This window comes from Lactuca sativa, chromosome 8 (genome assembly GCF_002870075.4).
Source record: "Lactuca sativa cultivar Salinas chromosome 8, Lsat_Salinas_v11, whole genome shotgun sequence".
Classification (NCBI taxonomy): Eukaryota; Viridiplantae; Streptophyta; class Magnoliopsida; order Asterales; family Asteraceae; genus Lactuca; species Lactuca sativa.
In genome coordinates this window covers 214,767,866-214,839,954 of record NC_056630.2, presented here as the reverse complement: position 1 = coordinate 214,839,954, position 72,089 = coordinate 214,767,866, and the positions used below count along the sequence as shown (strand labels likewise).

Genomic DNA, 72,089 nt, shown 5'->3' with positions numbered 1-72,089 from the left:
AACTAAAAGTACTTACAGTACAAGGTAGTCACATAGAAAGTACTACACAGAACATAGACAGGAACACGGTTCTTTAAAACAAAGAAGGAAGTAAGGTATCTCCTACTGGCGACGGTCACCCTTATGGTGAACCCTTAGTTTGGCTAGTTGACGTTCCATATCAAGCAGGTATCTTTCGTACACCCTTTGACGTACTTGGAGCTCTATGACTTTGGCTCGGGTTTCAGCTAGTACTTGCAGCAGGGTCTCATGGTTTCTCTTAGATCTCTTACTTGTTTGATCAAGGCGATTGGTGCGAATGGTATGCATTCTTGCATTGGCATTAACCTCTTCGATACGTTGGAGAGCCGTCCTGCCCTGAATTTCGTTTCGGGCAGCTCTACGGATCAGGATTGGTAGAACTTTGTATGCTGAGCTCCCTTCGTTTACGTTGTAGAAGATTCGGTCTCCATTAAACGGCATAGGTTGATCTTGCTCTTCGCTCCATGTTTCCAAGCATTCTACCCAAGGAGGCGTCGGGCCATGAAAAGCGGGACGAGGGTTAGGATTTAGAAATGGAGCTACTGGGGGTAGGTTCTCAACCTCGGGTTCAGAGTCATCACCATCTGAAAGGTCTTCAGCATGGTGATCATGCAAAGGGATTGGATGGTCATTCTCGGGTTCTTCTCCAAACCATCCAGCATTGCCTTCGTTCAGAAGGTACGGGTTGCCGTGGGGATGGAGTCCAGCCATGTTATCTACGCGAGAATTGGGGTAAGGAAATAATTATTAGACGAACTAACTAGATAATTATTAAACAATCTTCATTAGTTACATCACTATTTGTAAAGTGCATACCAGTTATATGTAATCAAAACAGGATAGGCCTTCGAATAAGTGACCTTAGCTCCAAATTCACAAGGAACAGAGGTAAGGCAAAAAATTCACAGATTCTAAGTTTATGACATCCTAGTTACATATAACCTTAGTGCATCCACTTAGCAACTATTGACCTAGTAACGAAGATCTTTTTAGTTCTCAAGTAAGTAATTATAGTAACAAAAAATACTCCTATAGTACTTTAGACTTACGTTATGTTCTAGTGTTCTCATTGTGGTAGTGTTGGTAAGTTTTTAGACTTGTTGCCACATCACAACCATTCTTGGGCACATGCTAATCACTCCTCGGACCAGCATAGGTGATCAGGCTATGCCACTCCCAAGACTGAACATACATCCCCGAGCTTACCTGTGATATTCAACAATCGTAATACTTTTGTTCTTGTCATTGTGACACATATTTTAGTATGAATGCAGGCACGTATACTTAGTTAAATATTTTATTATTTAAAAGTATAAACTCTTGGTCAGAGTATTTTAATCCCATTGTGTTTATAGTTCGTATATCTTTTATGGGTTGATACACTCAATTCACTATAAACAATGCTCTGATACCAATCTATCAGACCCCAAAACCGAGAACGGCGGAAACGTTCTGGGGCGGAGGACGTCATGTAATGTATCACAACAATGTAAAGTAGTAAACAAGCAACAACATCATCCATTGCATTAATAGTATAAATTTAATTACAAGTGTGTTCGTTCATAGTATAAGACAACATAATAACTAATCAAAATAAAAGAGGAGTCTTGATTTCTCCGTCTTCACAAAGCCTGGTCGTCGTACCTGTCTATTTGTGACCTGAGAATACAAGTTATTTTGAAAGCGAGTATCAGAAATAAAGCTGGTGAATTCATAAGTATTAATGTGTCTTTGATTTGTAAATACTGTAAAGTAAAGACTTGTAAACATTTGGAGAAAAGTATGAAAATATTTGTAAGTAATTGTAAACGTTTGAAAACCCTAGGAAATCCTATATTTCCTGCTAGTATAAAAGTAGTCTTCTACCAAGACTCGATTGTTTTGAAAGTAGTCTTCTACCAAGACCCGACTGTTTTGTAAGTAATTGTAAACGTTTGAAAACCATAGAAAATCCCATATTTCCTACTAGTATAAAAAGTAGTCTTCTACCAAGACCCGACTGTTTTGTAAGTGAGCATCATTGTAAATATGACGATTTTTCCATGTTTAACCATTATTATAAAATTACAGTCTACCTCGTCGTTCATGTGAATGTATCACAAAATAAAGGAAGGAGAATAATATAATAACTAAAGATGTATCCTTTTGCATTAGGATATTCACGGTATGGAAACTCGCCGAACAGTACAACTGTGGACACCCGTCGACGCTCCTTTTCCCTACTGTAGCTAAAAGCTTTGGGTGTGGAATGGTAAGCCCCGAAACATTTATAACAAATCCTATGAAATAGTATCTATTAAACGTATTAATGTAGACGTATTCATGTAAGCGTATCTCTGTAAACGTATTCATGTAAGCGTATCTATGTACATGTACTCATGTAAGCGTATCTATGTAAACGTATTCATGTAACATGTAATGTATTAGTATAGACTCATGAATGAACTGACTCTTGTGTGATTCCTTGTACTTGGAATTGTTAAGTAGTATCTCCTAACTATACATATTATAGTTACTAGTAATGTATGAGTATAACCAGAAGTATACCTTTGCTACCCAAAGGTACTGAACTGACTAATGGAACCTTTATACCTATATATGTATAAATGATATATAAATAATATTTATACGACATTCGGACAAGCAACCGATGCCCTAAGGTCACATCCCAACGAGGAAAAGGAAATAAAACGAGCTAACCGTCCTAAGTCCTTTAAACATTATCTATATAACTATACATATGTAGGCATGCATTTGACAATATAAAAGCGTAAAAGAAGTTCTGTAAAACCTTTGAAAAGTTTAATACTAAGAAACGATGACCTAATGTCAGTTTATAAAACGGTTGAAAGTATTTTGTTTGATAAGACAGTTTAAGTATAAGGAAAACCTTTGTTTGAAAACACCTTTGTAACAGAGTTTGAAAGGAAACTTACAGTGTGTAAGACAGTTTGATAAAGAGTTTTAAACATGTAAAAACATTTAAGAAGGTCATTTGAAGAAATCTGTTTGGTAAAACAGTTAACGTATAGTAAATCCATTTACATGCTAGTTATTAATCACATGTGATTGATATAATAACTAAACCTGATTCAACTTGTATCCCCCCCCCCATAAAGCATTTATAAACATTTAAAAACATTTAAAAGGTTAATTAAGGGGTATGAACTCACTTGATTGATTGGGAGAAAGCGAGATGATAGTCGAGCAAAACTTCGACATGGAAAAGTTGATTTTCTCGGGAATCTCGTGGATCTCGGGAACACAAAACCTTCCTTCAGCACTTGAAGGTGAAAACTGGGGCTTTGGGAGGGCTTCGGGGGTTTAAACGCAGAGTTTCGGCGCGAGAAAGAAGAGAACTGAGCAATGAAACTCGGAGCCCTTGAAATCTATTTATAGGGGCATATTTTGGGTGCCACGTCGTGGAAAAGGGTGTGCCACGTCGTGGTGAGTCAACCTTATCCTCTTCCATTGATTTTACGCTCTTAGTCACTTGTCGGGTCGCGGCCAACTGTGCCACGTCGCGGCCAACCTGACAGCCTCAGATTTCGGGTCTCGAACTTGTAAAATCCGTAACTTTCGCGTACGAGCTCCGTTTTTGACGTTCTTTATATGAACGCGTAGGTGAGAATATACTCTACAACTATCATTTAGACTTCGTCGGCTAATTTTGATTTTATTTTTAATTATTTATTTTTAACAGGCCGGGACATGAAAATCCGTTAAAAATTCATAACTTCTTTATCCGATGTCCATTTTCGTCAGACTTTTTACCGTTGTGCTAGTATTGTTGAGACCTTCAATTCTCATTTAGGTTGTTTCGGCCAAAAGTCTCTCGATCTCTATTTCGAGTTTTTAGTTGTCTACTGCTATATCCGGATCTTGGAAAAATCATAACTTCCTCATAAGAAGTCAGATTTGGACGTTTTTTTACGTATGTTTAAGGTTTGATGATATCTACAACTTTAATTTAGATACCTAAGGCTAAAAATTATTGTATTGAAACTTCACGTTTTACGTCTATCAGTGTTGCCAGTTTTGCCGAGAATCTTCGGTTGGTCATAACTTCTTCGTTATAACTCAGATTTTAGGGTTCTTTATATGTACGAAAACCTTGATACGATTCCTACTACTTTATTTAACCCAAATAAGATTTTAGGAAAGTTCAATTTTGACCTAAATTTGACTGGTGTTACATTTTATTGTCTCAAAATATCGGGTTGTCACAGTTACAGTGGCTCATTAGGGCTTAGGGTCTTCCCTAGAGTGTTCCACCAACGAACAGCTCCATCCTGAATTGACGCACTGCGAACGTGGTTTGCAACTTGCCTCTGCAACCACACGTCATGAAGGCTAGCTCCATTTCCGATATCCAATCCATGACTCCGATCGGATCCTCATTTCCAGTGAAGGTAGATGGTTTCCAAGTTAGAAAATCCTTATACTTGCATCCCATTCCATCGTTCCTTCCATCCTGATTGTTTTGCCTAACTATCGGTGGGTTGGCTTGACCAACAGTTCCATTGAAGTTTTCTCCCTCCGAGTGCCCTCCATTCTCCTCGGGCTCTTCCACTTGAATTGACGGTTCTTCACGATTCTGCCTAAGCAGACGTCTTGTTTCTTCCATCTAACGATCCAACATCATTTGTACACCAGCCATTGTTATCGGCTCAGGTGCTGCTGCTACGATAGGTATTTGCTCAATCACTGGTGGTTGATTCCTATTTTCATCAGCATTTCCAACTCCACTTCTCGTTCTCACCATTTTTTATCTACACAGCAAATAAGGTGAACTTAGATCCTCATTCACAATAGATATTCAAATCATCCTTATCACTCCGAAACGTTTACATGCTAGTTCTAATATCATAGACATACACTTAGAATCATGCACACATAAGGTTTCCAGATCCAGCCAGCAACAGACCATAGATCCGAACAAATAATATCATATATGGCAAACATATAACATTTAGCACATAAAAGCATTTTAGGCAATTTTCCTAAAATAAACTAGTGCTCGTGTCTAAAATATAACAGACACACATTTCACAATTTCACTTAACATTCTAAGTTTAAGTCTAAAAATCCTACAAATTCCTAGTTCACTTAAACTAATGCTCTGATACCAACTGTGACATCCACAAAATCACGACCATAAAAGACCGGTTTAATTTATGCTTTTAAAATGATTTCAGAGTAATCCTTTGATTCAAAGAGTTGTGGAATTTGTTCCCAAAACAAAATATAATAAAAATAAGATTTACCAAAGCATTTCTTAAAGAAATGTATTTTTCATTATATTACAATACTCGGGATGTCATGTTCCGATAAACAGACCAAAAGCATAAACATTTCAATACAGACCTTACAACAATTATATAAAACAACAGGTCTATAATCCAAAAATAACTTGACAAGTCATCCAACTTATGCTCTGGAGCCACTACCTGTAATACAAAGAAAATTGAGTGGGTCAGGCTTGGGAGCCTGATGACCATATAGGGTTTTTAACCCACAATAAATAATTATATTTAATTCCACCAACCAACAATAACCCTATTACCCATTCCCGTTATTCTCACTTTACGTCCCTAAGACAACTAACATAAGGGACCTAGTCTCAGAATATTTCATCGGGGCGACAACACATGCTTCGAGGGTTCCTCAGCAAGATAAGTCAAATAAGGCAACCATGAGGGGGATGGAATACAACGAATGAACACCCAAGTTCATTAACACCTACAGGTAGCGAGCCTGCTAGCGTTCCACAACACTGTCTAGAAAAGTCTGTGGACGTCATCTAAACTCCGCTAGATGACTAAATCAAAAACATCAAGGCCTCTCATTCTTTTATCACAAGTCAACTATCTACCCATGTTCTACCCAACATTTTAGTAGATAAAATATCCATTTTTATACATAATTTAAAACCTGTATAGTACATTCATTCAAAACACATTCCAGATAAAAGATGAGACACATAAACATAACACGTATTTCATAGAGAATAAATCATATCTATGAGATTAAAAGATAACATCGATACACTCACATAACACATATACTTAGTACGTTAAATCGATACTTGTATAAAATCGTGCATTTGAAAGAGATTATGTACCCCCTTCAAATCAACACCAATATATAAACACATAAAACGTATTTCATAGTAAATACTTCGTATTTATGTATTAGAAGAAAGTAACTACACACTCACGTGATCAGAAGATGACCGGACAACACTACGGCTTGTAGAAGTAGTATTCTTCGGTAGATCTGGAAGATCTTCATAAAAATCGGGCTCCTCGCGAGCAGAGATTTGGCTCGCAAACTATTTTTCTCGGGATCTTCGGGGCTTCGGGACTTGCTTCAGGTCTCGGGAATGATACCGGGGCTTCGGGATATTTCTTGCATGAAAAACGAGGTAAAACGGGAGAGAGAGAGAGAGAGAGAAGAGAAAAGGAGCAAAAAGGTCGGTTGCCCTCGCATCCTTTATATAAGGGCAGAAGCCTCGCATTACGCTGGGCGTAATGCTCAGTACGTGAGGCGTACGCTTTGGAAATCGTCATTGCTTACGTATTCGGAGCACTCGAGTCTGAGGCGGGTCATGCTTCACCGTACGCTGGGCGTACAGCTCTACGCTGGGCGTAGTTCGGATAGGATTAGTGACTCCTTCGGATATTATCCGAAATTCTTAATTAAATATATATTTTAATTATTTATAAAATTTCCGAAATTCATATCTTCCTCATACGAACTCCGTTTTCGACGTTCTTTATATCCACGCGTAGGTGAAACTACGCTCTACAACTTTCGTTTAAACTCCGTCGGCTAATTTTGAGTTTATTTTTATTATTTATTTTTAGTAGGCCGGGACAAGAAAACTCCATTATAAATTCATAACTTCTTCATCTAACGTCCGTTTTTGCCTGTCTTTTTATCGTTTCACTACTATTAACAAGATCTTCGATTCTTGTTTAGATTGTTTCAGCTAAAAACCACTCGGTCTCAAATCAAGTATTCGGGTTGCATACTGCTAAGTCGAAACTTCGGAAAATCATAACTTCCTCATACGAAGTCAGATTTGGGCGTTCTTTTTATGCACGCTCTCAGTTTAACGAACTCTACGACTTTTGTTTAGATCACCAAGGCTAAATATCGCTCTAGCATAAATTTCACTTTTTACGTCATTCAACATTGTCGGTTCTGTCGCGAAACTTTGATAGGTCATAACTTCTTCGTTATAACTCGGATTTCGGCATTCTTTATATCTCCAGAATCCTTGTTTCAACCAGTACATCTTCAAGCAAAGATATCGGGCTTATCTCACACTTTAATTTTGACGCTTATTTTATTCTTAATTCATTAAATTATAATAATTAAGAAAATAAACACATAATTCATATAATACTCAAATATTTCATCATTAATACTTCAAAAAGAGTTACAAGGGTTAACCTAGACTATTACATCAACGATAATGCCTAGCCTGGAAACACGGGCGTTACACTCCCTAATTATTTTCAACTTTTCAGCAGTTTGATGGACTATCTCCGGTCCCATAAACTGATTTTCCCTAGCCTCAAGCCAACAAGACGGCGTACGGAATTTTTTTCCGTACATAGCTTGATAAGGTGCCATCTTTATGCTCGAGTGGAAACTATTATTGTAGGAAAACTCTACCAAAGGTAAATGTTCATCCCAGTTACCTTGGAATTCTATGGTACATGCTCTCAGCGTATCTTCAAGCGTTTGTATCGTCTGTTCGCTCTGACCATCAGTCTGTGGATGGTAAGTTGTACTCAAACACAACTTGGTACCCGATTCCTCTTGTAGACTTCTCCAAAATCACGAGATGAAACGGCTGTCACGATCTGACACAATCGTTAATGGAACACCGTGAAGCCTCACAATTTCCTTCACGTAAGAATTTGCAAGCTTATCCATAGACCATTTCTCAATGGCTGCTATGTCTTCCCATTTACCCATGGGCATAGGTAAAGGTTCTAAACTCCCATATGGTTTCTGATGTTGTGCCTTGACCCACGCACATGTCACACACTCCGCCACGTACTTTACAATATCAAGCTTCGTCGTCGGCCACCAATAATAGGGTTTCAGGTCCCTATACATTTTAGTGTTGCCATGATGAATTGAGTACATGGTTTTGTGAGCTTCTTCCATCAGAAGATCTCTTATTCCTCCTAACTTAGGTACCCAAATACGATCTTGGAATACCTTCAGTCCATGACCGTTTGTACCAAACTCCAATGTTTTGCCCAAAAGTTCCTCCTTCCGGTCATTCTTTTCGGAAGCTTCTTCTTGAGCTTTCTTTATACTCTCCACAATTGTCGAGACAACTTCTATTCTCAACGATCTTGGCCTTTTTCTTTCAAGATTGACTTTCCGAATGAGAGCATCAGCGACAACATTTGCTTTACCAGGGTGGTAAAGTATCTCACAGTCGTAGCCCTTAAGTAACTCTAGCCAACGTCGTTGCCCCATATTCAATTCTTTCTGATTAAAGAGATATTGGAGACTCTTATGATAAGTGAAAAGTTTGCACTTCGAGCCATAGAGGTAGTGTCTCTATATCTTTAGAGCATATACTACCCCTGCCAGCTCCAAATCATGAGTGGGGTAGTTATTTGCATGTTCTTTCAGATGGCGAGACGCATATGTTATCACCTTTTCTCTTTGGGTCAAAGAACAACCCAACCCAACACCAGACGCATCGCTATAGACGGCGAAGTCTTCAACTCCATCGGGTAGAGAAAGAATCGGTGCTTCACATAGCTTCTTCTTTAGCAACCCGAATGCTTCTTTGTGGTTATCGTTCCAAGCATAAGTAGCTCCTTTGTGAGTTAAAGTTGTTAATGGAGTAGCGATCAAAGAAAAGCCTTGGATAAACCTTCGGTAATATCTGGCTAATCCCAAAAAGCTTCAGATCTCCGTGGGACTTTTCGGTTGTTCCCACTTCATCACAGCTTCAATCTTCATTGGATCAACCATTATCCCGTCTTGGTTGACCACATGACCCAAGAATTGGACTTCTCAAATCCAAAAATCACATTTGGAGAACTTGGCATACAACTTCTCCTTCTTCAAGACTTATAACACTTCTCGCAAGTGTCTATCGTGCTCCTCTTGTCTTTTAGAGTAAATCAGAATGTCATCTACGAACACTATCACAGATTTATCAAGGAATGGATTACAAACTCTGATTATGTGTAGGAGTCTGAGAGGGGTTGATGTAACGCCCGTAGATCCGGGCTAGTCAATTTAGAAGCAATAGGGGTCGAAAACGACTTTTCAACAAAAGATTATTAAGAATAAATAATCTCAACCAAGTTTTAGTATATATTACAAGGTTTCTGTACATATAAATAGCGTCGAAATCCGAGTTATAACGAAGAAGTTATGACCCGCCGAAGTTTTACGGCAAAACCGGCACGGCACCGGGAGACGTAAATAGTGAATTTACGATGGAGGACTTTTTAGCCTTAGTGATCTAAACTAAAATTTTAGTATATGTTAAATCGAGAACATCCATAAAAAGAACGCCCAAATCTGACTTCGTATGAGGAAGTTATGATTTTTCTAAGATTCGGCTTAGTAGTGCACGACCCGAAACTCGAATTTTAGTTCGAGCGGTTTTTGACTTACGCGACCTAAATGAGAGTTGAAGATCTCATTAATAGGAACTCAACGGTAAAAAGACAGAAGAAAACAGAGTCCGTATGTAGAAGTTATGAATTTTACGCGGACGTTTAACAATATAATCTCCTTGTACTGTTAAATTTAAGATCGGTCGAGAATTAGCCGACGGAGTAAAAATGAAAGTTTTAGATATTATTTTTACCTACGTGTGGATATAAATAACGTCAAAAACGGAGGTTGTATGTGAAAGTTACGGATTTTAGAAGTCAGACGTGTGCTGTGCGAAAATGGGTGATGTGGCACAATCTTGGCCATTGCTTTCTCCCTAAGTCTTGCCACTAGATGGTGACATGTGGCACCAAGTTCATACAATTTACACCCTATAAATAGAACCTCTCCCACCCTCATTTTCTTCACACCTTTCCCATTCTTTCTTCTTTTTACTCTCTCTCTAGAACCTCTCTCTAGCCCCGAAACCCCCGAAAAGCCTAGGGAACCTCCCTAGCACGAGGTGGAAGCTCCAGAGTGCTCGACGGCTCTGAGAAGAAGAGCTTATCAGCTCGGGAACGCTGCTCCAAGCAAAGCCCGGTTTTCTATAAAACCCGCTGTAAGTGAGCTACACCTACGCTATTTTTAATATAGCTTTTATTTAATTATAGTAACGTTATTAGGAACTTATAATAAGTACTTGGGCTATTAATATGGGTTATATAAGTATTGTTTAACGCTTATATAATAGTAATAATAGCTAGACTATTAATTAGTCTCGACGAATAATAGACTAAACTCTAGTGGTAATAATACTAGGTTTCGTCGAAGGAAATTATTTTTAAGAAGCGAAGCGCTGTCCGAGTTCGGATTCACCACCTTTTTAAGTGAGTGCATAGTTACTTTCAGCTTACACATAGATATGAAGTATTTTATATAAATTACGTGCTATGTGTGCATATTACCTGAATACTTGCTATCTATGCTGGATGAACATTTTTATACATGTTTTCAATGATTTAAACTGTATATTTATTTTATATCTACGAAAATGTTGGGGTAAAACATTGGTAGATGTATTAGTTGTTGTGTGATAAAATGAAATAATGAGAGGCCTCGTTATAGATGTTATTGATGATCCAGTCATCTAGCGGAGTATAGATGACGACCACGGACTATTCTAGACAGTCCAGTGGAACACTAGCAGGCTCGCAACCTGTAGGTGTTTATTTGAACTGTGTGCTCACCAGATGTACTCCATCCCCCACATGGTTGCCTTAAGGACATTTATTGCTGAGGAATCCCCTTAGCAGTAGTGTCCTTCCCGATGATAATCCTTAGGATAGGTCCCTTATGATAGATGCTTAGGGACGTAATGTGAGGATAACGGGAACGAGTAATCGGGTTATTGTTGGTTGAGGAAATTAATAAACTTATTTATTGTGGGTTGAAAACCCTATGTGCTTACCAGGCTCCCAAGCCTGACCCACTCAGTTTCTTGTATTACAGGTAATGGCGCATGAGTATAGATGTGATATCTTGGGATGAGAGATTAATGGATTTTAGGCCTGTAAATACGGAATAATGTAGTAAGGCCTATGTTGTATTGTTTATGCTTATGATCTGTATCGAATATGACATCCGGAGTCTTTTTAATGAAATACATTTCTACGGAAATGCTTTTGATAAATCTCTATCATATTTTGTTTTGGGACAAATTCCGCAACACTTTTATTTAAAATGTTACTCTGATTTTTAAACAAAGCATAAACAAAATCGGTCTTTTCTGGCCGTGATTTTTGGGGATGTCACAATTGATTTCAGAGCAAGAGTTTTTGTAGCTATCCCCAGTTATCGAGGTGAGTTACCTTCCGATAGGAGTGGGTCGAAGCACCAACGTCGGCCTACTAGTATTTGATTATAGTTTAGATGATTGTCTTTGTGATAATTGGTTGGTATGCCACTATCTGTTATGATTTATGTGCTAGTATGTTATGTTATTATGCGATAGTGGTGGGAAGGGTAGGATAGACCATGTACCGGTTGAAAGAGACTGAATGGGAGGTCAGCACCCAGATATGCTAGGCAGTATGTGATTTATATGTATATGTTAGGGTATTATGAGTTAGTGGTAGGGGTGAAATAGCCCTCGGTTACCGGTTGAAAGAAACCGAAAGGGTAGGACGGCACCCAGATATGCTAGGCAGTTACCGGTTGAAAGAGACCGAAGGGGTAGGCCAGCACTCAGGTATGTTAGGAAGTTATCAGTTGAAAGAGACCGAAGGGGAGGCCAACACCCAGATATGCTAGGCATTATGTTATTGTATAGTATGTGGTATGATGGGGGAACTCACTAAGCTTTGTGCTTATAGTTTTCAGTTTTGGTTTCAGGTACTTCCTCTTCGAAGGGAAAGAAGTTGGCATGATCACAGCGCATCACACCACATTTTCTGCACCAGAGATCTTTGGGAATTATACTCTGATGATGTTTTATCATGACATGTTTTGACTATCGATACATTGGTTTTTTAGATGAGTGATACGGTGATTTCTTTTAGACAAATGGATTTTATAATTGTTTAATTTAAAAATGAAATTTTTGGTCTTAATTTTTGGGATGTTACACTTTCCTGGGACTTGGCATTGACCTCTACCACTGTCTCAATAGTCTGGCGGAGACCCAGAAACTCTGGCACCAACTATTGCACCTTAATTTCCGGAGCAAACTCCGCTATAAACCCGGTCGAGAAATCATACTCCGACACAACATCAACCGCATCATCACCCAACTCACTACCAATCTCTTCCCACCAATCACGTGCCCATTCCTTCAACAGGCATGAAGCATATCTGAACTTCGCCTCCTCGAGGCAAAACTTGTCCTAAACGCGTTAGCCATATCCGCTAACCACCTCCTACTGAGAATGGGGTCCCCAACCCCATGATAGTATGGAGCTTCGCAAGCTTGGAACTCCTGAATCATCATCGCACACGTCCTTATCATAGTCATCACCTCAAAACGAAATGCTCTCATCCTCTCATCAGGGACCTCTAAAATGCCCTCCTAGACCGTACCGAAGATCACGGGAGTGTGATCAATGATATTGCGTGTAATCTCAGCTGGAATAAACTCCCTCATCTGATCATAGATCTGACCGGCTCCAGAGTCTGAGCCTGATCCCTTGTCGACACCAGAACTGCCATTTGGTCTACCATGTAGCTTCACATGCTGGAAACATATCATAACAACCATCCAATATCGAGGGATCACATACGCACTACAAGTTTTCTAGTCTCATCGCATCCCTCCTTGAATCGAGTATGAATCCTCTGCTTTCAGTAGTACGGGCCCATACTACCTTCTATATCTATTCGTACTTTCCTCAAGGATTGCCTCAACTCCACCAAGTCCCTTTCACTACTACTGCCCGCTGCACTAATCTCATCCTAGGCTTACCCTAGGGTAATCTCCGACTCACTCTCCGCCATCAGCTGCATAAGAAGTCCCTGTTATTTCCCCTAACTAGCTCGCGAATACCATTACATATTACTAAGACCACATAATTTTTCGAATGAGAGGTCCTACCCTACAGCGGTTGGACTCGGACAAGAGCTGCGAAATAGGGCTAGACCTAACCTTCTGAAATTGTTTAGTCCTCGTAATATGTAACTTAACGTATTCGTTTACTAGTTAATGAAAGATAACTATAACTCCTAAAAGCACAAAGCAAGCAACATTCGAGCATTGAGTAACCAAACCAAGCATATCCTAATCAGGTCATCATATCACTGACTAATTAGTACTAGCATGCAGTTCAATAAGCACATACAGTAGGCATACAAGGCATCCTTCCTAGATCCTTAGCCTAATCTAGCATACAATTCACATATTCATACTTCATATCATAATATAACATATATGGGTATCTTGGGGAAAACTTACTTGAGCTCGGCTGATTGCATGCATCACACTCCTTTTTCTTTATTAAAAACCCTTAATTTTAATTTTAGAAAAAAAAAATATATTGGTTTTTGTAAGAACCTCTCAAACCCTCGATTTGAGTTCAGACGCCCCCGAAAGTGTGTCCGAATCCCTCAAACCAAGGCTCTGATACCAATTTCTAACATCCCAAAATTCATAGCCAAAAATTTCATTTTAAAATAAGTAATTATAAAAACCAGTAGTCTGAAATATCAAAGTGTCAATCCATATCAATACCAGTATGTCAATTAACCAAAACATGTCACAAAAAATATTATCAGAGTACAACTCCCAAAGATCTCATATGCGGAAAAACATAGTGTGATGTGTTGTGATCATGCCGGCTCCTTTCCTTGCGAAGAAGAGGTACCTGAAACCAAAACTAAAAACCGTAATCATGAAGCTTAGTGATTTCCCCAATCATACCACATACCATACAACAAATACATTGCCAAACATATCTAGGTGTCGGCCTCCCCTTCGGTCTATTTCAACCGGATACTGTCGAGCATATCTGGGTGTTAGCCTCCCTTCGGTTTATTTCAATTGGATACTACCGAGTATATCTGGGTGTTGGCCTCCCCTTCGGTTTATTTCAACCGGATACTGTCAAGCATATCTGGGTGCTGGCCTCCCCTTCGGTCTATTTCAACCGGATACTAGGTCTATTTCACCCCTACCACTACCACATAATATCGTAGCAAATAAGCACATAAAACATAACAGATAGTGGCATACCAGACAATTATCACAAATACAATCAACTCTACTACAAACAACTACTAGTGTGCCGGCATTGGTGCCTTCGACTCCCCGAGCTATCAGTACAAAATAACACTTAATCAAAACCCAATAATTCTTCTTAGGGTAAAATGACCATTTTACCCCTGATCTAATTTGGTCCTTGCCTGAAACCCAAAACCATAACATGAAAGGACCAATACTAGTAGACTTCCCAAGTCCACTAATGGCCCAATTTTCTAAATTGGGCCCAACCCCTCTAATGGGCCTTACCCTAGACCCAAAATAAGATATAGTTCGATAAAGCCCAAAATGATGATCCACTAAGACCCATAGTAACAAAGTCCAAGAAAATGGCCCAAAACAGAAAGCCCAAACTCTATTAACCAAGCCCAAGGCAAAAAGTTCTGAAGTCCCCCTGATGCCCTGAACGCACGGCGTTCCCTGGTGGAGCGTTGGGCGTTCGCCACCGACTCATATCACGGACCCAAATTGAAATGCAGGGCGTTCATCGACCCTACGCGGCATGTTCGCATGCTGATTCCAAAAAGGCTTATTAAGCACTTAATGCTTAAAGCCACTCGACCAAAACATGGATTCGAGTCCTAAAGAACCTATACAACCATAAAGTCACTAACTTGGTGACTTTGCATGCCCCAAAAGGTTCCAAATTCACAATATAGAATTCAACTCTCATAAGAGGGCTTAATCTCATGCATGGGGCTTACACAATTCTAAATATGCAAACTTTATGAATCTACATCCTCAAAAACGCCAAGAGGAGAAACTCAAAGCCTCAACAATGATCACAACTACAAGATCTCAACTATGGGACCAAAAAGGGACAATATCCATGAGAACCTAGATCTATGATGTAGAAGCACCAAGATGAGAACTGTATACCTTCAATAGGCTGGAAATGATGTAAAACCTTTGGATCTACAAGCTCTCTTCAATCCCTTGCTACTTCTCTAAACACCTTCTTCTTCAAAATCACCCAAATAACACCAAAATGATCAAGGTAAGCTCAAAATTCATGAAATAGGCTTAGGGTTTCGTTCTTAAGGTTAGATAGGATGGAGGTTGAAGGAAATGAGGGTTGGAGATGAGTTAAGGTGTTTAAATAGGGTTCAAGACCCGAAAATTAGGGTTTAGTCTACCCGGAAGAACGCAGCGCGTTCCCTTGGGGAATGCAGGGTGTTCCCATATGCACCCGCTTCCATAACACCCAAGTACGCCATGCATACATATCACGTACGCCTCGCGTACTCGGTTCGACCCAAACCTTTATATCTTCAAATGGCCATAACTTCTTCGTTATAACTCTGATTTTGATGTTCTTTATATCCACAGAAAGGTAAAGAGAAACTATACACTTATATCAACTTTATATAGCCTGAAAACCAACCGAAATTAAATCCAAAACCCATAAAAGACCAAGATATCAATTTACAATCATACCATTGGCTTCCGAAAACACAATTGAATACATGGATCACTTAAATCATGGAAACTACATCCAAAATGGGCTAAATCCTTCCTTTCCCAAAGCCCTAAACCCCATGACAACTGATGATTGGGTTGTAGCCCCAAGCAACAAGGCAAATTTGAAAGTGGGTGTTATAGATCATCTACCAACAAGTTGTTTCAATGGTGCTATTCCTCGAGCTTCTCCAGACTTCCGGGTTTGTTTTTGTCTACACCGATCATCTACCAACAAGTTGTTTACATAATTTGATTCTTGATTCTTTATTCTCGATTTCAGATAGTCGGAAGCGTGTATCGATTGCTCTATTGCAGGTTCTTAGCATTAGTCATCTACCAACAAGTTGTTTCGGTGCCATATGCTCGATTGCAGATAGTCGGGAGCGTCGATTGTTTACAGAATTCGATTTTGGATTGGATAGGTCTGCATCGATTGGTCCTTTTGCCACTCCTTCATCGGATTCGCATAGGATTGAGCTTATCCACGCTCATCGTTCTTCTCTATCCTCTCTCTAGTTTCTCTTGTCAATTCTGGTACCAATTTCTTTTTTAACTTATTGCATAAATATATTTGTTGTCCCATGTGTGTTTTGATTATAGCCTTGCGATACACAACTCCAATTGAGTAATCTGATTCGTTTTCTTTTCAGTGATGTGGTTGATATGGTTGTTTGATAACTAGCATGCCACGTGTTTATGTAAATGCTTAAGAGAAATTTCAGTGATTTTGGTTGTTTATGGTGCGACAATGGTGGAGTAGATGAGGGCGTGATGGTGCTAAAAAGATGCAAACAAGAAAGTTATCAATGGTGTGTTGGATTAATGTCTAAGTCCATAACTATATTTGGTATGTACTTGACCCGACCCGGCATGGTCCATTTGGGTTGCACTTCACCGACACAATTTATATGGATAATCTTTTAAGAATAGTATGTTTATGATTAATATTAATATATTATAAGTTCTAATATATTAATATGGAATCATATTATTTAATTAGTATTGATCAAGAATTAATTTATAATTAATTAAGTGATCAAAAGGAACTAATTAAATATGGACTCTTATATATATGGAATGGGCCAAGTTCATTTAGGTTGGGCTAAGCTTTCATGGATAGTCCATGGAGTGTTTAACCCATGGATCCTAAGAAATGAAAGGTCATGGGTATTAGGGTTTAACCCTAATCCTCCATACTATATAAAGATGTCTTTGGTTGGTGAAATAGGCACTAGTGTGGATACACTAAAGAAGGGCTAGCCAATTTCACTAGAGAGAACCAAGTAATCATATTCTCTAAAGTATTCCAAGGTGTCTTGGTGATTTGTGATTCCACTTGAGGCTTCCACACTATTGGGGCTAAGCTCTTAAAGCTTGAAGACATCAAGCTACATCAAGAGGTATGTATTCTATCTTGTTACATTCATAGTTTTTGTATGCTAGAGTAGGATAATACCTTGGATGTTCTTATTTGCATGTATAATAGAGAAAACATAGATCCAAGGTATTTAGGGTTGCATGTACACTTAGGAAGTGTTAGAATGCTCAAAACCCAACAGTGGTATCAGAGCCACGGGTTGTTTTCTGTTATATTGATGCAAATATTTTATTTTCAAAGTTGAAAAAAAAAAGAAAAAAAAATTTGATTCAAAGTTTTTATGGAGTTTCAAATTTTGGTGTTAATGTTTTAAAGGATTCCATAACTTAAGAATAAGTTATGGATCACCAAAAGTTTTTTGTGTTACCTTGTTTTATGAGTGAATTTAGATTAATGAATAAAATTATGTGATAGTTGGTTTTAATCCAAATTAATCTAAGAATTGATTCTAAAATGTGTTTTTGTAACTTGTCCTCAAGTTATATGAAAAGTCACATTTAAGAATCATAAAACTCATAAAAAATTGGCAAAGGTTACAAAAATGAAGAGTCTAGTTCTAATTAAATGGTTTTATGACTCCATAACTTGTCCTCAAGTTATGGAGGACCAAGAGTCTCTTCATTTAATAAAATAAAATAAAAAAAAAAGGTGTAACCTTAATTAATTCCATAAGTTATAAAATAAAGAAAAGTTAATTCTTTTATTAGTTTAAAGTCTTCCATAACTTGTCCTCAAGTTATGGAACTTGAAGAGTTTTTGGATTAAAACTACTTTAAACACATAAGTTATGGAATTAATTAGTTTTGAATAGTTTCAAAACTTGCCCTCAAGTTTTGGAATTTGTAAAGTTTTCACTTATGAATACTTTAATTCCAAGTTAGCCCTTAGAATTTTAAAAGTTAAAATTCAACCCTTATACTTTATAATATTATAAGTTAATAATATATATATATATATATATATATATATATATATATATATATATATATATATATATGTATAAGAGTAAAGTCAGTCTTACCGCTAGTACGCCTCATTCACGAAGCCGGTCTATAAGGTGGGTATAAGGTTGTTGCCTATAAAATGGCAACTTAATGGGTGTCCACTCTCACCCACCGCTTGCTTGACTGGTGGAGGGTCGTTAGCCGAACGGGTTTGACAGGACTAGAATTCTCCCTTCATTAAAAGTATTAATGATAATACTAAGTAACTAAACTCTTAATAATACCCAATCTTAGTTACTTAGGAAAAATGTGAATAAGGTGCTAACCCATGAAATTACACTTTACACTTTGTCTAAGTCGTTAGTGGAGCGTGTGTGGTTAACCGGCACACTAACTTGGACTTAACAAGGTAGGTAAAGGGTGACTTAATATTTATCATAGTATCGATGGAGCGTGTGTGGTTAACCGGCACATCGATTGAGGGGTAATTTATTAAGGGTACCAAGTGATTTGCATGGTTACTTCACACCTTGTTTTGTGATCCTCGGCATCCCAGTCACAAAACCTGAAGGGCACACTCGAGATTGAAACATGCCTTTGAAAAGTTCAATGAATCTCAAAGATCTAGGAGTTTCAAAACCAATTAAAACCTAATAATTCATTTCATTTATCTTGGTGGAAATTGGTGAATCGTCATTCACCTACCTTCAAATATTTTATAGCTTGGATTACGGCATACCTCTTCTAAGTTATAAAATAGTTTGTTGGGTCCTAGCCTTAATATTTCATTTTGGGTGTCATATTAAGGACTTTAAATCAACTATCTTGAATATCTCCCAAAAGATGTCTGTAATAGACACCTATGATCTTCCCAAATCTAGTGAAACAAGGTTTCCTAAATGAAGATGATGTCCTTTGGAAATCATACTTCTTTCACCTCCTCCAATTATTCTCCCCAACCCACAAGTTCTTGAAAAGTTTAAGGTCACTCAAGCCCTATTGGCAAGGCAAGGTCTAGGTGTGAACACATCTTGGAGATGTAGTCACATATTGACAAGCCGGGAGAGTTGGGTGTCAAAGTCTTGAGAAAGTTGGTGGTTCAATCACTTTCTAAGTCACATAGTGAGTTCCTTTGGGACACCTATGAAACAGACTATGACAAGACCCTTAATGATCTTATCTATTTGCTAAGATCAACTTCCTAAAACTTTATGGACATTGACAATGATGACATTGGATATCCAGTAAAGCATTCTCTTCCCAATGGAAAGGGATCGGCCATAGTCAACTCGGTTGACCAAATGGTAAAGAGAAAAGCTAAGTCTGTGATAGTCTCGTGTACCATTATCAAAGGGTCCATACGTTTATATTGCCAAGGGAAGGGGCATTGGTTGCGAAGCTGCCAAATTTACCTAAGGATGTTAAAGTCAATAAGTTTGACTCTACTTCAGGTAAAGACCACTATCTAACTCTGTTAAGTTTCTATTCTGAGATTCCTGATACATGATGTGACTGGGTCACATGGTGATGTTTTAAGAATCAAAGAAAAGTGAAGAAACTTAAAGAAAGAATATGCTGAATCTGATGGCGTAGATGGATTTCTATCGCATAGTTTGAAGATCGGATTCTTGAGCAACTTCTTAGGAGTTATGAGATATTGCTTAGGAATAGATAACAACAAGTTTTCATATGGATTGTAAGGATAATTTTTTCCGCAAAGTTTTAAAATAAAAGAAAAAATTTTTGATTTTATTTATTTTAAAATATCCTTACAATGGCTTTTGAGGAAAAATTGTTGCTTATATGATTCCATTAAGAGCAAGAGTGGAAATATGAAATTGATTCTTTCATTTGTGGTAATGTCTAGATTTACCAAATAAGGAAAGATTCTCATCACCCAAGTTTCAATTGGACCGGAACTTGGAATCATGCAAGTTGTATAGCATGATGAATGAGAACTTTCAAGTTTTGGAAAATTAAGACTAATTACTCGGCCACATGGATGTGTGAGTCAAGTAAAGGACTAAGGGATCGAGTACACATTCTTGTGCACTGATTAAGTCCACCACAAAAGATTGATAAGACTATTCGTCATAGTTTACTAAAGCTCAGTAAATATGATTATACTTACAAGCTTAAGTGTAACTCTGAGACATTGGAAAAGGTTCCAATGTATGGCAGGGCGAATAAGAAGAATCAAATTAGGCAGAAGGATAAAAGTTTCTCATATCTGAAAAGATGGGAGAGTACTTTAGTATCAGTTTTGTGATCATCTTAATGATTAAGAAACCATATCAAAATTAGTTCTCTAAGGAAATCTTAGTGCATTCTTATGACTAAGAAGAGGAACTTGAATTGTTGAAATGGTTAAATCAAGAAGATGAGTCATACTTCGTTCCAATACAAGTCTTAGAGTCATACTCCAAGATTGTCATTTGAGTGACATGTCTTAAAGAAGGTTTAAAACACTTGTCAAATGTAAGAGTAAAAGTTTTCTACTCTTGTACATTTGAAATTGGTAAGTTGTGATGTTTTGGATAAAACAAAGACCAACTTAGGCCAATTGGGTAAAGTGTTTTTCTTGATTAGAATCCGCACTATCTCTTGGATGTTTGACAAGGGAGTCTTATATGTCAAGAGGACAGTGGGAGTCTTAAAGGTCTTGAAAGTCTCAAGAAATAATCAAGAATAAAACCTGAAGTTCTTCACTAGCACACGACTTGAGGTTTATAACCTATCGTGTTGACATATCTGTGCCCATTCCAGTTAAAGTTGGCTTTGCATATGAGTTCTTAGAGTTCTCAGTTTGTTGCATAACAACTTGGAAGCAATGGCAGGCCCTTGAGCTGCCAGATGGCAAGAAGTTAAGATTGAGTTCAATCCATATGGTTTTGGATTTGTCATTATCTTTGTCTTGTGATTATGGTTTGACAAATTCATATGGGTAGGAACTCATACACCATATAAATCTAAGTGTCATAAGGTTTCTCTCCGATTCATGAAAATGATGGTGAGGAAACGCTTTCACTAAGTAGATTTTACGAAGATATCAATTGTGTTATTTGCATTTTCAAAAGTCGTTAGTGGAGCACGTGTGGTTAACCGACACACTAACATGGACTTGTGAGAAATGGCAAATGCCTAAGCAATTGAGACCATGATTACGGTATCCCTTTTCATGGTTCTTGAAATTGCTTAGACACACAGGTGAGCTATCTACGGAAAGGGTGTATGAATCTAAATTTCAGACTGTCCAGCTGATTTCTGAGTACATGTCAAAGCTAGTGGGAGCATAAGTGTTATGCTAATAATCATCATGTTAGTGGGAGCATGATAATTATGATAAGTATTGCAAGTTAGCAATGTTAATTATAGAAAACAAAAGTTTCAATTGGGAAAAAGTTGTTTTGCTATAATTAATGGAGAGGAAATTATGCTTCATCTCAAATCTATAAGCTTAGATCGTGAGGTTTTAATCATTTAGTCAAGGATATATATGAATTTCATGTTGGAATGGCTCAACATAAGGAAATTCTGTATATGGGTCCATTATTTGCGTTCTAAAATTCGATTATGATTACGGCATCCCTTTTCATAATCTGAATTATGAGAACTTGGCAAATTGAAATGGAAATATTATAGCAAAAGACTGGTTTAGTCTTTATGTAAGACATCATGAATCGTGTCCCATATGCTTCGGATATAGGATCGATTACATGTGCTATATTCATCCGTTCTAAAATTTTCCAAATGCCTGGGGCATTAAGAAGGGAAAAGGTTTAGAACTGGAAGGATTAAACAATTGTCGAGGACAATCGAAGGTTTACCAAAGATTGGTTACTCAAGGACAATTGGAAGTATAGTGATAATTCTGGAAGGACCATATTGACATAATCTGTAAGGAGGCAACTCTTGTTCAGAAGTGATAGTCAAAATGGAATCTGGAAATGTTTCAAAGTTAGAATTTTCAATATGTGTAAGATTAAGGAAACTTAATGCAAGAAGGATATTTCCAAGGAGTTGATCTCCTTTGGAATACTCTGTAATGATTGTTGTCAAGTCTTTGTGACTTTGTGCATAATCGTTACAAGAGGATCAATGCATATAAGTTTAGAATCTAACAGATTTCTGTAAATGGCATGAATTTGGAATTCTTGCATTTGCAGTAAGGATTTGGGAGTGTGAAAAGAGAATCATTGAAGTTATGTTCAATTGATCTAGTTCACAAAGTAAAGATCATAGACAAACATAGTATGCATACTTGGTGTGTGGCATTACTAGTGTTTAAGAAAACATAGTGTACATGCTTGGAGCATGGGACAACTATTGTTTTAAATTCAAGAATAAAGTTGATAGCTGAAACAGTATACAATGAATAATGTGTAATCATATGGTGATAAATAAAAGGTGTTTTATTTATGTTCAAAGGGTTGATACCATATTGGATTCAATTATTATTGTGTTTTATTTTGCATGTTTTGACTTCCCGAATAAACTGGGTTATTCTTCCTGAATGACTAAGTTATTCAAACATCCACAGTCGGTCATATGTTGGAAGTAGATATGAATTAAGACTGTCATGGGTTGGCTTGTAGAGGTCTAAGGTGTTGGACAAAGGGCTACAACACTCATGAGTGCTCATAAGTTCTGAGTATTGGATTCAACCCGCGCTCATTGGAATCACTTCATGGATTTTATCACGAGTGATCATGAGACGATAATATATGATCCCTTATCTAATGGACAAGTTCGTTGACAAGATCAGAGTTCGACAGCAGCTTTAAGAGCTACGATTGCCAGTTAGGTTTGAATTCATACGCAATAATAGTTTTAGACTTATCCAAGTGGGAGACTGTTGGATTAATGTCTAAGTCCATAACTATATTTGGTATGTACTTGACCCGACCCAGCATGGTCCATTTGGGTTGCACTTCACCGACACAATTTATATGGATAATCTTTTGAGAATAGTATGTTTATGATTAATATTAATATATTATAAGTTCTAATATATTAATATGGAATCATATTATTTAATTAGTATTGATCAAGAATTAATTTATAATTAATTAAGTGATCAAAAGGAACTAATTAAATATGGACTCTTATATATATGGAATGGGCCAAGTTCATTTAGGTTGGGCTAAGCTTTCATGGATAGTCCATGGAGTGTTTAACCCATGGATCCTAGGAAATGAAAGGTCATGGGTATTAGGGTTTAACCCTAATCCTCCATACTATATAAAGATGTCTTTGGTTGGTGAAATAGGCACTAGTGTGGATACACTAAAGAAGGGCTAGCCAATTTCACTAGAGAGAACCAAGTAATCATATTCTCTAAAGTATTCCAAGGTGTCTTGGTGATTTGTGATTCCACTTGAGGCTTCCACACTATTGGGGCTAAGCTCTTAAAGCTTGAAGACATCAAGCTACATCAAGAGGTATGTATTCTATCTTGTTACATTCATAGTTTTTGTATGCTAGATTAGGATAATACCTTGGATGTTCTTATTTGCATGTATAATAGAGAAAACATAGATCCAAGGTATTTAGGGTTGCATGTACACTTAGGAAGTGTTAGAATGCTCAAAACCCAACATGGTGGTCTTTGGTGGTTGGAGCAAAAACGGATGGAGCAGGTGGTGGTATTTGGCTATTCTTATTAGGGGTAGAAATGAGGTGGTGGTTTAAGGTTGTTGCAGCTCTCAATTTGGTGGCTTGAATGAACTCGTTGTGAAAACATGATTTTGAAGAATTGACGAAGAACATTCAAGAACAAATGAACAACATTTGTAATTCTTGGCTGATATGGTTGTTTAATCCAAATCATCAATGAACTAATATATTTGTTAACTTGTTTACTTATATTATTAGGATTAATGTTATATTTATTAATTTTTTAATAATTAATGGTCATCGATTAATCTACGTCTAGCTGATTAATCCCTTGACCCCAGTCCACCGTCGAGCCTAAGTGGAGTGTTTTCTGCAACCTTGATAAAAAGATAAAAAGTACAGGCCTCCTCAAAGCATAGATGTACAGAAATACACTTTCCACCATTGATTTCACTGTGTTATTTCATTCTTGAAAGTGAAGTTTGACCCATTGTCAATAAAGGGCTTGAAAATTTTAAAGCTTCATAATTTGCCAAACATCGAAGGCGTTGAACATCAGGAGGTGCATCAAATGATAAGCGGTTTGCAAATGGTGAAATCCTTATGAACCTGGCCATTTAACACATTAAAATATGATTAGATGATAAATAATAACGTAATTAAAACAAAATTTAAAAAAAAAAAAAAAAAAAAAAAAAAAAAAAAAAAACTTACTTTTCTTCTAGAAGCCTTGGTAGTACTGAACAGGTGCCCAAGCCTTTATTATGTAGTTGAAAACATTGGTCAAATTCCCATCAAACCTTTCCATTAGGTATCCAAGTACAATTTCAACTATCCGTACATCATTTTCCAATGTTATAACAAAAAATTATCCATCATATATGTCACTAAACTTACTGCAATAAAACAAAAAACATATAGATACTTTCAAATATATGTATATATAACATTAAGCAGTTACAATAATTAGTGAAAGATCAGGTTTAGAAACCTGGGATCTCTCCAAATGCTATGGAAATGAAAATTTAGAATGACAAGTATCGTGTTAAGGTAGCCTGCCACAGCAACTGCATTCCAAATCGGAGACATATAGAAGTTTGGAGGTGGCAAAACTCATTAAAATTTGTAACATCCGGATTTTGAGGTACTTGGAAATTATATTGTTTTTATGCTTAGGGTTGCCACGACGTGGTGAAAGGACCACCACCACTTAGCGAGTCAGGTTGAGATCGCATGTTTCATTAGGCCACCACGGCGTGGCAGCATGTTACCATGAAGTGGTGGTGGTCTGATGGCAAAACCCTAAGTTTCGGGTATTTAAAGGAAAGTGGGGACACTAGGGTTCCCCAACTTCAGCCTCCGTCACTCTCAAACCCAACAACTCTAACCCTAAAACTCTTTGGTGCTCTTGTCCTCATGTTTGGTAGTCTTGGAAGCTCTTGAAGGAAGAAGAAGAAGGAAAGTTTGAGCTAGGATCCATATCGGTGAGCTTAACAAATAATTTATCCAGACAACACTTAATGGAAAAAAAAAAAACAACAACACTTAATGGAAAAAAAAAAAGACAAGGCCTTAATGGGTTCATAAATTTCTGGATTTTTCTTATTGCTCTTATAACCATGTATCAACTTTGATATATTGTTTACAACTTCAGAGTATTGATGTGAGAATCTTTAGAGTTATGTGCTTTAAATTATAACTTTTTTGTCTATGTTTTATCATAACAGAAATTTAACTAATCTTAATTAACTTTGGACTGCAGATAACCATAATATTTGTGTCTTGACTCGATCTAGATCTAAAGCTCAGTCCATTTTTCCATGTAAGAAGGTAATAGTTACTGTTAAAAAAAAACATAGTATTCGATTCATTCTTGAAAATATAACTTTGCATGCAAATGAATTTTCAATTAAAACAATGTCAATTAATATAAAGCAATTTTCAATGCTATTATCAGGTAAAATTTCCAAAGTATAATGTCTCGACACATGACACACAAATATATGAGTGTACATTGCTATTTCTTACATTCGAATTTCCATATCTATTATTTATTACATTATTTTAATATTATTGACACGTACTTAGTTTATGATTATAAATTATAAATTATTAAGATATGTTATTATAAATTATAAAGGGGTTTTTGTTTGACAGGTTTTGCCTGTTAGAACGAAAGAATTATGGTTTTCGTATAAGTATCCGGTATCCGTTCATCAAAGAAGCATTGAAAGCCATTTTAGATCAAAAGGTTGTAGTCTGACTGACAACAACATATCCATCACATTTTTTTTATTATTTTTGTGGCAAAAAAAACAAAACCAAAAAAAGTTGGATAGAAAATAATACTGAAAAATATCAGAGTGAGTTTGCATTTGTATGGATTATGGAACCAAAAACATGAAGATGCTTCATATGATGATTTGCTTTCTTGACCGGAAACTTTTATCTATGTTGTTTTCACTTTTTGAAAAAATTTAATAAAAAAAAATTAACATTTTACGACTTTTACTCTTTACCCGTTTAAAGTTTATCTTTTTTTTATTGTGATTAATATTTAGAAGTTTTTATAGGTTTTTAACGGAAACTGAATATTTAAAATACTTGTCATGTTTTGAAATAATAAGTTAAAATTAGACAAAACTGTAAATTTGGTCCTTGTGGTTTGCAAAAGTCTTTGGATAAGGTCTAAAAAATTTACGGCTTGCACAGAATGTCCAAAATCAAGAGTTTTTTGGGTTTTTGGTCCAAAAAACTTTGAAAGTACCTATTTACCCTTTAATTTCAGTTTTGTATTTTCTTTTCTTGTTTATTTTAATACTTTATAAAATAAAAATAAAAATATTTTAATACTTTATAAAATAAAAATAAAAAACAAAAAAGATAGCACTCCACCCCTACCGGTACCCCTCTCTCTCATCCTAAGTCCAAAAAACCCAACTACTCCATCATCTTCTTCCCACAGGTCTATCATCTTCTCTCCATAGACACACCACCTGCAACCTCATGTTTGTTACAGTTCACCGATAAGCAAACCCCCTTCACATCATAATTCCCACCCTCGACCACTGCAATCATAAACACGACCCTGCAAATCAGAAAGAAATCACACACAAGTTCATTTTTCTTCAACCGGGTTTACACCATTTTTGACTTTTTTGTGTGTGTGTGTGTGTTTTTCAATTTTTCAATGTGTGTATTGAACCCAGATGTCAAAACTTCGATTACTTGTGGAAATATGCTTCGATTGTCCTTTCTTCTTAAGAGCCCTAATTTCTTTGATGTGTGTGTGTGTTTGTATGGACTCTCGAGGACCACAAGTTAACTATACGTGTTCCACCCCCAATCAACCCCACCAAGGATGGGTAAAAAGATGAAGAACATATGTATTACTTCCCCAATCAGTTAACAGTTAACAGCCAATACCAAGAACAAAGGTTTGATTCTTTTTGTTGGAAGTGTTGATTGACAATTGAAATAAAGAAACCCCAAAAAAATGAGAGATTTATAGGTCTATGTAAAGAAGATGATGAACAGGGGAGACTTCTCCTCATTTTTTTACTAGGCCTCAGTCTAGAATGAAAAGGGAATGTGCCTGATTGTTGCTTGATTTCAACACTGCTGCATGATTTATCCATTGTTGCTCGATTTAAAACATCCCATCTCACCTTTTCAGTGCAGGAAATCATGAAAATGGTGGCTGCAAATCTGTTTCGATCTCTACTTGATATTATTACTCATGAAAGCAAGCTGCTAGAGGTTTTGAGATTGCTCAATCTCTTCATTTCAAAGAGAACAAGAGTACTTGGGGAGAATAATCAACAGAGAGAGAGAGAGAGAGAGAGGAGGAAGAGAGAGAGAAGGGTGAGGGCTCCGGTGGGGTTGGTAGAGAGAGAGCCAACTTAATTCCTTTTTTGTATTAATATTTATAAAATAAAAATATAAAAAATACAAAAAAGAAATTTAAAGGCAAAACAGTCAATTCAATCGTTCCATAGACCAAAAATACAAGAATTTCTTAAGTTTAGGACCAAAAACCCAGAAAACTTTTCATTTTGGATCTTCTTTGCAAACGGGAACTTTTTGGACCCTATCCAAAGATTTTTGCAAACCACAAGGACCAAATTTACAGTTTTGTCTTAAAATTATGTTTTTTTTGTGTGATCTTGTAAACCCAAAATTGATTATAGAACCCCTATTTAAGATTGGATCCTAAAAAAAATAATAATAATAAATTCAACGCAACAAAGCAAAACCTCAATTTTTTAATGGTAAATTTGACTCATCTTTTAGTTTTAGTTTAAAGTTAAGTTACTTTACAAGTTAAAAGTCATCGAACACTTGAGGGAAATTAATAAACATGGGTTATGGTTGTCTTGATTCTTGATAGTTAACCCTTCAGCGAATATTTTCTTCCAGTGAAAGCTTGGAACTTGGCTTCTTCCTTTGCGGGTTCTTCCACTTTCTTCTCTTTAGCAGCTTCCTACACATCACAAAAAAAATGGTGTTATGAGCAAAATACTTACATTTATTTACCAAAAATAAAAATATAAATACTAATATTACCATATCCTATCATTGGTAAACATTTAACAAAAAAAAAAAAAAAAAACCTTTCGCTTTTGAGGGGCAGCAGCATTAGAACTAGAACCAAACACAAGTTTTCCCCGAGTCTGGCGGGAGCTAGAAGCGGCGGTAGGTGTTCCGCCGGAAACCACCGCTTGCTTCCCTTTGGAGGCGGTGGAAACAGGCGGCGGTTGGTATGTCAAAGCCTTCCCATCCAACCTTCTCCCCGATCCTGTAAACGGGTTGAACTTTGGTTCCTCTGGTAGACTTTCTTCATCTGCAAGAATAAATAAATACAAATTATTTACTATATTGATTTTTTTTTTAAGTAAAGTAAAGTAGATTGCTATTTTCTACAACTTATCCTATGAAAGTTGTACCTTGGGTGGATGATGATGATGAGAGGGGGAGCCTTTGTGGTTCCTTGTAATCAAGAGGAGGAGCAAAGTCAACCTCACAATCAGTTTCAATAATAGTTATTGCATTAGAAGGCTTTGATTCAATAATATCAATATAATATTTCTTGTTGTTATATGCCACCATAATGCTATCTCCTGTTGTTAAACACGAGAAGTTCCTCAGTGTCGTCTCTAATCTGTACATCGAAAACAAAAAAAAAAATATTAGGGGCATTTTCGTAATTTCGAAGAATGGAAATCGCAATTGGAATCGGTTGACTTACATTGCTTTTGGGTTGGAAATGTTGAGAAAGTCGGATGTGTGTGGTTGCAATTTTACATATGTACCCTTTGGAAGGGTCATATTCTTTACCCTCACAAGGTCCCCTTCTTGTAAAAGCAAATTTTCCATCATCTACATGAAGAAATGAGTCGAGACTTAATGGTATATTCTAATTGTTAAAAAAAAAAAAAAAAGTAAGAATGGATTTAAGAAATTCATACCCAATAAGGCATATATATCAAGCCTTCTTCTGCAATGAATTCCAAAACACCACAATGTGACACTCTCTCAGTAGCAACATTGTTTAGCTCAAACAGCATTGGATAATCAATGTGAAGGGAAGCTGTAAATATAAAGCCATTAATATTTTACATATATTTTATTAAAGAAAATTTGAATTTCTTTATAAAGAAAGATTCTAATATTTATAAACTAACCAAGGCGATCAAGAGCAGAAGGAGGCATTATAACTGGAAAAGAAACAATAAAAATATTAGTATTTTCACTAAAAGGCAAAATAAAAAAATATTAAAATACAAAAAGAATCCACTCACTTTTGTCACCATTTTCTATGTGAGCCTGCAAGAAGAAAAAGATCAAAGGGTTAAAAATCATATAGATTGTTATCAAACATGATTTTGCACTTCTTTTTTCCCAATTACATGTAAGAAAAAAAATATAAACAGGTGGGATTTAATAGTCTTGTTCTATATGCATTAAGTCAAAAAGAAACATTGATATATATATATATATATATATATATATATATATATATATATATATATATATATATATATATATATATATATATATATATATATATATATATATATATATATATAGTTTACCAAATTAAGTAAAAAAGAAAACCAATTATCATTAATAAAGCTTCCTAACCTTGTCAATGAAAGATGCAGGGTAACAGCGATAAGTCTGCTCAAAGGATGTCCCATGGTATCCATAATCAAAATACTGCATGAATAAAAATGTAATGAAGTTACATTAGTGATTAATAATACAATCTGCATTCGACAAAATCAGAAACAAAAAACACAACAAAGTAGTAAACACAAGAAGAATTACAGAAATCATTTGAAATCGTATCTTTAATATAGAGTAGTAAACGCAAAAAGAAATCAACAAGAACACAACAACATACCATGATTACTCTTCTGGAGAGACGAATCCAGCAACCTAAATGAAAAAACAAAATCAATAGTTAGAGCAACACAATCCACAAATTCAAATTGGAAATCGTTAGTAGTATTTGGTGATCGATTTTTCACACTAAATCAAAGTTGATAGCTAAAATCGGAGCGAATCGATTCAGAATCCAGGATTACGAGCACCTTAAGATCATAGAACAAAATTAATGATTGACTACATAAAAATCAAGAAGGGAAAACAGTGTTACCGAATAAGAAAGTGTGAAGAGATTCGAATTTTTGCAGGGGATTTGGAGAGCAAAAGGCTTTGGTGAAAGAGAAATCGTTGTTCGAGTTCGATAGAAATAGGTTTGGGGAGAAGGCCGAAAGGCTAAAATGCGCGGGGGTCGTAGTGTGCACGCAAAGTTTCTATGTCATACGTTTCCTAAACCTAAACCAAATAGAATTCCGTTAATCGATTCTTTTCGTTTCTAGTTTTCTAGTAACAACATCATTTTTTAATTTTTTTATCGTAACCAAATACTAATAACTAGCGGAAAAATCCGGGCTTTGGGCCATTTTTTGTGTTTTTTATGAAAAAATTTAAGAGTTTTGATTGTAAGGACCAAAAATATCAAAATAGTTAAAAGAATTAAAAGGGTTGGAATTAGCAAGTTTTTAGAAAATTGACCAAAGTTGTTAATTATTTAAAATTTTGTGACCAAAATTTGAATGTTAAAAGGTTCCTAAAAAAATATAAAATTTTTGATTGAAACGACAAAAAGTAACAAAATGGCTAAAAAATAAGGGGCAAAGTTGATAAAAAATATGCAAATTTGAACAAAGTTTTAATATATATATATATATATATATATATATATATATATATATATATATATATATATATATATATATATATATATATATATATATATATATATAGGGTTAGGTTCATTTGAGACCACTTATATTTTGTGAGACCGTGAGACGCATTTGTTTATTTTTTTTTAGTTAATTCATGTTTCGAAAATAATATTTAAAAAAAGAATTTTTTGATTTTTCCATTTATTTTGCATTTTAAAATTATTTTTAGAATATGTACAGTGTAATATTCTATTTAGAATATTTCACGTATTTTTCAAAAAAAAATAGAATTTTTTTTTAATTTTTTTTAGTTAATTCAAGTTCCGAAAATAATATTTAAAAAAAGAATTTTTAGATTTTTCCATTTATTTTGCATTTTAAAATTATTTTTTAGAATATGTCAGTGAAATATTCTATTTAGAATATTTCACGTATTTTTCAAAAAAAAAACGGATTTTTTTTTATTTTTTTTTTATTTTTTTAATATTTTTTTTAGTTAATTCAAGTTCCGAAAATAACATTTAAAAAAAGAATTTTTGGATTTTTCCATTTATTTTGCATTTTAAAATTATTTTTATATTTGGTCTCACGGTCTCATAAAATTAGAATGGTCTCAAATGAACCTGAACCTATATATATATATATATATATATATATATATATATATATATATATATATATATATATATATATATATATATATATATATATATATATATATATATGTGTGTGATCTATTTTATGGAAACATTTTTGTTTCCTAAATTTGTTTATCATTTTGTAATTAAAAAAAAAAAACTTAACTTGTTTATATAATATATAAAATTTACAAAAATTTTGTTGAAAATAAATAAATGTTTTTATTTTTATTTTGCTTCTAATATCTTTAAATCTTAGTTAACCGAATGGATAATAAATTTACAAAATAATACTACTAAGATTATTTTCTAACGGGGTGTGGGAGAAGGTTCATTGCGATTGCGGTTACGATTTAGGGTATTTGACAATGCTTAACGAAATTCCATTATTTCATAAAATGTTGACATGGTGCGTTATATGTTCAACTAGGGGATGGATCTGTTTAAACACCGAAAAAAGAATATGGAATTTTAAAATAGCAAACACGAATATCTAAGTATGAAGTTTTTTTAAACATAAAATAACATATTTTATTTATTTGTAAAGAAATAAGTTAAATACATATTAAAACATTACATTGTAAATAAAGAAGTTCAAAACATCATAAAACCTATTCAATTGACTCAATAAAAGCATTATCAATAGACTTTTGTTCATATAAAATTGTTATTGTCAATCTCATGATCTCAAAATGTGTTTTATCCTTCATCGTCTCAAGTTGTTGTCATTTGTTCAATTTTTCGGATTGAAGTGTTTGTAATCTTTCTTGGGAATTGTATTAGTTGGCATGTTGAAAGAGTGATGAAAGACAAAGGGGGAGAGCATGAGAGACACGACCCAAATGTTGGTGATTTAATCACCAAATATATTTTAGTGTAATTGATTTAACAAGTGTTTCAAGAATAGTGTTTTAGTTATAATATAAGTTAGGAGGTGTGGGAGTGCACACTTATATTTACTAAACATTGTTAGTACCGAATCCTGATCTACTGTGTCAAGATGCAAATACAAGGTTTAATTTGTACGAGGACTAATTTGTTATTCTTTAAAGATGCAAATACAAGGTTTAATTTGTATTTTCTGAAAGTTGAAAATTGTTCTCATTTTATCCATTGTATGGATAAGTCCGGGAAAAAGGTCGTATCATTTGAAACACAGAAAACTGAATAACGCTTTCTTCTTCATTATCTCTCAAAATTGATTCTGTGTTTTGTGCCTAAAATCAGAATTGTTTCTTCAGGAATTATCCTAGTTTGGATTTCGTGATACCCAAGGCAATTAGGGTCGAAATATCAAACAAGGAAAGTGTTTCACACGATTCCTGTTTGTGATCCAGATTTCCTATAACCCAAATTCGAAATTCCCCAACAATCTTGTTTGATATTTTCGCTTTCTGAAAAAGATGGCTGGCAATTCATTGAAAGACATGAATACTTCGTTTGGCAAATTGGAGAAATTTCAGTGCCAATATTTCAGACGTTGGCAAAAGAAGATGCACTTCTGGTTGACCACTTTGAAAGTTGTTTATGTTCTCTCTACTCCAAAACCAGAAGAGGTTGAAGATGCAAGTCTGGAACAGATCAGAAGGAGAAGCAAATGGGAGAATGACAACTACATCTGCCTTGGTCACATTCTTAATGGTATGTGTGATTCCCTCTTTGACACTCATCAAAACATTGAAACTGCAAGTGAATTATGGAACACACTTGAAGCAAAATATATTGCAGAAGATGTTTCAAGTAAAAAGTTCATTGTTTCTGATTTCAACAATTATAAAATGGTTGATTCTCGATATGTAATGGAACAATATAATGAAATCCTACGAATTTATGGTCAATTCAAACAACACAACATGTCCATGGATGAATCCTTTGTTGTTTCAAGTGTGATTGATAAACTTCCACCCTCATGGAAGGATTTCAAACACCATTTGAAACATAGAAAGAAATAAATAAGTTTGATTCAACTTGGGAGTCATTTGAAAATCGAAAAGGGACTTCGTGATCAAGAGAATGACAAAGGAACTGGAAAGGGCAAATCTGATTTTGGACAGCCCCAAGTTCATATGGTTGGATGTGATAAAGAAGACAATTCTAATCACAAGGGCAAGGGTAAAAAACGTAAATATGAGGGTCACAACAAGAAGTCCAACAAAAAATACAAGGATTTCAAGGAACTTGTGTGTTGGATATGCCATCTGAAAGGGCATATGAAACGTGACTGTCGGGTGAAACTTGGAAATAAAGGTGCATGTGGTAATGGAAAAGATGGTGTTGGTGGTGGCAGTGGATCTCATGATCAATCTGCAACCAAAGGTTAAATTTCTATTGATCTTGTAAGTTCAGTATTCAATGTTATGCTACTAACTCCAGAAGTTTCTTTTGTACAGGGGGTTGATACAGATTCATGGTGGCTTGATACCTGTTCTACACATCACGTGTGTAATGATGAACGGTTGTCGCACCTCAAAACCGGAACGACGGAAACGTTATGGGGCGGAGGACGTCATGTAATTTATCACAACAATGCAAAGTAGTAAACAAGCAACAACATCACCCATTACATTAATAGTATAATTTTAGTTACAAGTGTGTTCTTTCATAGTATAAGACAACATAATTAACAATCAAAATAAAAGACGACTCTGAACTGCTCCGTCTTCACAAAACCTGGTCGTCGTACCTGTCTATAATTGACCTAAGAATACAAGTTATTTTGAAAGTGAGTATCAGCCAAAAAGTTGGTGAATTCATAAGTATTAATGTGTCTTTGATTTGTAAAACTTGTAATGAAAGTCTTGACATTGTTTTGAAAGAAAGTTCGTACAAGTGTGGAAATGTTTGTAAGTAATGGAAAGCGTTTGAAAAACCCTAGAAATCCCTATGATTCCTATTAGTATAGATGAAATCTTCTACCAAGACTTAACTTTTTGAAAGTAACAAAGATGGTTTTTCCCTTGTAAGACTACTATTAACAATATATATATATATATATATATATATATATATATATATAGTCTACCTCATCTTTTATGTGAATGTATCACAAAATAAAAGTAATAAGAAAAATATAGCCATGTAAGTGTTTATCCTTTTGTATTAGGATCAACCCGACATCGCGACTGCCGAAATAGCAATAACCTTGGACGTCCGTAGATGTTCATTTTCCTCTGTAGGTAACAACAGAGCATAGGAATGGTTAGTCCCGTAAAGGTACCCTAATATAAGTATTAACCGTAGGCATCCGTAGATGTTCATTACCTCTGTTGCCAACAGTTGGGTGCCGGAATGGTTAGTCCCGTCTAGTAAGTAAGTAGTCTTCTCACGAGACCCGTTGTAAGTAAGTAATAATATGATTGGTAGTCCCTATTCTACATTTGGAACTAAAGGTGACTTTCGCAACGAATCTCTAGGTCGAAATCCATATTTATTACCAAATCATATATAAGCCCAAACTATACCTATAATAGCTTACTAGGGATATATGAACGTATACCTTTGCTACCCAAAGGTACTGAACTGACTGACTAGAACTATTATGTCCGTATATGTACACATGATATATAACTAATATTTAGACGACCTTCGGATGGATACCCGATACCCTACCAGATCACATCCCAACGAGGAAAAGGAAATAAAGTGGGTTAGCCTTCCTAAGTCCTTTAAACATTACTTATATAACTATACATATACAGGCATGCTTTTAACAAAATATCTATGTAAAGGTATCCAAGTAAGGGTATCTATGTAAGTGTACTCAAGTAAGTGTATCCATGTAAGTGTATTCAAGTAAGTGTATCCCTTCATATATCATTTAGTATAGACTCATGAATGAACTGACTCTGGTGTATTCCTTGTACTTGGAATGGTAAGTAGTATCTCCTAACTATACCTATAATAGTTACTAGTAAGGTACAAGTATACTGAAGGTATACCTTTGCTAGCCAAAGGTAGTGAGCTGACTGAGGGTACTTTTATGTCTATATATGTATACATGATATATAACTAATAGTTGAATGACCTTCGGACGGATACTCGATACCCTACCAGACCACATCCCAACGAGGAAGAGGAAATAAAGCGGGTTAGCCTTCCTAAGTGCTTCAAGCATTACTTATATAACTATACATATACAGGCATGCATTTGATAATATAAAAGCATAAAAGGAGTTTTATAAAACCTTTGAAAAAGATTAATATCTAAGAAAAATTTGACTTGATGTCGGTTTATAAAGCGGTTTGATAAAGAGTTTTAAACATATAAAACGTTTAATGAAACATTTGAAGAAATATGTTTGGTAAAACAACTAACGTATAGTAAATCTAAGTGCATGTTAGTTATTAATCACATGTGATTGATATAATAACTAGCATTATTCAACTTGTACTCCCCCCATAAAAGCATTTAAAAACATTTAAAACATTGATTAAGGGGTATGAACTCACCTGTAGTGACTGGTACGGATGAACTGAAGATGTAGGATTGCTAGGTGTCAAGTGAAGTCTTGAACACACTCTATGATCCTAGTTATCATATAATAGACATATGTGTGATCTAATTAGTCAATTAATAACTAATTAATCAAGTTAAGACACTCTAGGACATGGGAACACTTTGTTTCAAGTGTTAAAGATCACAAGGGTTGCAACCAAGTGTTGTAGGGCATGGCTAGTGAGTGTAAAATTCAAGGAAAACTCCCTAAGGGAGTTTACGGTTTTGTGGTCACAACCAAAAGAGTTTACGGTCGTAAACCCTTGAGTTTACGGCCGTAAGCTCACACCCTTTTTGACCATTTGTTGTTTGAAGCCTTAAGAGTCCCTAGAAGCTTTTCTACTTGAAGTATGTGACTAAGGAAGGAACTAGGGCACCATTTCACTCCTATTTGGAGTTTACGGTTCCTAAGCCATTTTCCTTTGATTTTACTACCGTAAACTCATAAGTTTTATGGTATTTTGGGGTTTTTCAAGTCCTTAGCTCATCAAAGAATGGGATCATGTTAGTTACTAAGGCATAAGAAGGAATTTGGGTCATTTATACATACTTTGAGGTGTTTATGGTTTTGGGAGCTCCCCAAACTGTAAACACATGTAAAAGAGAGATTTTTGTGCCTTTTTATGTGATAAACACATCAAGGAAGGATCTAGGCATGTTCCTAAGGCATTGTGAAGGACCAAGGCACCCAAAGGCACCCTTTGGCACCTTTACTTGGTGTTTACGGTTCAAGGACTTCTTGAACCGTGAACACCTTGTTCTTGGTGTTCTTGGGACATTTTCTTGATGTAAAGATGTGTACTAAGCAGTATGATACACTAGGATAGAAACTCTTACAGTATAGAAGCTTGAAACGAGCCAAAAGTCCAAAAATGCTAGTGTGTGTTCTTGGTGAACTTGAAGAATCAACCTTTTTGGAACATTTAGACGGATGGATGTGTGTTAAAACACTAGATTAAGTGATATACTAACTTGAAAGAGCTAGAAACACTCACTATATTGAAGATCTCGAAGAAAACCGGGATGATACTTGAGAGAGTTTGGGGGTTTACTCTTGGAAAGGTGGAAAAATGCTAAAAATGGCTAAGTGCCACTTTTATACCCCTCCCCTTTAGGGTTTACGGACGTAAACTCTAAACTTTTGATGTGTCGGGACTTTATTGTTGCACAATAAACCCTAGGGCATCCTCTCTCCTGATATCTCCTAAAGTGTTAATCCTAGAATATTCAAACTTATTCCAAAAAGTCTGAAATTTAACAGTAACTGTTCTGACTTCTATTGACTTGATATGTTATACATAATGGAAATTTCGGGTTGCCACAACGGTGGTTCACAAAGTTGAACATAGTAAATAAAGGTTTTGTCTTACACATGGCGGATGAAGGATCAAAGCCAATTTTAGGATCTGGTGTTGTTAGTATTACGTTTACTTATGGAAAAACAATTAATTTGTTTGATGTATTGTATGTTCCAAATGTTCGAAAGAACCTTGTGTCTAGTGGTTTGTTGAATTGTATGGGTTATAAACAAGTGATTGAGTCGAACAAGTATGTGTTGTCTAAATGTGGAATATTTGTGGGATTTGGTTATTATTGTGATCGTGTTTTTAAGTTAAATGTTATAAGTTGTTTTGCATCACATGTCAAATCTACTTGTATGACTTTTGCATCTAATCTTGATAATTCTATGTTATGGCATAATAGATTAGGACATGTTCATATTAAAAGAATGGTTGAAATGTCAAAATCCGGATTGATTCCAGCTTTTGACATTAATTCTGAAAAATGCAAAACTTGTATGTTAACTAAAATCACGAAACAACCGTTTCCAAATGTTAATACAAAATCAAAAGTGTTGGAATTGATTCATAGTGATCTATGTGATTTCCATGCTACACCTTCTTTGGGAAATAAAGAGTAAATTGTTACCTTTTATTGATGATTCAAGTCGGTTTTGTTATGTATACTTGTTACATTCCAAAAATGAAACTTTGGAAAAGTTTAAAGTATATAAAACTGAAGTCGAATTAGAGTTGGGTATGTCTATAAAATGTCTTCGGACAGATAGGGGAGGAGAGTACATGGATTCTGAATACTTTCAATCGGTTGGAATTATTCATGAAACCACAGCTCCTTACAATCCACAGCAAAATGGTGTTGCTGAACGGAAAAATCGAGTTTTAAAAGAAATGGTAAATTCGATGCTTTATTTTTCGAGTTTAAGTGAAGGCTTTTGGGGTGAAGCTATGCTCACAGCCAATTATGTGCTAAATCGGGATCCTAATAAACGGAACAAAGTTACTCCTTATGGACTTTGGCACAAGAAAACACCAAATTTGAAGTATTTTCGAATTTGGGGATGTCGAGCAGTTGTGAAATTACCCGAACCTAAAAAGAAAATTTTAGGTGAAAGAGGAATTGACTGCATATTTATTGGATATGCAGAACATTCCAAAGCTTATAGGTTTTATGTTATAGAACCTAATGAGACATATTCCGTTCATACCATTATAGAGTCGCGAGATGCGATTTTTGATGAGCTGCGGTATTCTTCAATTCAAAGACCAAAAGATCTGATTCCAAGCTCAAGTGAGGTGCCTAAATCAGATAATAAGGAAGTTGTTTCAATTCCAGAAACACAGCAACTTCGTAAAAGCAAACGAGGTCGAGTCGCGAAAAATTTTGGCGATGAATTTCAACTATTTTTAGTTGAAGGTTCGAGGGATAAAGTAAAGAAACAATATTCATATTCCTCCCATCTTGAGACTGATCCAAAGACTTTTAAGGAAGCTATGGAGTCTCGAGATGTTGAGTTTTGGAAAGAAGCGGTTGATGAAGAGATGTCATCCATTATGGAGAATAATGTTTGGGTGTTATTTGATTTACCTCCTGGTTCTAAACCTTTAGGATGTAAATGGATTTTCAAGAAGAAAATAAAGGTAGATGGAACCATTGATAAGTTCAAGGCTCGTCTGGTCATACAAGGTTTTAGACAAAAAGTCGGTATCGATTATTTTGATACGTATGCACCGGTAGCACGAATTTCTACCATTAGATTGTTGCTTGCTTTGGCAGCTATTTACAATCTAGTGATACATCAAATGTATGTTATAACAACCTTTTTGAATGGTGATCTTGATGAGTAAGTTTATATGAAACACCAGAAGGTTTTGTTCTGCCTGGAAATGAGCAAAAAGTGTGTAGACTTGTAAAATCTTTCTATGGACTTAAACAAGCTCCAAAACAATGGCACTTGAAGTTTGATGAAGTTATTTTGTCTAATGGTTTTTCTTTAAACCAATCTGACAAATATGTTTACAGCCGTTTTGATTCATCTGGATCCGGTGTGATCATTTGTTTGTATGTAGATGATATGTTGATTTTTGGCACTGATCAAAATCAAGTTAATGCAACAAAGAATTTATTGTCTTCAAAGTTTTCTATGAAGGATATGGGGGAGGCGGATGTAATCCTTGGAATAAGGATTAAAAGGATGAACAAGGGACTTCCTATTACACAGTCACATTACATTGAAAAAATTCTCAAACGGTTCAATTACAGTGATTGTACACCTATTAGCGCCCCTATGGATTCAAGCATGAAGTTGATGCCTAATAGAGGTAGATCAGTTTCTCAAATGGAGTACTCGCAAGCTATTGGTTCTTTTATGTATGCTATGACTAGCACTCGTCCTGATATAGCTTTAGCAGTCGGAAGATTGAGTAGATTTACTCATAATCCTAGTACTCAACATTGGCAAGCGATTCATCGTGTTTTCAAATATTTGAAAGGAACCAAGGATTATTGTTTGTGTTATTCATGATTTCCTTCGGTCTTGGAAGGATATTCTGATGCGAGTTGGATATCCAATAGAGAAGATCATTCTTCTACAACTGGTTGGGTATTTTTGCTTGGTGGAGGTGCTATTTCATGGGCATCTAAGAAGCAATCTTGCACAACTAGTTCAAAAATGGAATATGAGTTTATTGCATTGGCTGCTGCAAGTAAGGAATCAGAATGATTAAAGAATTTGATTTATGAGATTCCATTATGGAGGAAACCGATTTCACCATTATCTATTCGTTGTGATAGTGTTTCTACTATGAGTAAAGCTTATAGTCAAGTTTATAATGGTAAATCGAGACATATTGATGTCAGACATAGTATGATTAGAAATCTAATCATGGATGGTGTGATTTCGATTGAGTTTGTAAAATCACAACAAAATTTGGCGGACCATCTCACTAAGAGTTTGGCGCGAGACTTAGTGCACAAGTCTGTTATAGGGATGGGCTTAAAGTCCTTATAAATTCTTATGAATGAGACACTTAATTCCCCTCTAATATAATGTTAGAGGTTTAATTCAATGATGAAAGCTTATTTATATGAATTGGAACACACATTATAACTATCCCAATGTACGTGTCTTTGAACCTGTAGAGACCATGATGAATTTGATTTCTTAATGATTCTTTTGATAAAATGTATACAGGTACATGAATAAAAGAATCACCTATATGATCGTGGAGTGTAGCCGCACTTCAAAGAGCTTGGGGGCTTAGCTTTTATACGATCAAGAATGGATTGGGACACACGACTTTATAATTAGTGTCAAGTTATTTTGTTGAGATGATTGTAAAACTAATGTGTATATTATTTTCAGATATTCAAAATAGTTGTTGGGTTCAATCTTTAAGATACCTTGATTTCTCGAATGTTTGAAATGTGTAATATACTAACATGAAAATTCAATCATATCGATATTTTCATTTATGCATTAGTTTTGTTTTCTTTTGTTTTAAGGTTGTTAATTCAAGGTTACACTAAAATAGGGGAGGATTGTTGGTGATTTAATCACCAAATATATTTTAGTGTAATGGATTTAACAAGTGTTTCAAGAATAATGTTTTAGTTATAATATAAGTTAGGAGGTGTGGGAGTGCACACTTGTATTTACTAAACATTGTTAGTATCGAATCCTGATCTACTGTGTCAAGATGCAAATACAAGGTTCAATTTGTACGAGGACTAATTTGTTATTCTTTAAAGATGCAAATACAAGGTTTAATTTGTATTTTCTGAAAGTTGAAAACTGTTCTCGTTTTATCCGTTGTATGGATAAGTCCGGGAAAAAGGTCGTATCTTTTGAAACACAGAAAACTGAAAAACGTTTTCTTCTTCATTCTCTCTCAAAATTGATTATGTGTTTTGTGCCTAAAATCAAAATCGTTTCTTCAGGAATTATCCTCGTTTGGATTTCGTGATACCCTAGGCAATTAGGGTCGATGACCAGTAAATAACTTGGTTTATGTTTATGTTTGAAGAGGATTGTGTTTATGTTTATAATACCACATACACTTGGTTTATGTTTATGTTTGAAGAGGTTTGTGTTTCTCGTAAAACGATGACCAGTAAACAATTATCTAAAAGAATATTGAATATATTTCTCCTTTTATTTTCCTATGTACATTTTCATATTAGTTGTGCTAGAACAATTATTTTAAATGTCAATCAATAATTTATCGTAAAAAAATGTTAGGTTTATGGTAATGTTCATTGTTAAAATCTTGATGTGACCATATAGAGCAAAGTGGTGGATCAAACTTCAGAAGCTCAACCATAAAATTTGAAGTATTGGACTATTGAACAACGTTCGTCTATCCATATTTAGTTATACGACTCTTGAATCCGTATGAACACTATAATGCACTTGGGACTCTTATAATCCACAAAGTTGCCAACTTTATGGATTTACTCCACTCATACATGTAATAACATCAATAAGATAGACAAAACTCAAGATCTATTCATGATAAGCAATAAAGGTGGAGTTGAAAAGAAGATGATACTTATAGAAATTAAAAAAAAAAAAAAAAAAAAAAGGAAAAGAAAAAAAAAACAACAACAAAAAACAAAAATCAAATCAGGTGGAATTCAAAAAGAAGATGATACTTATAGAAAACCCTATGGAGTGATCCAGCTTTAAAACCTAAAAAATCGATCCAAGTTTAATGAGAACGTGCTCCCGGTTAATTAGCCCACAATTCTGATCGTCCGATGAAAATCACAAAAAGGCACTTTGTTATGGATTGCCAGCGTGGCATGCTTTGTTAAGCGTAGGATCATTTTAGATCCTCCCACCTTAAATTCAACCAAACAAACCGCGCATTATATATACTCGTCTTCTCCCTCCGTTTTATTCATAGAATTTTCAAATTCACAATCTACTCCGACGAATCTAATCTCTCCAAACAAATTTCAAGTCAGATCAATGGAGTCCGGGAAAACAACTAAGGGTGCCGGAGGAAGGAAAGGCGCCAGTGAACGGAAGAAATCGGTGACCAAGTCGGTTAAGGCCGGACTTCAGTTTCCGGTGGGTAGAATCTCCAGGTTTTTGAAAAAAGGCCAATACGCTAAACGAACCGGCTCCGGTGCACCGATCTATCTCGCCGCCGTTCTAGAATACCTCGCTGCTGAGGTTCGTATTCAAGTCTTCTGTGATTAATTTGTTTTGTTTTGTGTTTTTATCGGTGTTTGTTGAATTCAACAATTGATTTGATTCCCAAAATCGAATTATAGGTTTTGGAGTTGGCTGGAAATGCAGCAAGAGATAACAAGAAGACGAGAATTAATCCTAGACATGTTCTATTGGCTGTGAGGAACGATGAAGAATTGGGGAAATTGCTTGCCGGTGTTACCATCGCGAATGGAGGTGTTCTACCAAACATCAATCCAGTTTTGTTGCCTAAGAAATCTGCAGTTGACGCCGAGAAGACTCCTAAATCTCCCAAATCGACTAAAGCTTCCAAATCACCCAAAAAAGCATAGAATAGTTGTGATGTTTGTATGAATCTACCTTAGGTTAATATGTTAACAAAGTTTCTTGATTTTAGCATCATAATTAATCTAATCATTTTGCAGTATATCTAATTGGATTATTTTGCTGATCTTTTTGTTGTTTAAGTTTACTGTTCTTATGGTGTTTTGGATTTTTAAAATACTCTAAAACCCTAATTTTATTGTTGTTGATTGAGATTCATCAATTTATCTGATTGATTGCTGTTTCCATTGAACATTGGTGATTCTAGTTATTGGACTGTGGGTTTTATCACAATTATTACCTATGCGTTTTGCTTTGAACTCACCTTAACAAGAAGGCTAGGTTTTGTGCTTGTGATATTGTTCATGTTCTTCAATCCTTTCATAATTTTCCTAATTAATTTATTTTTTCCAATTTGGTGTAATATTATTCATATTCCTTCAAATAGGGTTGAACTTTGAATTGTTGGTCTTAATATGAAAATGTGATGCCATAGATGTTTGCTTGGGGGCGTTTGTACCCATTGAAATGCAAAAAGCCCATAAGCCATTGATTTTCTGGTTATGAATAATATTTTTATAGTTGCCATTTATAGATTGTTGTTTATGTATGGACGTAAAGAATGGATGAGATCATAAATAGTCTCTTTAATTTGGCGTTTTTAGTTTAGGGTGACGCAAACACGACTTGAAATCCAAATTTTGTCGAAATTGAAATTTTAAATATGGGTTTTTAGGGTGTTCGTGTCTATTATAAAACATATGATGTGATGTCATGATGTGTTTTAGAAAATCGACATGTTATAGACATGTGTTATGTATTTTGAATTTGTTGTGTCTTAAGTATGTGAATTAAATAAACAAATGCTCGATTTAACTTATATGTGTTGTGTTTGTTGTGTCGTTTCCGAGTTGGTAAAAAACACATCATTTTGTGTTGTATTTGTTTTATGTAAACATTTGCTGTGTCAAATAATTGTTCAATTTGATACCGTTGTTATGTTTGTTTGATTATTATAGTTGGTCAGTACAATAAAAATGTTGTGGAATTTAAAAAAAAAAAGTAAATTGGCTATTTACTTATTTTTTTAATCTATTTGTGTAACATCCGACACCTTGAGGTGTGAAAAATTAAGCAATTCTCGGATTTGGGACTGGTCACAACGTGAATGTAGGATCTTCACGTCGTGACATAGTCATATTATGCGGGTTGTGTCATTAAGGTGTCATGACGTGAAACTATAGGTGTCACGACATGATATATGATTTAATGAAACCATAATTTCGAGCTTTGGACCTATTTAAAGGAATTGAGGGGCTAGGGTTTCCTTCATCCTTAGCCCCTATCACCTCCAAAACAGAAAGAGAGAAACCCAAATTCATGTAATCTATTTTAGAGCTCAATTTGGTGTTTTTGGTAGTTTAAAGAGAAGAAAAAGGTGTTCCAGTAGTGCATCTAGCAAGGGAACATCATCATCGTCATATTGTACTTGTTTTAGAAACTTGTGTCAAAGCTTAAACCTTTATTGTTGAATATTGTTAGATCTAGGTTTTGTCCCATTTTTTTCTATGTTTAAGCAAAATTGAATGAAAGGAAACCATAAAGTTGGCAACTTTATGGGTTATAAGGATCTCATGAGTGATATAAAGTTCATATCTAGTAGATGGCTGAGTTTTGAATCCTTGTATGAGAACTTTAGTGATCTCTTCTACTTTTTTGGCCCAGTATAAAATCTAGACATGTATTCGACATACATGTCCATAAATCATCGATTTTTAGGTTGATTATGGAGTTATATGACCTTCTGGAAAGTTGGAATGCATGAGTGAAATGATTGGGCTGAATGCATTAAGATGTCCATTGTGAGTAACTCACGACATGACTATTTGGGGGTCACGAAGTAACAGAGGAAGTCCTCAATTGTTTTGGCATGACGATGTCACGACGTGAGGAATTGGTCCTCACGACGTGAGAATGTGTCACACCCCCGAACCAGATCGACGAAAACGTCTGGGGGTGGATGACTTCATGTACAATATCATAACAAATGAATAATAGTGATCAAAGTCATACAACCATTGCATTGATAATTTACAATGTTACATTGTACACAAAACATTGTTTACTTGATGTTAAATATAATATGTCCAAAAATAAATAATGTGACGTGGCGTCGCCCCATCCTCAAAACCCTTTTGATTACCTGTTTCATAATTTCCTGAGAATACAAGCGGTTTTGAAAAAGTGTCAACAATTAAGTTGGGTGGTTCATAAGATTTTTGTATGCGAAAACCGCTAATTTTTTCTTATATGAATGATAGTGTTCTCTTTCAGAAAATCCAATATTTTCTTTAAAAATGAGTTGTAAGTCTTAAACCCAAGACCGAAAATGTAAGTAGCGTTGTATTGGAAAGTAGTATTATGAAGTTTTATCCTTATATTAAACTAATTGATTGTATGTTAACCCCTAAACCAAATGTATTGTTAATACCCTATGTGAGTTATTATAACCATGCTAGCGACTAGTGGCCTGCTAATGTTGGGTTTTAAGCACCATAACACTCTTATGGTGCACATGCAACCCTAGATGTTTTGGATCTATGTTTTCTCTAATTATACATGTATTTTCAATTTACCAAAGCATACATCCTAACTAGCATACAATAGAGGATATACAATATAAAGCTCATAGTTTGATGAATACCTCTTATGTAGTTTGAACTTCTTGGCCTTTGAAAGCTTTAGAACCTCAAGTGTGATGCCTCTAATTTGTCATAAACACCAAATGCAAGAGGAGGCTTGAGAGAATAAGCTAGTTAGCTCAAAATCGATTATCAAACTCTTAAAATGATGGGGGCAACCGATTTTGGCTCTAAGGGTGTAACACCCTGATCCTCAGGTACTAATAATGATATTTTGGTTTGGATTTTTGAGAGCCTACTCGGCGAGTTGTCCTCCCTACTCGTCAAGTAGTAGCGGGTTTGTTCGCGAAGTTTAATGATCTACTCGCCGAGTCCATTATGGTACTCGACGAGTAGATGCTGGCAGATGAAACCCTAGATTTCGGGGCCTTGCACCCTATTTAAAGGGTTATTAGCCTCCCTTGGCCTCCCCTTTACAACTCTTTACCTCCCAAAAACCCTGTTTTGAGTGTGAGTGTGTTGCTTGGTGATTTAAAGCTTGAAGGAGGGATTTGGTGAAGGAATCACTTGAGGAATCACCGAATCAAGATAGAAGAAGCAAAGGACTCGTGGGGATTCAAGATCTACTTATGTGGAGCACTTTCTGAAGGTATTATGCTGTCTCTTGGGTCATTCCACCCAAAACCCTCTTGTGCATGGATTCTAAGATAGGGCTTTTGTGTTTAAGCCAAGATTTGAAGTTGTAACTTTAGATCTGAAGTCCTTTTGGCCTTGAGATGCATAAAGTTTTCAGTTGAGCTTAGCATGTGCCTTCCCTCAAGTGTATGACTCCATTCCAAGCTTAGATTTGCAATTTTAGGGCCTTAAAGCCTTGCATGCACGTAAAGTTTGCAACTTTACGTGGAAAGCATGCCTCGGGAGCCTAGATCTGTAGTTTGGAAGCATTGCATGGCTCAAAAGAGTCTGTATGGCTTGAGATCTGATAGGACTCGGTGAGTCGCAGGGGGAGACTCGGCGAGTCATATGAAGGCATGCATGGACTCGACGAGTTAGATGAACAACTCGGAGAGCCCGATGAATATTTTTATGAAATCGATGAGTTGGATGAACAACTAGGTGAGCCGGATGAAGATTACCTAGAACGCGACGAGTTGAAGGAACAACTCGGCGAGTCGAGTAAGATTCCCCCAATTGTTGGATGTTCGTAGACGTGTCGAGTGTCGAGCAAGGGAACTCGACGAATGACCTTAGATTATCAATCAAGACCGTATGAACTCGACGAGTCACCTCGATGACTCGGCGAGTAAATGTTATCCCGGGAAACTTGGCGAGTACTAGCGGTACTCGGCGAGTTAGGGTCAACATGGACTGTTGACTTGACCCTGGCTGTAGTTGACCAGGATGGACTTTGGGGAAATGACTGGATATTGTATGACACTTTTTAGGCAGTTGCGTGGAGCAGCCCGTGGGGTATATTTGGTCGCAAATTGTCAGTTCAACATTCGTGACAAGTGAGTCTTCTCACCATACCTATGGGTGGAAGGCACCAAGGCCGGCCCATTATGTGATTACGATATGTGTGTTAGACATTTTGTGTTCTGTGATTGTCTGTTTGTATGAGGACCCCTGGGGAAGCCCGTGGCTACCCCACGGCAGTCCTAGGTGAAGACCATGTGGGGTAGCCCATGGCGTTGGATGTAAGGCTATGTGGGGGAGCCCATGGCAGTCCTAGGAAAAGACCATGTGGGGTAGCCCATGGCAGGTTTCATGTATGCATGGCTTACGTGATATGTGTGTAGCTTTTATAGCTAACAAGATATATGATATGTGGTTTGTGTGTATGTGGTATGCTCTGGGAAACTCACTAAGCATTTTGCTTACAGGTTGTTGATTGTTTCAGGTACTTCAGAGCCTAAAGGCAAAGGCAAGGCGTGATGACGTGGCGTGCACTCTACCTCTCTTTTTGTGTGTTGGGACTCTCTGATGTTTTCAAAAGTACAATGAAATTGTAATAATTGTGAATTGGAAAACAAATGGTTTGGAAATCTATGGATTATGGGAATTGTTTGATTAATTTAAAAATGAAAAATTTCTTGGTAAAAATTGGGGCGTTACAAGTTGGTATCAGAGCCTTGGTTTGAGGGATTCGGACACATTCTGGGGTGTGTCAGGACTCACACTAAGGAAGTGGTAAAATGTTTTCAAAAGAAACTTAAAAAGGATTTTTAAGCCAAAAAGAGGAGATTGCAACGCGCGTGATCAGCTGAGCCAAGTAAGTAGTTTCCCAAGTTGAATAGCCATGTTATATGATAGTGAGCTTTGTCGATTATATGGAATTGCTAAGTGTATCTTTTAAAACTATATACGGCTAGGAGCTGATAGCCTAAGAATCATTGATTTAGCCTATTTGATCATTTCTGTGTATAATTTGCGTGCCTAAAAGCAACCTGTAGCTATTGGTTTGACTGTTAAGAGTAGGACAACCATAGGGTGTCCAGGTTTGACTCATGTGAGAGTTGTGAGTCATGATTTGTGTGGATATATTTGGAGGTACCAGGTAAAGCAGTTGGGGTAAGGTGCGAGTAGGTGCGGAAGGTAGTATTGGGCCCGTACTACTGGAAGCACATGACTCGTACCCAAACCCATGTTCTACCTGGGAATTCCAAAGGAAATCGGTATGGAAGTAATCTCTTTATGGTTATCCTAATCATTATGTTTTGTGAAATGATAGTCCAGCATGGTGGTTACGCGATTGGGATCAGGACCGGGATTAGGATCGGGATCGGGATCCGGGGCTGGGTTGGGCGGCCCTACTGATGGTATTGATGAGAGGTTGCATGAGCTGATTGCGACTGAGGTTACGAGGGGCATCCTTGACGCTACCCCAGTCATCTTTGGGACGGTCAAGGAGGGTATGATGGAAATCATGGAGGAGAGACTTAGAGCATTCGGGGTCGACATTTATGCGGGCCAGGGTGGAGCTTGAACCCCCTCATTTAGGGAGTTCAAGGCATGCGGAGCTCCGGAGTTTTCTGGGGTCAGGGATCCCATTGTGAGCAGACGCTGGGTGGTGGACATTGAGAATGCCCAGTGCACGAGTTCTTACCCGGAGGAGGCAAAGGTTGGATTTGCTTCTTGTATGCTGAGGGACAGGGCCCGAGATTGGTGGGGCTAGATTACTAGTCAGGTGGGAGCAGCCGGTGTGGCTGACATGTCGTGGGCCGAGTTTGTTCGACGATTCGATCAAGAGTTTGCACCACCTATTGAGGTGCAACGGATGGTGAGGGAGTTTCATGATTTATAGTAGACTATTGAGACTGTGGCGGAGATCACCGCCAAGTTTCGAGAGCGAGCTTTGTTGATCCCTCAGTATGCGGCAGATGAGGACATGAGGAGGACCCGATATCACTCTATGTTGAAAGAGGATATACGGGAATTTGTGAGCTTTACAGGGTGCAAAACCTTGAATGAGATGATTGATAAGGCCCGTGAGAGGGAGATGGAATTGGAGTCTCGCACGAAGCGAAAGACTGAGCAGGTTCAGGCAGCGGGGGCTCAGGCTAAGAAGCCTAAGACCTCCGATTCTTCGAGTAAGGGCCAGCAGTGTCGGGGCCAGTGCGCCAAGTGCAGGAGATTTCATAGTGGGGTTTGTCGGACAACCGGGATGTCGGGATGCTACTCATGTGGCCAGCAGGGTCACTTGAGTAAGGATTGACCCAAGAAGGGATTGATATGTTTTCACTGCAACCAGACATGCCATAAAAGGCCGATTGTCCGAGGTTGCAAGGAGGAGAAGGAGGAGGATCTGTGACAGTGCCTGTGCCCGCCACTATGAGGACTACTGATGGCCGCCCTAAAGCAGAAGCTCCAGCGGTGAAGAGTCGCGCATTCCAGCTAACTACCGAGGAGGCTCGGGCCGCGCCAGACGTTGTGGCTGGTGTGTGTTCATTATGCTCTATCTCTTTTATGGTAAATGTTTGTATGTATGCTTATTATGCTTTGTATAGGGACCTTTCTGGTTAATGGTATGACGACCCATGTCTTATTCGATTCGGGGGCTACCCGATCTTTTGTGTCTCTTGCGCTTAGCAAGAAATTCCGAGACGCACCAGGGACTCTGGATACCCCGCTTGAGGTGGAGATTGCAGATGATCGCACTGTGAGTGCTGCGGTGTGTGTCAGGACTGCGTCCTGAATATGCACGATGAAAGGTTTCGCGTTGATTTGGTCCCCATACCATTGCGAGGATTGAAAGTGATTATTGGGATGGACTGGCTGGGGGCCAATGGGGCCATGATCGATTGTGAGCGGCAGCTAGTCCGGGTTCGAACCCCAAGGGGAGGAGAACTGGTTATCCACGGCAAGAGGACCACGCAGGGCCCGACCCTCTGTTCAGCTGCGAGGGCGAGGAGGTTTCTGCAACAGGGATGCATGGGATTTTTGGCCTATGTTTTAGATACGCGAGTGGAGGCAGTAACGGATATCGATAGTGTACCAGTGGTGCGGGATTTTTGGGAGGTTTTTCCCAAAGAATTACTCGGAGTGCCTCCGGAGAGGCAGGTGGAGTTTCGTATTGACCTGGTACCCGGTGCCGCCTCGATAGCAAAGGCACCATATCGGTTGGCGCCACCTGAGACGTAGGAATTATCCTCACAGCTTCAAGAGCTACTAGACTGAGGGTTCATCCGTCCGAGTAGTTCTCCGTGGGGAGCTCCGATCATTTTCGTGAAAAAGAAGGACGGGTCGCACATGATGTGCATCGATTATAGAGATCTGAATAAGCTGACGGTGAAGAACCGTTATCCTTTGCCTAGGATTGACGACCTGTTTGATCAGCTTCAGGGAGCATCGTGGTTCTCTAAGATTGGTCTTCGGCCAGGGTATCATCAGATGAGGATTTGGGATGAGGATATACCGAATACAGCTTTTAGGACTCGTTATGGGCATTATGAGTTCATGGTGATGCCATTCTGGCTCACTAATGCTCCAGCCGCATTCATGGATCTCATGAACCGGGTGTGCAGGCCGATGTTGGATCAGTCGGTGATCGTTTTTATTGATGATATCCTGGTCTACTCCAAGACCAGGGAACAAAATGAGCAACATTTGAGAGATGTGCTGGAGACCTTTAGGATGGAGAAGTTGTATGCGAAGTTCTCCAAGTGTGACTTTTGGTTGCGAGAAGTACAGTTTTTGGGTCATGTCATCAATCAAGAGGGTATTTCGGTTGATCCCACGAAGGTGGAGGCTGTGATGCGATGGGAAGTACCGAGGAATGCCTCGGAGATTCATAGTTTCTTGGGCTTAGCGGGTTATTATCGGAGATTTATCTAAGATTTCTCCAAGAATGTGGTGCCATTGACCCGTTTGACCAAGAAAGATGTGGCTTTTTGATGGAGTGAGGATCACCAGAGGGCTTTTGAGACCCTGAGACAGAGGTTATGTGAGGCTCCAATCCTAGTATTGCCCGAGGGATTGGACGATTTTGTGGTATATTGTGATGCATCGATTTTAGGACTGGGTGCGGTACTGATGCAGAGGGGACGCGTGATCGCATATGCCTCGAGGCAGTTGAAGCCTCACGAGGAAAATTACCCCACGCATGACCTGGAGTTGGGGGTAGTGGTGTTTTCCCTCAAGATTTGGAGGCACTATTTATATGGGGTGAAATTCGTTGTGTATACTGATCACAAGAGTCTGAAGTATTTGATGGACCAGCAGAATCTGAATATGCGACAGAGGAGATGGTTGGACGTGCTAAAGGACTATGACTGCGAGATTCTATACCATCCAGGGAAGGCCAATGTGGTGGCCGATGCATTGAGTCGCAAAGCGACGGGGTCGCCGATCAGGGGTATTTGTATGAGGGTGATGGTAAGTCCACCCTTGATGGACATGATTCGAGAGGCTCAGGTCGAGGGGGTGAAGAAAGAGAACTGGAAATTGGAAAGAATTTTGGGGCAGTATCCTTTGTTTGTTAAGGATAGTCGTGGCTTGTTGACGCAGTGCGGCCGGGTATGGGTGCCGATGACAGGGGGAATGAGGCATAGATTGTTTGAGGAGGCGCACAAGTCCAAATTTGCTATACACCCAGGTGCAACAAAAATGTATAGGGATTTAAGGTTGAGCTATTGGTGGCCTGCATGAAGCAGGAGATCGTCGGGTATGTGGAGCGATGCTTGACCTGCAGGAAGGTCAAGGCCGAGCACCAACGACCTCATGGTAAGGTTCAGCCACTACCCATTCCCATGTGGAAGTGGGAAGAGATCACTATGGACTTCATCACGAAGTTACCACAGACAGCGAGGGGAGTAGATGCCATATGGGTGATCGTGGATAGACTGACGAAGAGTGCTCACTTCATTCCTATCTCCGAGAGTATATCTGCAGATAAGTTGGCGGACATTTATGTTCGAGAGGTGGTGGATAGGCACGGAGTGTCGGTATCAGTGGTTTCAGATAGGGATGTTCAGTTTACATCCAGGTTTTGGAAGAAGTTCCACGAGGAGCTGGGTACTCAGCTGCATTTTAGTACGACATATCACCCCCAAACCGACGGCCAAAGTGAGAGGACGATCCAGACACTGGAGGATATGCTGCGGGCATGTGTGCTGGATTTCGGAGGGAGTTAGGATACGTACCTCCCACTGGCAGAGTTTTCGTATAATAACAATTATCATGCCAGTATCGACCGAGAACCATTTGAGATGTTATATGGACGGAGTGCAGGACCCTAGTATGTTGGGATGAGGTTGGACATCGAGTGTTGGGGAGCTTGGGGGTGGTACTTGAGACCACCGGACTGATTCAGCAGGTGCGTGACCGATTGCGAGTCGCACAGAGTCACCAAAAGATTTATGCGGACCGACGGTGGTCAGACCTCGAATTTCAGGAAGTAGACTTTGTCTTACTGAAGGTGTCACCTTGGAAGGGGATTATCCGGTTCCGCAAGAGGGAAAAATTGGGACCTCGGTTCATAGGTCCGTTCAGGATCATAGCCCGGGTGGGCAAGGTGGCATATCGTTTAGAGCTTCCGAAGGAGCTTAGTCGGATTCACAACACCTTCCATGTGTCTCAGCTCCAGAAGTGTGTTGCCGACGAGTCTTCAGTCATATCCTTAGACGGCATTCAGTTGGATGCGAGTCTGAATTATGTCGAGAAACCAATTGCGATCCTAGACAGGAAGACGAAGAAGCTCCATAATAAAGAAGTGAGGTTGCTAAAGGTGCAATGGCAGCACCGAAAGGGGTCCGAATGGACCTAGGAATCGGAAGATGAAATGCGAGGTTTCTATCCGGAGTTGTTTGGACCAACAGGCTTTGAGGACGAAGCCTAATTCTAGTGGAGGAGAGCTATAACAGCCTGATCCTCAGGTACTAATAATGATATTTTGGTTTGGATTTTTGAGAGCCTACTCGGCGAGTTGGCCTCCCTACTCGTCGAGTAGTAGCGGGTTTGTCCGCGAAGTTTAATGATCTACTAGCTGAGTCCATTATGGTACTCGACGAGTAGATGTTGGCAGATGAAACCCTAGATTTCGGGGCCTTGCACCCTATTTAAAGGGTCATTAGCCTCCCTTGGCCTCCTCTTTACAACTCTTTACCTCCCAAAAACCCTGTTTTGAGTGTGAGTGTGTTGCTTGGTGATTTAAAGCTTGAAGGAGGGATTTGGGGAAGGAATCACTTGAGGAATCAAGCTAGAAGAAGCAAAGGACTCGTGGGGATTCAAGATCTACTTCTGTGGAGCACTTTCTGAAGGTATTAAGCTGTCTCTTGGCTCATTTCCACCCAAAACCCTCTTGTGAATGGATTCTAAGATAGGGCTTTTGTGTTTAAGCCAAGATCTGAGCTTGTAACTTCAGATCTGAACTCCTTTTGGCCTTGAGATGCATAAATTTACTTAATCAGTCCCCGTATATTTAATTTGTCTCTTTTGATCACTAAATTAGTTCTTGATCAATACTAATTAAATAATATGATTTCTCAATTAATATATTATACTTATAATATATTAATAAATAAAAAATAGCCTTATTCTCAAAAGTCCATCCTATCAAATTGCACTGGTGAAGGCAAACCATAAGAACCATGTTACAATCGGGCCAAGTACATCCCAGTTATAGTTATGAGATTATACACCAAATCCAACAGTCTCCCACTTGGATAAGTCTAATAACTATAACTGCCAATGCAACTTCAGGATCCGATTAGCAATCGTAGCTTTCAAAAGCTGTTGTCGACTCTAACCCAGTCAATGACACATCCTTTAGATAAGGGATCATATATTCCTCTGTTCTTCAAGATATCATGCGGACAAATACATGGAACATAGTCATACTTATTGTCCTGCAGTTTGTTTCCCGATTTTCGATTTGTCTGACATAGAACATAACTGAACACATCAATTTAGTTCTGAGCAGGCTCGACACATAAGTCAAAACAAATCATTGAGGGGCCCAAGATATCTCTTTTAATCCTCTTAGGATAATAGGAACAAATAAACCTCGACATTATATGCTTGTACTAACTACTCATTAACTCATGCACAACTATGCGTTTTATAACACCAAGTTACTGATTCGTTTTCGTATCATCAATACACAACGAACTTGTAGTCAACAACTCATATATCTTGGTTTGAAGATTATATGATATTATCGTCTCATAATCACTCGTGATAAATTCCATGAAGTGATTCAGGTGAGCATGAGTTTAATCTAATTCTCAAATCTTATTTCAGGAGCACTATTGAATGGTGTAGCAAACTTTTGCTATGTCTAACGCCTTATACAATCTACAAGCCAACTCATGACAGTCTATCTGATGGGTTTTGGTCATAAGACATCCTATGTGCTCATACAAACCCTAATGCTTGGATCTAGGTTTCTCTATTGTACATGCAAGTTATCCTAGACTATAAACCCTAATTCTAGCATTCAAGTAATCATATTAACCTGAGAATAGGTTTAAGATGTTACCTTGATTGTTATGTAGCAATAACAACCCCAAATCTCCTTGTATTGACTTTAGAAAGCTTAGAGTCACAATTGTCACTCCTCTAATGGTTCACAAACACCATAAGCAAGAGGATGGTGGCTGCCCAAAAATGTGTACAAACCCTAGAGGAGTCTTGTCCACGTTTTTGGTCCTTAAGGGGTCTATATATAGTGAGGCTATTAGGGTTATCTAACAAGGAAACCCTAATTTGGATGCTTAAGCCCTAAGCAACCCATAGACTCCTTTAATTAAGGCCTTGGACGATTTCCTTATGGGCTTCCCCATAGAATTCGTCCACTCCTTAATATAAGGCAATCCATAGCCCAAATTGCAATTATCTTATAATTACAATTCCAGTCCCTTAAGTTTAATTAATCTCTTTTAGTCACAAAACTAATTACCAATTAATTATTGACTAATATTAATTAAACAATATGATTTCTCCTTTAATATATTATTCTCATAACATATTAACAAATCATATTTAATCCTTTCTCTCCATAATTCATCCTATCAAGTTGCTTTGGTGAAGGCAACCCAAAAGGACCATGCACCATCGGGTCAAGTACATACCAAAATAGTTATGGACTTAGACACTAATCCAACACTATCCTCATAACCTACTTCCAAAGTATGATCGACTGTGGATAGTTTGAATAATTTTATCATCCTGGAAGTCAAAACATGCAAAAGTGAAACAATAGTAAATAATTGACACTCGACAGTAACTTTACTTATAAATAAAAATCCTTTTATTTAATCATCAAATGTTAATTACAGTTTAGCTATTACAAGCTTCATAATTTTATCTAATCACTAAAACTAATATCGTCTGTTAGCCCAATGCCCATTGAATGTTGCAAGTGTCTAACCCTACTCAGTCCCTTCGTTAGGGGATCTGCTGGGTTGTCCTCTGAAGATATCCTCTTCACAATGAGGTCTCCTTCTTCTACTTGATGTCTTGTGAAGTGGTACTTTCTGTCGATATATCTGGATCTACCATGATATCTCAGTTCCTTGGTTAAGGCAACCGCCCCTTCATTATCGCAAAAAATCTCTACAAACTCCTTTATGGCTGACACAATTCCAAGGTCTCCGATGAAGTTCTTCAACCATATCTTCTCTTTTGATGCTTCGCTCGCTGCAATGTTCTCTGACTCACACGTTAAATTAGCTACAATCTCTTGCTTGGAACTTTTCCATGTTACTGCTCCTCTATTTAGGATAAACACCCAACTCGGCTGAGAGCGCAAATTATCTTTGTCGGTCTGAAAACTGGCGTCACAATACCCTGTCACTCTTAAGTCATCACTCTCACCGAGGGTAAGAACCCAGTCCTTAGTCCTCCACAGCTACTTAAGAATGTTCTTAACTGCAGTCCAGTGAGCTCTACCAAGATTCCCTTGATATCTGTTGATCATGCTCAAAGCAAAGACCACATCAGGGCGAGTACAAATCATAGCATACATGATCGAGCCAACTGTGGAAGCATATGGTACTCGACTCGTCTCTGCTAACTCAGCCTCTGTACTCGTACTCTAAGTCTTACTCATTTTGGGATTGCCTTGGATAGGTAAGTCACCTTTCTTGGAGTTCTCCATACTGAAACGTTTCAACACCTTGTCCAAGTAGGTACTTTGACTAAGTCCTATTAGTCTTTTACTCATGTTTCTCAATATCCTTATCCCTAGAATATAGGCAGCTTCTCCAAGGTCCTTCATAGCGAAACACTTCCCATTCCAGGACTTATTTTCCTGTAAGGTTGGAATGTTGTTTCCTATGAGAAGTATGTCATCCACATATAACACCAGAAAGCTAACTATACTCCCACCGGCTTTGACGTATACACAGTACTCATCCTCGCTTCTCGAAAATCCAAACTCTTTGACTTTCTCATCGAAACAAAGATTCCATCCGCGAGATGCTTGTTTCAATCCATAAATGGATTTCTCAAGCTTACACACTCTATTAGGGCACTTTGCATTAACAAAACCCTCTGGATGACTCATGTAAACATCTTCAACCAACTTTTCATTAAGGAAAGTGGGTTTGACATCCTTTTGCCATATTTCATAATCATGAAATGCAGTTATGGCAAGCATAACCCTTATATATTAAATCTTCGCTATTTGCGAGAATGTCTCATCATAGTCAACTCCATGAGTTTGAGTAAAGCCCTTCGCAACCAGTCGCGCCTTATATGTGTGTACTTTCCCATCCATGTTGGTCTTCTTCTTGAATATCGATTTGCACCCGACTGTCTTACAACTCGGTACATTGTCAACCAAGTTCCAAACTTGATTGTCATACATGGACTGAATCTTGTTGTCCATTGTCTCTTTCTATTTAGCAGACTCAGGGCCTCCCATGGCTTCCTTGTAGTTGTTAGGTTCATCCAAATTTACCAACGTACTATCACTAATAAATGTATCACCTTCATCTGTTATATGAAAACCGTATAACACAGGTGGAACACTAACTCTACTGGAACGTCTCAGAGGTACGGACTAGTCAATCGGCTCAACGGGAGTTTCCTACTCGGTTGAGCGCCAGTGTTTGACGTTCCTTCATCACTTAACTCTTGAAGCTCTTCAAGGTCAATTTGCCTCCCATTATACTCTTGGTATATGAGTTCTCTCTCTCCATCTCTCTCAAGACTCCTCTCATCGCAACGAAGACAACATCGTCACTCGGTCTATAGAAAAGATATCCAAAGGATTGTTGTGGGTAGCCGATGAAAATACATCGCTCACTACGAGGTTCGAGCTTTTCGTGAGTTTCTTTTCTCACAAAAGCCTCGCAACCCCAAACTTTAATGTGATCCAATGAGGGAACCTTCCATGTCCACATCTCATGAGGTGTTTTGGCAACCTTCTTAGTAGGGACTAGATTAAGGATATGGGCGACAGTCTCTAAGGCATACCCCCATAATGAGATAGGTAACGAAGCTCGACTCATCATGGAATGAACCATGTTCAACAAGGTTCGATTGCGCCTCTCAGCCATACCATTCAACTGTGGTGTCCTAGGTGGCGTCAACTGTGAAACATTTCCACATTCCTTAAGATAGTCTAGGAAATCGATACTAAGATACTCTCCTCCTCGATCGGATCGCAACATCTTTATCTTCCTGCCCAATTGATTATCCACTTCTTGCTTAAACTTTTTGAACTTTTAAAAGGTTTCCGACTTATTCTTGATTAAGTAGATATAGACATATCTATTGTAATCATAAGTAAAAGTCACATAGAAGCGTTTAGCATCCCTTGTGGTGATTCTGAAGGGTCCACACACATAAGTGTGTGTGAGATCCAACATACCTTCACCCCTTTCATAAGTACCATTGAAGAGTGACTTGTCATCTTTCCAAGCAAACAAGATTCGTAAGTGTCATCCGACTTCAAGTCGAATGACTCCATGACTCCAGCCTTTTGCATATACTCTTCTTGTTGACATGTCCAAGAAGACAATGCCACAAGCATGTTTTGTCCAAAACCTTGGACGAATCAATATTCAACCCCTTATTTCCTTGGTTATCTACAACCATCACTATTTCATATATACCATTACAAGGTAATGCTTCAAAATAAAATGTACCATTATAATAAGCATTATTACTACCAACTTCATTATTAAACGAAAAAGGTAAAACCTTGTTTATACAAACTGTGAAAGGAAATAATATCTCTTGCCATTTTCAAAGATTAACAACAATTATTCAATTCTAATTCTAACCCACTACTAAGCAATAAAGAATAAACTCCAATCTTGGTGACAGACGATATTTTCCTATTTCCCATGATTAAGTTTATCTTCCCATGCTTCACATCCCTACTTCCTTTTAGTCCCTGCACATCAGAACAAATGTGAAATCCATAACCTGTATTAAGGACCCAAGAATTATCATGTGATTAGTTATTAGAAAGAATAGTGTAAATACCTGCGAAGGTGGGATTTCTATTCCCATCCTTAATATCCTGCAAGTATTTTGGGCATCTTCGTTTCCAGTGCCCTTTTTCATGACAATGGAAGCACTCTGCATCCTTTGGATTGGTAGAGGGATTATCATAAACAAATTTGGTCCCACTGGAAGGGGATCTATCAAGAGACTTTCCCTTGCGACTCTTAGAAGGAGCCTTCCCCTTCTTCCCTTTCCCATGTCCAATTTACAGAACAGGGGCAGCAGCAATAGTAGGATTAGGTACAACCGAATTGCCTTTCAAGTTGCTCTCTGCAGTTCTTAGAAGGCCTTGAAGCTTGCTAAGAGTGACCTCCTCCCTGTTCATATGATAGGTCATTCTGAATTGATCATAATTATAATGAGGCAACGAGTGTAGGATGAAATTAATGGCCAACTCTTCATCGAAGTTCACGTTAAACTTCAGCAAGCGGTCCACATATCTCTGCATCTTTTGCAAGTGAGCCATGAAGGACTCTCCATCCTTCATCTTGGTTGTGATCATGGAGGCAATGATCTCATACCTCTCCTGCTGAGCACTCTGATGGTACCTTTCCATCAAATCTTGGTGCATTTCGTAGGGCCAGAAGTCCTCATAGGACTTTTGAAGCTCAGTAGTCATGGTAGCAATCATAATACACGACACCTTTGTTGCGAACCTCTCTTGAACCCTGTATTCCTTGATTTGTTATGAAGTAGTAGTTTGTTCATCAATCTCCTTTAGCTCTTTATCTAAGACATATTCTTTGTCCTCATAGCGAAGGGACATACAAATGTTTCTTATCCAATCGTTAAAGTTTAGCCCATCGAAGAGAGTTCTCCCAACCAAATTCATGAGGGAGAATGAGCTAGAAGGGTTTGAACCTGAAGCATTGTTTGGGATAGACATCTGAAAAGAAAGAAGAACAGAGTTTAGATTAGATGTGAATCCTTAATATAACACACAAATGAAATATTGAGGCTACGACCCAACACAATATTTTACAATTCGGAAGAGGGATGCCATAATCCAATTGTAAAATATTTGAAGGTAGGTAAATGACGATTTATCAATTTCCACCATGAAAAACGAAAACGAATATTAAGTTTTGACTGGATTGAAATTCCTAGATTCTTTTGAGATTCATTGAACTTTTCAATGGCATGTTTAAATCTAGATTGTGCCCTTCAAGTTTGTGACAGGGATGCCGAGGATCACAAAGAAGGTGTGAATAACCATGCAAATGTGCTTGGTACTGTTAATGTTACAAATCACCTAATCACTGTGCCAGTTAACCACACACTCCATTGATCTATGATTAACATCAAGCTACCCTTTGCCACTCTTTCCAGTCCCAGATTAGTGTGTCGGTTAACCACACACGCAACACTAATGACTTAGCAAGGTGCAAAGTGCAATTTCATGGAATAGCACCATTTTCACATTTTTCCTAAAGTAACTAAGATTGGGAATTTAATAAAAGTTTAGTTACTTTATAATTGTCATTATACTTATAACGAGAATTAATGTCCTATCCTACCCGTTCGGCTAACGACCCTCCACTAGTCAAGGAAGCGGTGGGTGAGAGTGGACACTCATTAAACCACCATTTTATAAGCAGTAACCTTATACCCCCTTATAGACCGACTTCGTGAATGAGGCCTACTAACGGTAAGACTGACTTGTCTTATACATACATACACACACACATATATACATATATATATATATATATATATATATATATAATTATTAAACTTTTAATATTATAATAGTACAAGGTTTGAATTTTAAACTTTTAAAATTCTAAGGGTTGGAATTAAATGTTTCATTACTGAGACTTTACATATTCCAAAACTTGAGGGCATGTTTTGTAACTTTCAAAACTTTTGGTTTCCATAACTTATGAACACTTATGAGTTTTAAGGTTCATGAATGAGACTCTTCACATAACTTGATGACAAGTTACAAAAACTCATTTCAAGGACAATTTTAGATCAATTTTAACTAAGAACATTATCATATAATTTCACTATTGATCTAATCTAACTCATAGCAAGGCAATTCATATCAAATAATACAAATAATATCTTTATTATCTTAAAATTTGACAATTGTACTTTAATTTGATGAGGATCATCATTACCAAATCAGAAAATACATTTTTTATGATACAAAACATTTTTTGGTTATCATCCTAAATCAATAATGGCTAAAAGCTCAAAATTCTGCAACCAATATCCTCAGCTCGACGAGTGCATGAACTGAACTCGTCGAGTTGCCCTTTTAATGAGTGGACTCATCGAGTCAGCTAGTGGACTCGGTGAGTTCATCAGTTAGAGACCATAAAATCGATTTTTTCAACTTTGAAAAATAGCAAGCATCAAATATAATAGAAAACAATCCTAGGCTTTGATACCACTACTGTGTTTTAAGCACTATTGTAACACCCAGAAACAGAAAGACCAAGAAAAAAGGAAAGGCTCTAAGTCAATAGTCAACTCATCGAGTCCAAGGAGGAACTCGACGAGTCGGAGTGGGATGCGGGGGATCGATTAAGTAACCGACTCGGCGAGTCGGCAAAGAGGACTCGGCGAGTCCGGTCTGAAGAGGGAAACCCTAAATCCGAGACTTTGTGCACTATTTAAGCATCTCATTCTCTCCCTTAGGGTTCCTTATAGCCTCTCTTATCCAGAATACGAAACCCTAAGCCTCCATTATTACACATTCAAGCTTTCTTACCATTTGGGGTGATTTGAAGGAAGAAGGAAGAAGGAAACCATTGGGGATTCAAGGATTGGCAGTAGATCCAGAGTTTGTGGGATTTTCCAGAGCCTTTGAAGGTAATGAGTCGCTACCTTCACTCTTTTGCATATAGATCAACCTTTATCATGAGATTTGGGGCTTTTAGGGCAAGTTTAAGAACCATTTTGAGTTAGAAGCCCATATCTGAAGTTGCTACTTCAGATCTAAGTGTATCTTGGCCTAGAGAATCATAAATCATCAGTCTATGGGTTGATTGTAAAGCCTCTTTGTCTTAAACCCTACTTTATAGTGTTTTGAGCCTAGATCTCCTTATCTACATGTAAAGTTTGCCAATTTACGTCAGGAATAGGCTTTAGAAAAGTGGATCTATAGTTTGGAGTCCATGCATGACTCAAAAGCCTCTGAATATATGAATGACTGAATAGACTTAGCGAGTCCTTCGAGTGGACTCGGCGAGTAGTATGAAGATGGAGATGAACTCGACAAGTTAGATGAACAACTCGACGAGTCTGTTCTTGGACTCGATGAGTCAAGTCGCGAAACCCCAAACCCTTCGAGTTAAGACTCGGATCAGTGAGTTGAGTGGGGACTCAGTGAGTTTGACAGGACAAAACTCGGAAATCGGTAGACTCGGCGAGTCAGGGGCTGACTCGGCGAGTCGAGTCGCGAATGAAAGGATTCTGAGCGTATGAACTCGGCGAGTCAGTAGGCAGACTCGGCGAGTAGGGTTGACCTGGAAGGTTGACTTTGACCATGACTTTGAATTTGACTAGAGGGGACTTAGTTGACTTTCGAAGGACAGTTAGACTAAGTGTTATATTGATATTGATAGCTCGGGGAGCTAGTGGAGCATCGGCTCAGAGAGTTGTCGGTCAGCAGTCAGAGGATCATCAACAAAGTTCAACAGTGCGAGGTGAGTCTCCTCACCGTTTGTATGGGTCTAAGGCACCAACGTCGGCCCATTTAGTTTATGTTGATGGGTTTGAGCCATAAGAACATTCCTATGTGCACATACAAACCCTAATGCTTGGATGTAGGTTTTTCTAATTGAACATGCAATGTATCCAAGACTTTGATTGATAGATCTAGTGTAAACATTCAAATCATAACATATGAAAACAGATCTAAAGGATTACCTTGAATTGCTTGCTTGAGTCTTCTTGTCCTTGGAGCTTAGAGTCACAATTGCCACTCCTCTAATGTCTTACAAACACCAACTAGCAAGGGGATGATAAGATAGAGAGAGAGAGAGAGAGCGATAGAGGGAGAGAACCAGGGTTTCTTCAGATGCAAGTGTGCTGATTTCCTTCACCCAAAGGGTCTATATATACTAGTGAGCTTCCTAAGGTTTCACCCTTAAAACCCTAATTGGATAACTTAGGCCCTAAGCAATCCAATCTCCTTAATGATAAGCCTTGGACGATTTCTAGGCTCTTCCAAACCCTAAAATCATCCACCTCTTATCCATAAGGAATCACAGCCCAAAATACAACTATCATACAATTGACAGTTTATGCCCCTTTGTTCAATTAATCTCTTTAAGTCACCAAATTAATCCCTAATTAATTTATGACTTATATTAATCAAATAACAATATTATTATTCCTTATATTATTCTCATAATATATTAATAATATTTCTTCTCTCATTATAAATCATCCTGTCAAGTTGCTATGGTGAAGGCAACCCAAAAGGACCATGCACAACCGGGTCAAATACTTGCCAAATATAGTTGCTGCCTTAGACAATATTCCAACAGTCTCCCACTTGGATAAGTCTAGTAACTATATATACAAGCACAATCCGATTTGCAATCGTAGCTCTCAAAGATGCTGTCAAACTCTGATCTTATCAGTCCTGTCCTTTAGATAAGGGATCGTATAGTCCTCTGTTTAGATATCATGCAGACATAATCATAGTCCAGTGTTTAGTTTCTCGATCTCAGATTTATTCAACATAGAACTTAATCGAACACATCAATTCAGTTCTGACTGGGCCCCGACACATAAGTCAAATCAAATCATCGAGCGGCCGAGATATCGCTTTTACCCTCTTAGGATAAAAGTAACAGATAAACTTCGACTTATATGCATTACTTATTCATTAATCAATTATACACAACAATGCGTTTTATAACATCAATTTACTGATGCGGTTTCGCATCATCAATGTACAACCAATTAACAAATAACAAACCATATATCTAGGTTTTAAGACCATATGATATTATCATCTTGCGATCACTTACAATATATATATATATATATATATATATATATATATATATATATATATATATATATATATATACACTTTAAAGTGATTCCAGCAAGTGCGGGTTTGTTCCAATGCTCAAAACCAGTTCGTAAGCACTCATGAACGTTGTAGCAATCCTTTGCTATGTCTAATACCATTTAGACAATCTACATACCAATTCATGACAATCTTCATTCATACCTACTTCCAACATATGAACGATTGTGGATCGTTTGAATAATTCGATTATTCTAAATAAACTCAATTATTCAGGAAGTCAAAACATGCAAATTGAAACAATAGTTAAACAATTAACGTATGATAGTAAGTTTACTCATAAATAATACTCCTTTACTTAATCAAATGTCAATTACATTTATCTATTACAAGTTTCTAAAACTATCTAATCTAAACTAATATCATCCTTCAGCCCAATACTCCTAGCATGCTGCAAATGCTTAACCCTAGTCAATCCCTTCGTAAGCGGATATGCTGGGTTATCTTCTGATGATATCCTCTTAACCACGAGGTGTCCTTCTTCTACTTGATGTCTAATAAAGTGATATTTTTTGTCGATATGTCGAGATCTACCATGATCTCTTGATTCCTTGGTCAAGGCAACTACTCCTTCATTATCACAGAAAATTTCCATAGGCTCGTTTATGGCAGGTACAACTCCAAGATCATCGATGAAGCTCTTCAAACATATTGCCTCCTTCGATGCTTCGCTCGCTGCAATGTACTCTGATTCGCACATTGAATCAACTGCGATTTCCTGCTTGGAACTTTTCCAAGTTACTGCTCCTCCATTAAGGGTAAAGACCCAACCCGACTGCGAACGGTAGTTGTCCCTGTCGGTCTGGAAGCTGGCGTCACTATACCCTCGCACCTTTAAGTCATCACTCCCCCCGAGGTGTAACACCCAAAGTTTTGAAGGCCAAGAAAGGAAAGAAAACCCTAAGTTTAGGGGTCGACTCGGCGAGACAGAGCGGGATCCGAGTCGAGGAGTAAGTGACCGACTCGGCGAGTCGGCCAAGGTGACTCGACGGGTCTGGTCTGTGCGAGGAAAACCCTAAATCCGGGGCTTGGAGCCTATTTAATCGCCTCATTCTTCTTCCTAGGGCTCCTTTACTGTCTCTCACACCCAGAACGCCGCACCCTAAGCCTCCATTGTGCTCATTCAAGCTTTTAGCCATTTTTGAGTGATTTAAAAGAAGAAGAAGAAGAAGTGGGAATCTTTGAAGCATCAAGGAGTGGCCTTGGATCCGAAGTTTGGGGAACATTTCAGAGCATTTGAAGGTATTAATTCGTTTCCCTCCTTCAGATCTTCTTTGGTTATGAGTTTTGGGGCTTTTAAGCCATGTCTAAGATCAATTTCAAGCTTGAGGTCCAGATCTGAGGTTGCTACCTCAGATCCATACTTGTTTTGGTTTAGAATCCCGTAAAGTATCAGCCATTGGGTGGATTTTGGAGCCTCTTGGTCTTAAACCCTAGTTTATGGTGGATTGTGCCTAGATCTCCTTCTCTACACGTAAAGTTTTCAACTTTACGTGGGGAATAGGCTTGGGAAGGGTAGATCTACAGTTTGGAGTCCATGCATGACTCGAAAGTCCTCTGCACGTAAGTAGATCCGAATGGACACGACAAATCCTTCGAGTGGACTCGGCGAGTAGCTTGAAGATGAGGAGGAACTCGACGAGTGGGATGAACAGCTCGTCGAGTCGGATGAAGACGGGCATGAGCTCGGCGAGTTAGATGAACAACTCGGCGAGTTGGTTGGAGATTGCCTTGTGCTCGGCGAGTCTGTTCTTGGACTCGACGAGTCAGGTCGCATAGTCCCAAACCCTTCGAGTTAAGACTCGAGTTAGCGAGTCGAGCAAGACTCAGTGAGTTGGACAGGACAGGATTCGGGAATCAGTAGACTCGGCGAGTCAATGGCTGACTCGGCGAGTCAAGTCGTGATTGGAAGGACTTTGAGCATAAGAACTCGGCGAGTCAGTAAGTGGACTCGGCGAGTAGGGTTGACCTGGAAGGTTGACTTTGACCAGGACTTTGACTTTGACAAGAGTTGACTTAGTTGACCTTCAAAGGTCAGTTAGACTAAGTGTTATGTTGATAATGGTAGCTCGGGGAGCTAGTGGAGCAGCAGTCCGGAGTCAGTGGTCAGGTAGCGGTCAAAGGAATTAGCAGCAGTAGTTCAGCAGTATCAGGTGAGTTTCCCTTTGTGTGAATGGGTCTACGGCCATAATGCCGGCCCATGTAGACATGAGTAGAAGACCCGGGGGTTAGCCCTAGGCATCGTATGCTAGTATGTTGGCAAGGACGAGGTCCAATGTTAGCGGGTGGGTGCCCAAGGAATGATTTATATGATAGTTTATACTTGTTGTCTGTGTGATACTTGTATGTGCCTGGTAGGGAGGTGAGTGTGGGCGAGGTCCCGTATCTCACCAATAGCAGAGTGTGGATGGTGTTCCACATCTCAGTAGCAGCAGAGTAGGGGCGAGGCCCAAGTCAGGAAGGGAGTGAGTGTGGACTGGGCCCGTATCTCACTACCAGTAGGAGCATGGACGGGGTCCCGTGACTCATCAGTAAGAGGTCAGGGGCGGGGCCCAGAGATAGGCGAGGCCTTAGGAAAAGATCCGTTAGTATGTGTTTAGCTTATGTGAGATGTTTATGTGCTATTATATGATAGTGGGCGAGGCCCTGTGACAGGCGAGGCCTACGTGAAACAGATCTGTATCCGAGCGGGGCTCAAAGCTAGGCGGGGCCTGGAGCGTCGGGGCCGTTGTACCGGGTGAGGCTCGAGGTTGGGGCGAGGCCCAGGATAGGGGGCGTGGCCCAGTATGTGCAGTATGTGGTAGGGTGGGGAACTCACTAAGCTTCGTGCTTACGGTTTTCAGGTTTGGTTTTAGGTACTTCCGGTAGCAGAGGGAAGAGCTCGGGGTGATTGCATGGCACACACCATAGTTTAGACAGCCTGGGGATGTTTACTCTGATAACGAACATGTATTTTGGAAACTAATACTTTGTTTATGTTTTTAAATGATGAATTTGCTTAAAGTAATGTTTTATCAAATGAAATTTTTAGTCTTGAATTTTGGGTCGTTACACGAGGACTAAAAACCATTCCTTGGTCCTCCGAAGGTACTTAAGGATATTCTTGACCGCAATCCAATAGGCTCTGCCAGGGTTCCCTTGATATTTACTGACCATGCTCAAAGAAAAGGCTACATCAGGGCGAGTACAGGTCATAACATACATGATTGAGCCAACTGCGGAAGCGTATGGTACTCTGCTCATTTCTGCTATCTCGGCTTCGGTACTCGGACTTTGAGTCTTACTCAACTTGGCATTACTTTGTATCAGTAATTCTCCCTTCTTTGAATTTTCCATACTAAAACGTTTTAGTACTTTATCTAAGTAAGTGTTCTGACTAAGTCCTATTAGTCTCTTACTTCGTTCTCTCACTATCCTTATTCCCAAAATATAGGAAGCCTCTCCGAGGTCCTTCATAGCGAAGCACTTCCCGAGCCAGGACTTAACCTCCTGCAGTGTCGGGACGTCGTTTCCTATGAGTAGTATGTCATCGACATACAAAAGGAGGAACCTAACTATACTCCCACTGGCTTTGACATATACACATGATTCATCTTCGCTTCGTACAAATCCAAACTCTTTGACTTTCTCATCGAAGCAAAGATTCCATCTGCGAGACACTTGCTTAAGCCCATAAATGGACTTCTCAAGCTTGCACACTCTATTGGGATGCTTCGTATCGACAAAACCCTCTGGCTGAGCCATATAAACATCCTCAGCCAACTTTCCATTAAGGAAAGCGGTCTTGACATCCATCTTCCATATCTCATAATCATAAAATGCAACAATGGCTAGCATCACCCTAATAGACTTTACTTTCGCAACTGGTGAGAAGGTCTCATCATAGTCAACTCCGGGAGTTTGAGTAAAGCCCTTCGCAACCAATCGCGCCTTATATGTGTGTACATTTCCATTCACGTCGATCTTCTTCTTGAAGATCCATTTGCACCCAACGGTCTTACGTCCGGGCACATTATCAACCAAATTCCAAACTTGGTTGTCATACATGGATTGAATCTCGCTATCCATTGCCTCTTTCCATTTTACAGACTCCGGGCCTGCCATGGCTTCCTTATAGCTATTAGGTGCATCTAAATTTATTAGTGTACCAACACTAATATACGTGTCCCCTTCGGTAGTAATATGAAAACCATAAAACTATGGTTGAACTCTAACTCTTTCGGAACGTCTTAGAGGTAAGGACTCATCAATTGGTTCAACCGGAGTTTCCTCCTCGGGTTGAGCGCCAGCATTGGAGGTTCCTTCGTCACTCGAATCTTGAATCTCTTCAAACTCGATATGCCTCCCACTGTCTCCTTGGCTTATGAGTTCTCGCTCTCGGAAAACCCCTCATCTCGCAACGAAGGCAACATTGTCATTCGGTCTATAGAAGAGATAACCAAAGGATATCTACGGGTAGCCGATGAAAATACATCGTTCACTATGAGGTTCGAGCTTGTCGCGAGTATCTCGTCTTACGAAAGCCTCGCAAACCCAAACCTTGATATGTGCCAACGAGGGAGCTTTCCCTGTCCACATCTCGTGAGGTGTTTTGGCAACCTTCTTTGTAGGGACTCGGTTAAGGATATGGGCGGCAGTCTCTAAGGCATACCCCCAGAATGAGATAGGTAGTGAAGCACGACTCATCATAGAACGCACCATGTCTAACAAGGTTCGATTACGCCTTTTTGCCACACCATTCAACTGCAGTGTCCTAGGTGGCGTTAATTGCGAAACTATTCCGCATTCTTTGAGATAGTCGTGGAATTCAAGACTTAGGTACTCTCCTCCTCGATCGGATCGAAGCATCTTGATTTTCCTGTCCAATTGATTCTCCACTTCATGTTTGAATTCTTTGAACTTTTCAAACGTTTCAGACTTCTGCTTGATTAAGTAAATATACCCATATCTACTGTAATCATCGGTGAAAGTCACATAGAAGCGGTTTGCATCCTTTGTGGTGGATCTAAATGGTCCACATACATCGGTATGTATAAGTTCCAACAAACCCTCACCCCTTTCACACGTACCAGTGAAGGGTGACTTGGTCATCTTTCCAAGCAAAGACTCACATGTGTCATCTTCCCTAAGGTCGAATGACTCCAACACTCCATCCTTTTGGAGTTGGGCTATGCGCTTCTTGTTGACATGTCCAAGACGACAATGCCACAAACATGCTTTATCGATACTATTGGAAGAATCCATGCATAAAACATCATTTCCTAGGTTATCTACAATCATAACAGTTTCATAAATTCCATTACACGGTATTGCTTCAAAATATAAGACACCACTTAGATAAGCATAAATTCAACCATTCTCATTATTAAAAGAAAATCAAAATCCTTGTCTAAACAAACCATGAAATGAAATGATGTTTCTTGCCATATCTGGCGAGTAGCAACAATTATTCAAATCTAAACTTAATCCATTCCTGAGCACTAAAGAATACACTCCAATCTTGGTCACATGCAACGATCTTTTGTTTCCCATGATTAGATTTATTCTTCCATGCTCCACATCCCTATTTCTTCTTAGTCCCTTCAATTCAGAACAAATGTGGTAACCACACCCGGTATCGAGGACCCAAGAAATAGCATGAGATGAATCATTATATTTAATTGTGTAAATACCTACGAAAGACGGCTTGATCTTTCCTTCCCTGATGGCTTGCAGGTATTCTGGGCAGCTTCTCTTCCAATGCCCTATTTTGTGGCAATGGTGGCACTCTGCCTCCTTCGGGTTAGGGTTGGGTTTAGCAGGATGAACCTTGGTCCCACTAGAAGAGGAACCATCTCGGGACTTTCCCTTGCAGTGGCTCTTAGACAGAGCCTTCCTCTTCTTACCCTTTCCTTGCCCAATAGCCAAAATAGGAGCAGCGGGTGGATTGGGAGTTGGTGCAACAGACTTGTCCTTGAGGTTGCTCTCAGCAACCCTTAGGAGACCTTGGAGTTTACTTAGGGTGACCTCTTCCTTGTTCTTGTGGTAGGTCATCCTAAATTGGTTGTAACATGGAGGCAAGGAATGAAGTACCATGTCGATAGCCAAATCTTCCCCAAAGTCGACATTCAACTTGCGAAGACGATCGACATACCTTTGCATCTTTTGAAAGTGTACGGTTAGAGAATCTCCATGTCCCATTTTAGTAGTGATCATGTTTGTGAAGATCTCGTAATGTTCCTGCCTCGCGTTTTGATGGTATCTCTCCAATAAGTCTAGATGCATCTCGTATAGATACATGTCCTCATAGGACTTTTGGAATTCGGCGTTCATTGTGGCTATCATGATGCAATGAACCTTCGTTGCATCACGTTCATGAGTCTCAAAAGCAGTCATTTCAGCCGGAGTAGCAACTTCTGGATTGATCTTCTCGAGCTTCTCGTCAAGGACATACTCCTTTTCATCGTAGCAAGCAAACGTGCGAATGTATCTTATCCATTCGCTAAAGTTCGTTCCATCGAAAGTCACCTTTTGGCAAAGGCTCATTAGCGTGAATGAGCTAGCAGCAGCGTTGTTCGCGTTCGACATCTACAAGAAGAAAGGACAAAGTTTGATTAGAATTTGAATCCCTAATTATCACCCAATATGAAAAATTAGGGCTAGGATCCAACAACATTATTTACACATTAGAAAAGGGATGCCGTAATCCAACATGCAAACAATTTGAAGGTAAGTGAATGACGATTCACTAATTCTCCACCATGAAAACATAACCTTAAGTTCTAAATGTATTGAGAATTCCTAGGTTTCGATGAGATTCATTGAACTTTTCAATGGCATGTTTAAATCTCGATATGCCCTTCTCGTTTGTGACGGGGATGCCGAGGATCACAAAGTGGGTGTGAATAACCATGCAAATCTACATGGTGCCTTCATTGTTAAAATCACCTATTCGATGTGCCGGTAAACCATACACGCTCCAGCGAACTATGATAAACAATGAATCACCCTTTGCCACCTTTGCTTAGAACCAATTAGTGTGCCAGTAAACCACACACGCTCCACTAACTTCTTAGCAAGGGTGCAAAGTGTAATTTCATGGGATCGCATCAATTCACTTTTCCTAAAGTAATTAGGATTGGGAATTTGAAAAAAAAAATATTGTTACTTTGTATTTAATATTATACTTTTAATGAGGAGATAGAGTTGCCCTATCCTACCCGTTCGACTAACGACCCTCCACCGATCAAGCAAGCGGTGGGTGTGAGTGTACACCCATTAAGCGCCACTTTATAGGCCGCAACCTTATACCCACCTTATAGACCGGCTTCGTGAATGAGGCCTACTAACGGTAAGACTAGCTTTTTAATTATACACACACACACACACATATATATATATATATATTAATCTTGTAATATTATATTAGTATAAGGTTGGATTTTAAACATGTAAAATTCTAGGGTTTGAAATTTAAATTGTCTAAATTAAACTTTTAATCACAAAACATAAATTTCAAAACTTGAGGACAAGTTTTAAACTTTTCAAAACATAAGGGATCAAATAACAAATAATTTAAATTAATCATTTAATTTCACAATTATCCATATTTGATTTATTTAAACAATTCACCAATTCAATTAAAATATTCAATCAATTATCACATAAGGAAATTATTATTCAATTAATTGGTAAATATCTTTTGTTAGGTCAAGGATATACTTAAATATATGTTAAAATCAGATTTATATTGACCCATAAAGATAAAGGCAAGTTTCCATAAGATAAATAGCAAGAAATCCCGAAACTAGCTCCTTCTGACGCTCGAACTCGCCGAGTACCACAATGGACTCGCCGAGTACACTGTGGTACTCGCTGAGTTCATCAGTCAGAAGGACAAAAAATGATTTTGCAATCAACAATCAAGCAACCAATGCATCAATTCAATAGAAACCAATCAAGGCTCTGATACCACTGACGGGTTTGAGCCATAAGAACATTCCTATGTGCACATACAAACCCTAATGCTTGGATCTAGGTTTCTCTAATTGAACATGCAATGTATCCAAGACTTTGATTGATAGATCTAGTGTAAGCATTCAAATCATAACATATGAAAACAGATCTAAAGGATTACCTTGAATTGCTTGCTTGAATCTTCTTGTCCTTGGAGCTTAGAGTCACAATTGTCACTCCTCTAATGGCTTACAAACACCAACTAGAAAGGGGATGATAAGAGAGAGAGAGAGAGAGAGAGAGAGAGAGAGAGAGGGAGAGAAATCGGGCAGGGTTTTTTCAGATGCAAGTGTGCTGATTTCCTTCACCCAAAGGGTCTATATATACTAGTGAGCTTCCTAGGGTTTCACCCTTAAAACCCTAATTGGATAACTTAGGCCCTAGGCAATCCAATCTCCGTAATGATAAGCCT

General features: G+C 37.9%; 3 protein-coding genes across 4 annotated transcripts; 2 read left to right on the top strand and 1 right to left on the bottom strand.

Annotated features, from left to right (window-relative positions):
• Nucleotides 1–28,046: 28,046 nt before the first annotated feature.
• On the bottom strand, nt 28,047–30,634 carry LOC111903719 (uncharacterized). 2 transcript variants are annotated; one of them, XM_023899474.3, is made up of 10 exons: nt 30,480–30,634; nt 30,225–30,259; nt 29,963–30,037; nt 29,620–29,644; nt 29,503–29,535; nt 29,287–29,408; nt 29,067–29,197; nt 28,765–28,979; nt 28,432–28,661; nt 28,047–28,301 (listed from the first exon to the last, which is right to left on the bottom strand). In XM_023899474.3, exons 2-10 carry the CDS (start codon nt 30,225–30,227, stop codon nt 28,209–28,211), a joined length of 927 nt encoding a protein of 308 aa, XP_023755242.1. In that variant the 5' UTR covers nt 30,228–30,259; nt 30,480–30,634; the 3' UTR covers nt 28,047–28,208. The 2 variants fall into 2 exon arrangements, with proteins under 2 accessions (XP_023755242.1, XP_023755241.1); XM_023899473.3 differs by lacking the exons at nt 30,225–30,259; nt 30,480–30,634 and having other exon boundaries at nt 29,963–30,043.
• Nucleotides 30,635–33,115: 2,481 nt separating this feature from the next.
• Nucleotides 33,116–34,033, top strand: LOC111903776 (uncharacterized). Its single transcript, XM_023899533.1, has 2 exons — nt 33,116–33,598; nt 33,707–34,033. Exons 1-2 carry the CDS (start codon nt 33,116–33,118, stop codon nt 34,031–34,033), a joined length of 810 nt encoding a protein of 269 aa, XP_023755301.1.
• An 8,379-nt stretch (nt 34,034–42,412) lies between these two features.
• On the top strand, nt 42,413–43,130 carry LOC111903720 (histone H2A.1). The gene is made up of 2 exons (XM_023899475.3): nt 42,413–42,685; nt 42,787–43,130. Exons 1-2 carry the CDS (start codon nt 42,479–42,481, stop codon nt 43,033–43,035), a joined length of 456 nt encoding a protein of 151 aa, XP_023755243.1. The 5' UTR covers nt 42,413–42,478; the 3' UTR covers nt 43,036–43,130.
• The last annotated feature ends 28,959 nt before the right edge of the window (nt 43,131–72,089 follow it).

Coding starts and splice junctions, on each gene's coding strand:
- LOC111903776 (XM_023899533.1), top strand. CDS start 33,116: ATGGCTGGCAATTCATTGAAAGACATGAATACTTCGTTTGGCAAATTG. Junction 33,599..33,706: donor AATCCTTTGTTGTTTCAAGT/GTGATTGATAAA, acceptor AAAATCGAAAAG/GGACTTCGTGATCAAGAGAA.
- LOC111903720 (XM_023899475.3), top strand. CDS start 42,479: ATGGAGTCCGGGAAAACAACTAAGGGTGCCGGAGGAAGGAAAGGCGCC. Junction 42,686..42,786: donor TAGAATACCTCGCTGCTGAG/GTTCGTATTCAA, acceptor ATCGAATTATAG/GTTTTGGAGTTGGCTGGAAA.
- LOC111903719 (XM_023899473.3), bottom strand. CDS start 30,043: ATGCAGTATTTTGATTATGGATACCATGGGACATCCTTTGAGCAGACT. Junction 29,409..29,502: donor TTCTGCTCTTGATCGCCTTG/GTTAGTTTATAA, acceptor TTATATTTACAG/CTTCCCTTCACATTGATTAT. Junction 28,302..28,431: donor CTGCCCCTCAAAAGCGAAAG/GTTTTTTTTTTT, acceptor TGTGATGTGTAG/GAAGCTGCTAAAGAGAAGAA.